Source organism: Argiope bruennichi, chromosome 6 (assembly GCF_947563725.1).
Source record: "Argiope bruennichi chromosome 6, qqArgBrue1.1, whole genome shotgun sequence".
Classification (NCBI taxonomy): domain Eukaryota; kingdom Metazoa; phylum Arthropoda; class Arachnida; order Araneae; family Araneidae; genus Argiope; species Argiope bruennichi.
In genome coordinates this window covers 121,002,837-121,054,814 of record NC_079156.1, presented here as the reverse complement: position 1 = coordinate 121,054,814, position 51,978 = coordinate 121,002,837, and the positions used below count along the sequence as shown (strand labels likewise).

General features: G+C 29.3%; 1 protein-coding gene across 1 annotated transcript; it reads right to left on the bottom strand.

Annotated features, from left to right (window-relative positions):
* Positions 1 to 2,858: 2,858 nt before the first annotated feature.
* Positions 2,859 to 38,697, bottom strand: LOC129971137 (serine protease Hayan-like). The gene is made up of 9 exons (XM_056084631.1): positions 38,528 to 38,697; positions 30,510 to 30,588; positions 26,097 to 26,880; positions 22,851 to 23,083; positions 18,063 to 18,136; positions 16,175 to 16,296; positions 12,354 to 12,610; positions 9,870 to 10,033; positions 2,859 to 3,075 (listed from the first exon to the last, which is right to left on the bottom strand). The coding sequence occupies exons 2-9, from the start codon at positions 30,577 to 30,579 to the stop codon at positions 2,911 to 2,913; spliced, it is 1,869 nt and encodes a 622-aa protein (XP_055940606.1). The 5' UTR covers positions 30,580 to 30,588; positions 38,528 to 38,697; the 3' UTR covers positions 2,859 to 2,910.
* Positions 38,698 to 51,978: the final 13,281 nt, after the last annotated feature.

Below are 51,978 nucleotides of genomic sequence, written 5' to 3'. Positions count from 1 at the left end.
ATAAAGTATCAAAAAGATATATATATATAGTGAAAATGAAATATTGGAACTATTTTGCACATTAGTTTTTAATATATTGCCGTTTTTGAAATCATTCATATTTCTTTTATGTCCTTTAAAATTTATTAAGCTGCATAATTTTAAAATAATTTTTAATTTTAAAGAAAATTTATACTTTGATGCATTTATAGCACAATATTTAACAGATATTAAACAAATTACATCAATGATTTTGTATACATTTTTGTGCTTTTGTTATTATATTCGGCATATTTTTCTTCCATATTCTTAAAATATTTATTTGAATTTAATGTTAATGCTAATGTTAAACGGGAAATTTCAAATAAAGATTAAAGCATAGATCTGTAGAATCAGTTAAACCTTGACCTTAAACGACTGTTTGAAAGTAAGTTGTGCTAATGTTTAAACATCTGTTAATGTAGTTGCTTCTTAAAACTTTTATTTGTCAAAATTTTTGATCTTCGAAAGATATTATCTATTTAATTATTGAATATAGGATAAGCAAAACTGCACATGAGTTAAATTGCGTTAATTCCAAAATATATTAAATTGTAAGTAATAATTAAACAATAATTTAAGATAAAAATATTTCCAGATTAAAATTACATTTAAATACAATTTCAAAAAATATTGTTCTTTATTCATAACAACATTTTAGAGGAATAAACGATTATTAAAAACTAATTAGAAAATTTCTTGACTATAATATCTAAAGACTAAATTAGAACCCTGTCTTAATAAAATTATGAATATATTTTACTAAATTAACAAGTTAAATGACGTCAGAAAGTTCATATAAATTTATTATATGCATAAATAAATTTTTAATGTGCACATCGAATATATAGCTACGAAATATTTCCTTGAATTCCGGTTTAAAAATAAGATTGAAAGATTCAAAATAAGATATAGTTTTTCCTGGAATGAGCTGCTTGTTTGACGTCAGAATTCTTGAAGCTGTTATGAAATGAAATTTTTGTTCTTTTAGAATATGTATCGGAATAGCCATGCTTGATTAATAAATGCAGATTTTTTATTATAAAAATAATCCAGAAATTTATATCGTAATTAAATCAATAAAAGTTTTTTTTAAATCATAAAAATTAATATTGATTTTTATTCCTCAATGTTTCAATATTTCTCTCTTTTTTTTTTTTTTTTTTTGCTTATTTTTTAAAAATTATTGATTTAAATTATTGATTAAAAATTATTGATAAAAACAAAAGATTCTTGAAGTTATTTTGAATTTATTTAGGCGTAGTTTTGATTGAGTTAGACGATTTGATTTTTGTTTTGTTTTAGTAGGAATATCTTCGGAACGTTTTAACATTTTATTTTATCGTTTGCTAACTAAAGTTTTCCAATAACTCATACTATCTAAAGAATGTGTCTAAAAATAAATGTCAGTAAAATGTCTTTAAATTATAGAAATTAAAGTTTGTTTTTATTGCTCAAAGTTCAAGTATTTTTTAACTTATTAATATTAAAATATCCCAAAAAGATATTCGAAATTATTTCGAATCGATTTAGGCGTAGTTTTGATTAAGTTAGAAAATTTGATATTTTTTGTTTTAGTAAGAATATTTTTGGAGCGTTTTCTCATTTTATTTTATCGTTTGCTTACTGAAGTTTTCCAATGAATGATGCTATTTAAAGAATATGTCTAAAAATGAATGTCAGTAAAATGTCTTTAAATTATAGAAATTAACAGTGTTTTGTATTATTTAAAGTTTAAATGTTTTTTTGTTTTTTTTCATTTATCAATATTAAAAAGTTCCAAAAAGATTCTAGAAATTGTTTTGAATTCATTTAGGCATATTTTTCATTCAGTTAGAAGATTTGATTTTTTTTTTTTTTTTTGCTTTATTAGAATATCTCTGAAATATTTTTCTTTTTATTTTATCGTTTGCTTATTAAAGTTATCTATTAAATGTTGTTACTGAAAAATGTTTGATAATTCATTTTATCTTATCTTTTGTCTGTTAAAACCAGAGAGAAAGAGAATCAATCAGAAATTCTGTAGAACAAATGATAGTGTGTAAAAAGATATTTCACTTTTGTTTTTAATTTGGAAATGATATAAATATAATCTTACAAAATAAACTAATTAAGGAGAAAAAGGCGAAGTCTGTTATATCCGATTTTATTTATTTAGAAACTCATATCAAAATGGTGGTTATTGTCATTCTAATTCTTTAAAAATATTTTTTATATACTCGAAATGAACTCTAAAAGGCCACATGTTCACTTCCTCTAAATTTTATTAATTAAATAACCCTAAATGGAAGGCATCTGGAATATTTTTTTAAGTATCTAAATGAAACATTTTAATGTTGGTTTTAAAATTTTATAAGTGTTGCTTTTTAATCAAATTATTTACTGAAGCCTATAATCATTTTCTCTCAGTATTAATAAAAACCACATATATGCCAGATATCCACAACTGATATACTATCTGATTAAATTCGTTGAAAATAAAATAAACAGTTAGTATTCATATTTTACGATAGAACGAATACATGATTCATTTAAAATTTCAAAACATGAAATGAAGTGAAACATATCGTAAGTATTTAATTGGTGTAGAATACTTTTATCAATAGAAAGAATATCTTACATTTAATTTGCATAAATATCTCCTGAATGAATTTTTCATTCAAATTGGGATATTTTTCAATCACTTCTTATATTTCGTAGAGTTCTTTCCTCACCTTAGTTAGGCCTAGTATGATTAAAATTTCATGATACATAAGCTATTTTTGGTAGCCTTATTCCCATACCTTATATGAAACAGTAATGATATAGAAAAAACGAATAGTAATGAGATAGAACAAAAGAAGAGTAAAATGTTTTTAAAACTGAAATATATGTACAAAAATAATCATTTGTTCAATACGGTTTCATGTTCGCATGAATCCAGGACATGTAATGAGTCACTCTGGTATATACTCCAGGATAGCCAGGCTCTGCGCATTTGTATCCTAAAGATACTATTCCTACCACGGTCCAATGATCATCTTGTGTTTTCAGCATAAGTGGACCGCCGGAATCACCCTGTAAGATTACAAACAAATCATTGAAGAAATGAATTGCAGAATTTTCCCAAATTGAAACAAATATATGTGTAATTTTATTTTCAAAATACTTAATTGATCAAATGAAATTTGAATCATTTTAAATCCTTTTCTTGACTTATTTCTTGTTTTGAAGGATGTTATTTTGTAATCTATTTTTCACCCATATATAACTTTAGAGTTTTGAAATTTCATACATTTGATATTCTCAATAATAATATAACTATTCCGACATTTTCAACAATTAATTACAGATCATTGATGAATTTAATCATTTCAATTGGTGCCATCTGGTTGTGACACTCAGAAGAAATTGATCTCAGAATTCCATAATATTTATATCAATAAACAGTAAATTATAAACCAAATGGTTGAAAGATATTAAAATTAAAAAGACCGTCTTTTAGAGCTTTTATAAAAAGTACTTTTTAAATTTATTCCTAATTTAGTTCTCAAGTTTATGTCTAATTTGCTTGGAAAATTATAAATTTGTGAGAAACAGCAAAAAATGTTTTCTGGCAATACGCAGAATAACATACTAGAGATTTTTAAGAACAATATAATTTTTGTTTTCTGTAATAGTTGTATCCTTTCATCTACATTATATTGTATTTGGTTACCAAACATCGTGATTTAAAATACTTTGTGTGCCAACTTTGAATTATACATTTCATATCAGATTTCATTTAATTTTCACTCATACTAAGTATTGATCTATCAAATGTTAATATGGATATAAAGTATTGGTGTATTGACCATTTACTAAAATTCATTAATCTAGGCTGCCATATTTTTGAGTAATAAGGTTCACGTGTATAAGAATAGAATCTTACACCCTTTGCCAAATTTTATCCATAAATCTGGTTGCTTTGGTGAATTATAATGCTCCCATTGAACGGACAAACAAAAAAAAAATTGGTTGATAAATTTCCTCTAGAATTTATAATAGATAGTAATTTTTTTTAATTTATTTAATTTTTATTAAAAATACATTTATTTAATCTTCAATTTTGTTTTAAAGATCCCATGCCAACTTTTTTAATTGTTGCATTTTAGAATTATTAAGTCCATATCCAGCCAGCTAGTTAGGCTTAACTCCAAACTGATTTTATCTTACATTATCGTAGCATTTCTTTAAAATATACTAAATTATAATGTTTTTTTTTGGCAATTTTAAAGTACTGCACGATTGTATCTTTGAAAGTACTGCAAATTTTTACATTTGAGCATTACTGTATCTGAGTTTTTCCCAAAGTTAACTTGCAATGAGTATTGGGAAAAATCCAAAACATTGATATATTTTATAACAGTAAAAAAATTACATAGAAAACATGAATGTTAAAGGTAATTTAGCCCACAGATTGCTATGAAATGGGTAGAATTTAAATTCTTTACATTGAATTTTAAGTTCTTTGAAAAAAGTATCATTGAAGTATCATTTCGAAAAACGCAACCAAAAACGAAATGGCGAACTTCTTCTTTAGGACAAGATACACTAACAGGTTTGCATGTACTTGTGACCAAATCGGTTTTTCCTACGGAATATATCTGAATGAAAAACAAATTGATTGAATTTTCGCGTGTCTTATCTCTTATTGCCTTGCATCGATTAGTTTCGCCAATTACTTGTTGCCATACCACTCCACAGACGAGAGCGATTTTGTGAATATAATGCATGCTTTTAGTTCATTTCCAAAGTAGCATACATAGACACTGAGTAGATACTTCATGTGATACTATTTTATTGATTTGTTGGTACTTACGAATGCTACGATTGATTCTTTCATGTGAAAGGCGAATTTGGGTAGTTCTCTTCGAACGAATACATGCGAATACGATTTATTCTTGAAATTAGTAAGTTCCGTTGCCATGGTTGGCAATGTTTGACTTTTGGAAACATTAATGTCTTTCCAAAAGAACTATTTATTTATTTATTTTCACATTTTTAATTCACATGATCTGTTTCATGTTTGTAGAGATGCAGTTTTGTTATCGATTTGTTGGTTCAGTTATTGCTGTGTTAAAGTTCTTTTATTTGTACAGATATATTTTTCGATGCTGTTAAGAGGTTATTTTCAGAACTTAATATTTAGTTAATCGATAAATTTTAAATAAAATTTATTCAAAATGACTGGCGCCATCTAGTGGTCACTTTGAGAAACGATTAATTGTAAATATTCACAATATTTATATTATTGAAATAGAACATATATTTTAGAGTGAAATGTAGAAAGCAATAAAAAAACCTGCTTTTATCAGTATATCAAAATATATGTAATATTTTTTTAATTCCAAAATATGATGTATAAGATAAGATCTTGAAAGCGTGAAATTTTAAATGCAATACCATAAGGGCACTAAGACTTTTGATGGAATTTTAAAATTAAAATATTTTACAAACATCATGAAGCTTTCAAGAGCATCTCTATCAACATATCACATTTTCCTGGTTTTGTTTTTATATTATTCGTTTCTATAAAATATTATTTTCAATATTATAACGTAAAAACCAGTGGAAATGGTCACTCCCAGAACTTTTATGCCTTCTCTTTTATAAAGGTAATATTTTTAATTCGGTTGTCTTAAACATACAAAAATTGCAACGCCAAGAAAAAATATCTAAATTCAATTAGTTTCAGTAACAACATTTTTTATAATTTATCTGAAGGATAAAAGAATATATCATTTTTTTTCTATTTCTAAAAACTGATTTCAATTAAATAGAAGACGAATCCATTCAATGTTGCCTAAAATTGATTACTTATGAAAGCTTTAAGTAGAAATAAAGTAGAAAGCTTTAAGTAAAAATAAAGTAGAAATCTTTAAGTAGAAATAAAGTAGAAAGCTTTAAGTAGAAATAAAGTAGAAAGCTTTAAGTAGAAATAAAGTAGAAAGCTTTAAGTATAAATAAAGTAGAAAGCTTTAAGTAGAAATAAAGTAGAAAGCTTTAAGTAGAAATAAAGTAGAAATCTTTAAGTAGAAATAAAGTAGAAAGCTTTAAGTAGAAATAAAGTAGAAATCTTTAAGTAGAAATAAAGTAGAAAGCTGTAAGTAGAAATAAAGTAGAAAGCTGTAAGTAGAAATAAAGAAGAAGCTTTAAGTAGAAATAAACTATTAGTCAATTCTTTAAAAGTTCACCGAGGAAATTTGATTTATCTAACATTTTGAGTTGACGGAACAGAGATTCACCGTATTTTTTAAATCTCCAGCGTTTCACATAAATACAGAATTTTTGTTTGGAAATGTGTTTTTGGAACTCAGGGTAGTCTAAAACATGGAGATTCGTCAAAATCTGGAGTTTGAATTTTTTGACGATTACAATATTTTCTCTATACTACGTATACACGAAAGTAAAAATATTTTATTTAAGTTAAGATTATGTTTTTCTTATCTTTTATTCAATTAGGAAATAAAAATACCCTTTCCTTCAACCTAATTGCTTGTACAATACCTGTTGCTTAACTGATTGCTTCGGGACTTAATAATTTTGATAACATAATCAATTCGTAACAATAACAGAAATAAGAAACAATCAACTTACATAAAGGGAAAAGAATAAAAAAACTTTTTTCAAGGCAATCTATAATCTGTTTAAAAAATGCAATTAAAAATTAATTAATTATTTTATGCCCAGTTATTCCTAAACGGTTCACTTATAAACTGTCCGTTATAGTATTATTCTTTTAAAATTTGGCAAACGATAATTTCTGGTTTCAAAATATCAAGTGCATGGCTCATTTCGATTTTCATTTGAGAGTTTCTACAACACATTCGTTCCTGTCGAACCCATCCATGTTTATTGCTTAGTTTTGCTCGTAAAAAGCTGGTGATTTTTCATTTTTATGAAAAAGCCATGAAATTATGATGCAGGTTATATTGATTAATTTTAGGTAAACTTTTATACCGGTTAAGAATTTCAATTTTATCATTAAGTCTTAACCCTTTAAAGGGCCATTTTTTTTAGTCGTATTATGTTAAAATATTTTTAGGTTTGAAATTAGAATAAGAAAAGGGATTCATTTAGCTTATTAGATAAATTTAATTTGATTAATTAATAATTAAGTGACAAACCAAGACACATCATTTTGTGTGAGATAAAGAACTGAAGCATCTAAGTTTCTGTCTTTCTAAAAAAAATTGTCAGCACTTATGCCAACCTACATAATTTCATACAAAGATTGATAAATTTGGTGGGAAGCATACTTCCCACGGCCTTATAAAGGGTTAAATAATTATTTTTATTCAGTTTATTTTCATATTTTAATTGCATGCAATAATTATTTATGTTTGTCCAACAGAGTTCAAACCAGATCTGAGGATTTAGCTATAGGTTTCAATCAATCCAGATCAGTTTAGTTCAGCCAAAAGAATGTGTACCCTATCTCATGGGAAAGAATAACTCCCAGATGTTTTCTTACAAGAGATGTAAGCAATTCTACGAACTCATTTATGCAGGCTGGTTGAAAATATAGAGCTGGTCAGTTCTCTATTTCAAAACTGTTACGAATAAACCACTAATGCATATTTATTATTAACAGAGATTAAAAAAAGATTTGGAATACTTTCTATCTTGTTATAGTAATTTCCCATTTTGATTTTATATTTATAATTACTTGAATGATATTAATTAATTTGATTGATTAAATTGTATTTCATTTGATAAGTCCTGTAAAGTAATATCTTTAAATGTTCTATTTGAAATTCATAATTTCTTCATGATATATCCATCATTTATTTACAGATATGGATATCAAGAACTAAAAATTATAGGTAATTTTTCAGGAATTTTTTTTAAATTAAATCATTTTTTCCATGATATTAACTAGCATACTAAACGAATATTATTATGTATATTTGAATATGTCGGTTCGACATCCAATTTTTTGATAATATAAAGCGAATGATAACACTAATCGCGATTACATAGCGGCGTCCACCGTATAACTTAAGAATTAAAAGCAAGCTACAGACTATTCCATAAACCAGTGATTAATACTTTGGTCGAAATCTCTGGTGGGAAAATTTTTCGTCAGCGAAGAGCAATGGCTATCCAAAACTTGAACAACTCATTTTTGAGTAGCAGATTGCTGTGTTCATATGCATAAGACAACGAAATTGCAAAAATCAATTGGAGTTCGTGCAAACTATATATTTTTTCTTTATTACTTCATACCAGCAATGCTTGATGCCGTGACACGAACTGAACTATAAATAGGTATTTTCTGTCACTCCTGTGAAGAAAACGCCACATGGAGCCAAGGCGCAAACTTCCTAAGTAATTGTAACAAGGCATATCGTGTGACTGTTCATTATTATAAGAAAGACTTTTCAAGAACTTAGTTGCGAATCTTATAAAAAGTCTTTAGATATATCAATCAAGGTCAACCGAGAGGAGTGGTCAGGAAGTCCACCTGTCCGGAGTAAAATATATTTCTTATTTTCAACAATATTTATTAATCGAATAAAGATAGACCTGGCATAGCTAGAAATACATTTCATTTACTTTCTTCAATCTTTCATGAAGTGGACAAGGGACAGGAGGAAAGGAAAGAAACTTATGAGATTATTAATAAGGGTGAGGACACAGGTTCGAAAATTGATTTTATGCAATTAGAAAATATTAATTTAAATATATTAATATAAGCTATTTGTAAACTGATCACTTATTTTTAATAATTTTGAAAAATTAAAAAGAAAAGAAAAAGACATGTCCAGGATTGCTCTCTGATCTCCTGAAGTAGTTACATGGACGATTATATCATTGGGCTGCTGAATACAGAGACAAGTTATTAGCATACAGGGTTCTTTAAAATGTATGTTCTAACTTTCCAGGTCTATTAAAAGAAAGCAAAACAAAGTACAACCTTGTTGACCATCGGAAATTAAAATAACATTTGAAAGTTTAAATTTAATGCAATTGTAAGTGTTCAATGTGATCTCTTACAGGCTGCAAAGAGACAATAACTCGCCCTACAATTTTTTTGCATACATGGTGTGAAGCTTTGAAACTATGCAGGCATACATGTAAGGTGATACTTGATCTTTTCTGGGGTTACTTCAAACAACGAGTATTTACTCCTTTTCTGCCTACAGATGTTGACGAGTTTAAGGTAAACATATCTGCAGGCTTTCAAAGCATCATATCAGAAATGCTAAAAATTATGGGATGAGTAACTGTAACCGCCTTGACATTGTTCATAGTTTTAGTGGGACTTGCAATGAATACTTATAACTGTGTTGAATTTAAACTTTCAGTTGTTATTTTTAATAACCGATAAACAACAAAGTTGAATTTTGTCTTGTTTTCTTTTAATAACCCTCCTAAGTTGGGATGATATCATATCAATGCTGTTCGGCATTTTGTGCTAATAGAGAAAAGTTTGAGAGTCATTTTTTTTAATTGTCTGGTCATTGCGTTTTAATATTTTAATGAATGAACATCCTAAAGGTGTTCTCCCATTATACTAAATTTCATCCAGAATTCAATTTTCCATTCCATGGCCTCGTCTTGTAAGAAATCGTGAAAAGGATTGTATCTTGAAAGCATAGAGGAAGGCTAGATGTGTGAAGGCTTCCACATTAATTAGAGTCCACTCTTGGCAACCCTGTGTCTGTCATGAACCCAGTAAAGCGTTCTCATCTGCGTTAAGTAACGAACTGACGATTTTATTCCATTCAGTTATCTTAATAGTTTTTCTCATTGAATTCAGCTGAAGAATAGTCCAGAAAATGAAAGAGAAACAGTTTATGGGAAAATTTCATTAAGTTTCTCACTTGACAAGCATCTTTGCCTCCCTCCATGAGGCCAGCGCACATGACGTGGTCACTTCCTCTGGCCAAGAACACTGCCCCTCGGACTCTACGGTATGCAGCAGCACACTCCTCATTGGACACAATGGGAACGGACACGTGTTTCAAAACACGCGTGCCATCCGATCCTGGAGAAAAAATAAAGTTTTCACATCACAAACTAAATATTAGAAAAAATCTGAATGATGAAAAATTGTTTTAACATTTTGTCATTTGCAAAGAAGAATTACTTTTTGAAAAAAATATGTAAAACACCAAAATTTTTGAAAATTAAATTTGAAGTTAATATTTTGTCTCAATTACTATATATGAATACATTTTTTGATTGCCCAAACCAAGAGCCGAACATGCACTCAAGAACACTATTTAATGTCTTTAGGATCCAACTACCGATGAAGGAAATTGTTTTCAAATTTAATATTCTCCATTTTCTTTTCAGAAAATCGACCATTATCGGCTATCTGAAATTGTAAAACAACATTTTTTAGCGTAATTTAGCTTCTTTGGATCCATGAATTCGGACAATTAAGCGATTACTTATAGGCGTGTTTTTTCCTATGAAGTTAAATTTTTAAAAGTAATACAGATATCGATTTAAAATTCTTATCAGATGTTTGTGTCTGTGCGATATATACATATTAGAAATTACAAAAACTTATGCTCAAATAAAAAAAAATTAATTAAAAATATTTTTTTTTTAAATGTACGTATTTTTAAATTTACTCCTGATCGAATTAAGCTATCTTGATATTCAAGACATCCTTTTATAAGTTTCTCTAATGCTTATAACTTTCTTCCTTAAATTTTTCTTCTAATACTCGTACTAATAGTATTTTATTTAAACTTGAAAAAACAACGCCCCCCCCCCCGCATTTGATCTGTCAACTGGAAGCAAATGTAGGTCTTTAAATACTAAAGTTGCAATGCATGCATTTTTCTATGTTAAGTTACATTTCGAATAGACTGCAAAAATATTAAAGTAATTCTTGAAAGGGTCCAATACAGTTGCACATGATAGAATACAAAATTTGGCAAGTATAATCCAGAGCTTTGGAATGTTTGTCTTTGGAACTTATTAATTTTTCTTTAAATTTAAATTATTAACAAGTAATATGTTTTAACTGTGTCAGAAGTGCATACTAAACCTTGTCTACTGATACCTTTTTTCGCACAATAAGTTTAGCATTCGATGGCAATATAAAATAATATAAATAAGTATAATTTTAGTTACGTATGTATCTTCTATTAAATAATCAAACCGAATTTAACCATATTTATTACATATTTACACTTATTATTTAAGACAAATTAAAGAATACGATCCATTTTTCAAAACAACAAAAGTTAATTAAATATTCGATTAATCAGAAACCGAGAATTGAGACTTAACCGAGAATTCTAAATTGATTTACGGCGTATAACGTTTTGAATTTCTCAGCGTTCTTTGAAGGAACTAATTTAAGGTGTATGTACACACTTGAAACTTCGAAAATCGTTCAAAATATCGAATATTTTTTTATTGCTTAATAATATTCTCTGATTCTTTAGCTTTCAGATGATACCAAGATGTTGTCAATATTCGAAATATTACTCGAGTTATAATTATTTTTCTTTAGGGGCTTTCATTAAAAACTCTAGTTACGGTGTTCTTAAAACTTATTTTATGAAGAATGATATTTTTCCACTATGTGGCTTCCTTCAAAAAATCATAACTCAACAAGAAATGAACCAAATACAGTTAATTATATATCAAAATAATCTGTATGAAATAGCGGAGGTTTTGTGCCTCAATCAAAGTTATATTTATAGAAATAAATTTTTGATAGCTGTTTAAAAGTTAAAATTACAGAAAAAATCTCGCTTTTTCTATTCATCGTTCATGAAAAAATCACTTAAAAAAAACTATACATTTTTATAACTTGCTTGAGGCAGACAACATGAAGACTCAGATTAGGCATCATTTCCAACTAGAATTGTGTGTCTGTACAAATTAGAATTTAAGATATCTGTTTCAAAAAAATAGGCTAATTAGCTCATTAAATATTATTTAATTAATTAATAATTAGTGTAATGTGGTTTTTTCTCGCAGAAATGAGTTTAAACATATATTAACAACCTACTGCGAAAAAACTGGATTTTTAAAGTTAAAATTAAGAAAAAAAATCTTCAAGTGTGTACGTACACCTTAAACTGTAGAAGTCAATTGAAGAATTTTTTTTCTGGGTTTTATCAAATGTAAGTAATATTTGGTTTGTGTCGTCTTACTTAAAGTCCATTCAATTCATAAACACGTACAAAATGTAACAATATTTACTTTTTTTTTAGACTTTTACTAAATCAGATTTCATACTCTGAAAGTGAAAAACTCGATGCACTTATAGAATTGAATCACAAAAATCGACTCTTTTGGAATATAATCGAAGAATAAAGAATTCTTCGAACACTTACGGAAGGAGGTGTCTCCCCATCCAGCGACGACTGCCATCCTACCAACAAAGTTCTCGTGCAGCATTTCCCTGAAGGGCAGGCAGATGGGTGCTATCTTGTCCGTGATGTAGACCTCGCTGGAGAGTCGCACCAGTGCGATGTCGTTGAAGAACTCCGATCCGCTGTGGTTATTGTGAAGGACTAGATTGGACACTGCATACTCCTCGCCGCTGCTCAGAGAGTGAGATCCCAGACGGACAACATAGGCCGAAGCTGGTCTGTAAAAGAAGACACATTATAAGCATTCATTGACGCTTTTGAGTTTTACAGCACTCCAGTCTAAAATAATGTCTTCATAAGAATATATAAGAAGTATTGATGAAGTGAAAGCTATGCCGTAATCCCTTATTCCAAGATATGTGGTCAAAGTGAAACTTTTAAGCGATTTGTGATAAATTAAAGTAAGAAAAAAAAATTTCGTTTCGAAGCACGGAATCTCTCCTCTCCTATACCCGAGTATATAACTCACAATCCCGATATTTTTTTTATATTGAAGTTTTATACAGTATAAGTAAATTAGAAACTCAAAAGGAGTACGTTCTTGCTGATTATGTAAAACAAGATTTTAGAGTGTTTGATGAAACTGAACAACAGACATCAGACTGCTTTATTAGAGACCATAGATTGCTATAAGTGCAAACCAAACAAGATATATACTTTTAATGATCGTAGTTGAGAAACTATTGTTTTCCACAATTGTTTTAGAGAGAGAAATTTGAATATGTTAAATATAATTATAATAAATCTCTTTAATTTATTGTGATTCTTAATTCAGCATTTTTCTATTGGTGTAATCTTTTTAGTGTACTCTCTGTAATAATTTCATTCACCCTTTAAGGGTACGCGTAACAAAGGTTGAGAACTGCTGCCTTAATTGCTGAAATATTTCAATAGATAATTGACAACTAATGTGAATGCATAACTCTGAAACACTTTCTATTAAGCTTAATATGCTTCATACAGCAGAATTACACAAGAAAATTGAAAAAAGGATCATTAGAAAATAACTCTGCAATTAGTGTTAAGGGCATGGCAAAGATTTTTAACTGTTTCACGCTGGAAGGAGAAATTCCTCACATTATCACTGGGAGAGTTGAAAATGTAAATACTTTATAGTAATTGGAAAGAATTATTTATTAAATAAATATTAGATGTGCTCTAACTGTGGAGTAAAACATGGTGCAAGGATCAGTTGTATATTGTGTATAATTTGCAAGAAAAACATATTTCTCTTTTTTTCATCAAGCAACGAGACTTTCGGCAAAATAATACTAAAGAGTTATTCAAAAAAAATCGAAAATGATCGTTAGATTATTAGTTTACAAGTAATGTTAGGGTCATAATAATTTATTTTTTAATTTTACTCTGCAAAAAGGACGAAATTCATATCCTGTACATAGTTAACTGTCAGCCCACAATTACGGAACGACTTTTTTATTGCATTTCATGTGTAATAAATCGTAAACTCATGTCGCTGCTGTAGAAGATTGTTCGATTGGTAAGATTAATTAGCGCCTGAATACAATATACAAATAGAGTCTTCTGTATGATGTCAGTAAAAAAAGATGAACACGATGTCTGCCGTTTTAGGCAGTCAAATCATCTCATATGGCGACGATAAACAAGCGGGATTCATTTACTGAAAGTGTTAAAGACTCAAATACTTTAAAATTAATTGACGAGAACCATTTATTAGACAAATATTAGGCATTTATTAAATAAACATTAAATGATGCAATTATCAGTTCATGTTGCGAATTATTTGCAAGAAAAACTTGTTTTTCTTTCCTGTTCAGGCAATGTGGGCTTATACGAGATATTTTAAGGAATTATGGAAATCATCGGTTGCTTCAAACAGTTTAAAACGACGAGACCCATCTCAAACAACTCCATTATCTTTATTACTGATATTAATCTGGTATTTGATCAATTAGTTAACCCTTTTCATAACGTGAATTTGTTTTTAACTCGATAGTACTTAGAGTATGAATATTAACTGCAAAATTAAGTGATGTGACATAAACATTCAAAAATCATCTGAAACGCTCTATGGAATTAATCGCTGGACATAGAACTGCCAAATTTATTTGAAGTTAGCTCGTCTTTAAGTAATATTAAGAAAATTCTTTTTAAATTTTAATTTGATTTTTGCTTAGTTAAAAAATTAAGGAAAATGTTAGAAATACCTTCAATAACTTCGAAGTACACAAAAAAATTTTAACACCATTTTAAATTTTACAAAATTAATTTTTCAATTAATGGTATCAATTTTTTTTCAGTACTATTTTCTTCAAATCTAATACATTCAAAAATATTTTTGAAGTATGTTTTAGAAAAATAACTTATTATTTTAGGTACAGACTTTATACATACATGTTCTTGGCGACCAAAATAATTTATTTTGGTCGTCAAGTTCTTATTTATGCTACGCTGCTAATATAATTAAGATATTTTTTAATTAATATAAAGGCAAAAGACTCATGCCTAAAAGTATATCTCGTTACAACGCTTCGGTCCGAAAATGGAAATCTCCTACAATTTTCTTTAGAAAAATTTAGATTTAAATCCTAAATTAAATATTTTTATAAATAAATCCTTGGGAAGCATATTGCTAATAATACATTTTAAATACATCCTTCGAATTAGCTAATGTCTACATAAGATTAAATCATTTCATAACACTATGAAATATATTGCTGAGCAATAATATTTTGCTCGATGGTTTAAACTTTTTTTTCGTATGGAGTATAAAAAAGAAGATCCAGTTACCTCTATGAGACCTTCGATATTCTTTTCACTTCAACGTCAGATAAAGCCACGATGTTTGTCAAACAAATAAGATTTCCAAGAATTCTTTGCCATAGATCAACATGATGATTAATTTTGACAGCAAATTTATTCCTTAAGGTCAGATAGAACCTTTTAACGCTGATTTACATGCAGATCATGCATCTTTCAATTGTCGCTAAGCTCTTCGACCGGTTAGACCCGTTTTTTTTTTCTTGACAATTTAAAAGTTTCTAATGTTCTGGTATTTAACCGTAGTTCTTTTTTGTTAGCAATAAAGAGAGACAACAATAGTAAAAAAGTGAGATACTTTCGAAGTTTGAAAAATATGAATCAGTTTACGCATTACGTAAAACATTCATATTTCTTTATAATTTATATTGCATACAACATTATATACTAAGCTACCTACAATTTACATGTTTAACCTTGAAAATTTGAAATTTTTTTCCTTCGTTTTAGTGTTTAGATGAAATTAATAAAGCATAATTTTCGTGCGATCATAAATATTTATAGATTAAATATTTATGATCGCACGAAAATTATGCTTTATTAATTTCATCTAAACACTAAAACGACGGAAAAAATTTAAATATTTAATTTATTTAATTAATATTTTTAAAAAATTAAATATTAATTTCAAAATATTTCAAAATGGATTATTTGGGCCACGCGCCCATAAACAAAATCACTACATACCAATGCCACTGTTAAAACAATTAAAAATTCATTTTACAATGAACGAAACACGAAAATTATCGCAAGCTGGCATGTTCTATACTTTATTTTTTTAATTATAATTCAATTTTTTTAATTTAATTTGTTGAAAATTTGTCACTCAATATCCAATACAAGATTAAAAAATTTCTTAAAGCTTTAGAATATTTTCTATACCTGTTATTAACACAAAGACCTCAGTGGATTAATGGATCATGAACTTTACTCACGACTTTTTCGTAAAGAAATAAAATGGGTTTAAATTCTTTCATACTCACAGAATGACGTTATTGACGACAAAGCAATGGGCCGCTGTTAACACATATCTTGTGTTTATAAGAGATCCTCCACACTGGAATGTTTTAGGTTTTGAACCAGAATGACGTCGAAATATGGCGGTCTGAAAGATGGTTTAATAATTATTGCGTGAGTAAGCAAATTTACTAACTGAATTAGTGTGCTGCATCTACAATAATAATCTATGACGATTCAGGCCAAACACTTTTTTTATTTGAATGCTGTTTATAACTACATCATCTGCTCTAAAATAATCTTTGTGTAGACTCAAAACTACTATCAAAAAGACTTTACCATAAGATTCGCGGTGTTATGTCTAAATTGGCTAGCATATCATTGGGCTGCGTATGGGTTGTAGAATAATTTTATTTCAAATTGGAACGTTAGAATTTTTTACAGTTAATAATTTCGTAACCATAAGAATAACATCGTCTGGTCTAAAATTGTCTACCTGCAAATTTCAAATGGGATCCAGTAAAACTTTCTTATAGATTCAAAATGGAACGTTAGGCTATCTTACTTTCAATAATCTCATAACTATAAGAATTATACCTTTGTCTCCAAAATAATCTTCCCATAGATTCAAAACGGAACGTTAGTCTTTCTTACTTATAATAATCCAAATTTACCCGCTTACAAATTCAAATGGAACGGAAGGCTTTTGTTTTTACTTTTAACAATCCCGTAATCATAAGAATAATACTGATTACGCCAATTTAATCTTCCTATAGATTCAAAATGGTACGTTAGAAATTCTTACTTTTAATAATCCTAAAATTATTTGATTGCTGATTCAAAATGGGGCATGAAGCTTTCTTACTTTCAATGATTTGGTAATCATAAGAATAATATCGTTTATCCCAGTATGATATTCTTATAGATTCAAAATGGGACATTAGGCTTTCTTAATTTTAATAATTCTTATAACCATAAAATTTAAGCCATCCGATCCAAAATTGCCTGCTTGCAGATTTTAAAAGAGACATTGAATATTCTTGTAACAATAACAATGTTTTAATATTCTTGTAACAATAACAATGTTTTAATATTCTTGTAACAATAACAATGTTTTAATATTCTTGTAACAATAACAATGTTTTAATATTCTTGTAACAATAACAATGTTTTAATATTCTTGTAACAATAACAATGTTTTAATATTCTTGTAACAATAACAATGTTTTAATATTCTTGTAACAATAACAATGTTTTAATATTCTTGTAACAATAAGAATTATACCGTCTCTTCCAATATAGTTTTCCTATAGATTCAAAATGAGACGTTAGGCTTTCTTTCAATAATCATCAAACCAGAAGAATGACGACGGTTGGGGTAAAGTAGTCTTCATGTAGATTAAAAAAGACGAGAGGTAATTTTTCTACTTTCAATAATCTTTGCAAGCATTAATCTTAGAATTGAATTATTTGAACTGTAAGTTATAACTTTTCATCCGGCCAAAGATACGAAATAAATTGTCACAAACAAAACATAGTCGTGTGATTCAATAACGAAAGATAATTCTCCTGGTATGCTGTTAATAAGTTCTTTCCGTTACTAATCAATCATTGCCAAATAAACTGGTTGAAGTAATAAAGCAATAATTATTTTTGCTCAAATTATCTACGTATTATAGTACTAAAAGCGATCCTTCTCCTGAAATCCTTACAAATTAATAACAACATTTCCATTATAAGATAAAAATAAAAAAGATCATTTGAGTGCACTTTATTCAATTTTTTTAATGATATTTATTCGAATGATTGATCTATTTTTATGTTGCATTCTCAGTTTTTATTAATAAATTATTGTCCAAACCCTAATCGATAAACAATGCATGATCGGTAATCAGAATATCAATCAGTACCCACCATCCAAGGCCACTCATGTTCGTCGGAAGTTTCGCCCCCAGCAATGAACAAGTCGTAGGGTTTGACGCCACAGGCTGAAAAGCAAAATAATAAATCAGATACACATGTAATGTGAGCATATTTCATTATCATTTCTTCTTTTCTTCGCTTTTAGCTTACTAAAAAACAGGTTTACGATATTGATTCATAGTGATTCGTTATCTAATGTGATAATGCGATGCAGGAAATGAATTTTAATTTTAATTTAATCGCCTTAGGCGACCAGCTATTCAGAGATCATATTGATTGTATTAATTTAGTCAAACAAACCAACTTTAATAAACTACATCTCACAACAAAAGAAAAACATTAAAAATTAAATTTGGAATGAACTAAACATAGAGCATTCTGATTGGTCAGAATGCTTCAGAATTGGCGAAATCAGTCCAGTTGTTAAGGCTAGGGGTACAGTCAAAGTTTTATTTCACAATATTAGATGGAAATTCAGAAAGAGGGGCGACCATTGAGGACCTATCTAAGGGATCATGAGCTTTCATATGAAATAAAAGCTTAATAATGGGCACCGTTCTTATCTTTGGGGTTTAAGTTTGGTTTTCCTGATTATTTTAAGTACAGAGATGTATTGATAAACTGTAGATACAAAATAAATATCACAGATATAAGAAAGCTTTTATTAGTGCAAAGTAGAAAATAATTTTTCTGTTGTCAGTAAATTCATAATAAGATTTCAGTTTTCATAAATCGTTAGGAATATTTTAGGTTATTTATTTTTGATTATTTCTTTATTATATTCTATTAGGCTTTGACACTCTGATTTTTGATTTAAAAAAATGTTTTCTTTTGAATTTATAAATAAATGCTTGATTTTATTATTTTATTTTTAATGTCTTTTAATTTTTAATGTTAATTATATATTTCATAATTCGTCATTGGGATTATTTGTGAGTGTGTTTTCTTAAATACTAAATTAGATGTAATGCCACTTAGCTTAGTATTTTGTTAAAATTTATAGAATAAATTAACAATTGAATGCTGAAACAATTAACATAATATATTTTCATCCAGGAAATAGCAATTATTTTTATGAATTACGTGTAATTAATAGGCTTACCAGAAAAGTGTTCTCACATGAATAATATCTGAACTAGTAAAAAACTTAACTATGAATGAAAATATCAAAAGCACTATTAATAATCAAAATCACTTAAATTTAAAGTAGAGAAATTTTTAAAATAACTTCTGATGCAAAACAAACAATATTTAGAAAGAAATCAATGTTTGCTTAAGGTGTACGTACACACTAGAAGATTTTTTTTTTTAATTTTAACTTTAAAAATCCAGTTTTTTCACACTAGGTCATTAATATATGTTTAAACTCATTTCAGTGAGGAAAAACCATATTTCACTCATTATTAATTAATTAAATAATATTTAATGAGCTAATTAGCCTATTTTTTGAAACATGGTATCTTAAATTCTAATTTGTACAGAAACACAATTTTAGTTGGAAATTATGCCAATATTAGTCCTCATTCAAGTTATAAAAATATATAGTTTTTTTAACAATTTTTTCATTAACTATAAAAAATAGACTAATAGAAAAGTCGTGATTTTTTCTGTAATTTTAACTTTTAAATAGCTATTAAAAATTTATTTCTATAAGTACAACTTTGATTGAGGCACAAAACATCCGCTATTTCATACAGATTATTTTTATATATAAATAACTGTATTTGATTCATTTCTTGTTGAGTTATGATTGTTTGAATGAAGCAACATAGTGGAAAAATATCATTCTTCATAAAATGAGTTTAAAAAACACCGTAACTAGAGTTTTTAATGAAAAGAAAAATAATTATAACTCGAGAAATATTTCGTATATTGACAACATCTTGGTATCGGTTGAAAACTAAAGGATCAGAGAACATTATTAAGCAATAAAAAAAAATTTGATATTTTGAACGATTTTCGAAGCTCTAAGTGTGTACATACACCTTAAGAAAATTTTATTTGCTAAAGGACATAAAACATACGATATAAATTCTCAAAAGACTATAACAGGGCTAAAAAAAACCCTGATAACCTATGCAAGGTCATACTATAAACCTTAAAAAATCAGGCATTGCTAAGACGAGGTCTCTGCTTCCAGCAACAAAGATTTTTACTATTAACCTTGGAATTTCAATGCTTCTCTGTTCCAACTTTATTCTTACCTTGTTGAATGAATGGAAAAAATCTTTTCCTTAGTTATGATATCTACAAAACTTGAGCTATCTGAAGATCGAGTGACATTCGTGTAAGCTATGTCATTTTCAATTTAAATAATCAAAATTGAAGTGCTAAACCTTATAAGTTTATCTCATGCCATCTTGTTTCAAAGCATATGATTTTGACTCATGAGATCATGTTTCAAAACTTGTTAGTTTGATTCATTTGATCTTCTTTCTAACCATGCGAGTTTGACTCATACGATCTTGTTTCAAACCATATGAGTTAATATCTATTCCACGCATGATTCAAATTGAATAAAAGGAAAATTTTCAGATTTCTACGAATCATCAACAGAACTATTCGATAATTTTTTTTCATCAACAATAAAAAAGTCAAACAAAAATACCTCAGCAGACTACTGTTTCACGAGTTTTCTCTCATTTTTCAAAGACTAATTACTCGTTAATAATATTTTTGAATAATAATCTTTATAAAAATAATCACTAAGAGAAGTCAAACCATATGAGTGTGACTCGAGCGACCTTGTTTCGATACATATGAGTTTCACTCATACAATCTTGCTTCAAATCATATGAAATAAGTCGATAACTCACATGAATCAAATTGAATAAAAGGAAAGTTTCAAATTTCCATGAGCTATCAACATAAATATTAGATTGAAAAAATTTATCAATGACAAAATAACAGTCAAACAGAAATACCTCAGTTGATTACTGATTCACAAGTGTTTCCCACATTTTCCTATGAGAGACTAATCATTAATAATATTCTTAAATAATCCTTACAAAATTAATATGAAATCAAATTTTAGTAAATATTAATTGCTCTTGCCTAATTTTCTATTTCCATAAAATATATCTATGATGGACTAATCTTAAAGCAATATTCAATTTGATTTTGACTTTCCATGATTAAATATAATAAAAAAAGTCTAAAAATTCTACCTTTCATCATATTTATGATCTTTTCTATTCGCTTTTGAGGATGACTTTGTTGTTTTTAAATTAGTTTGGGCAAACTTAGACATAGACTTTGACGTCACCAAACAGAAAATAATCTTTCCAAAACAGCTTTTGTATCCATTCAAAATCACCATCAAAGACAATCAAGTGTTGCTGAGCATGTGCAAATCAACCCAATAAAACAGCTAAGAAAAGTCAAATATTTCTAAGTGTTCTGCTTTATATAAAGTTGACACAAATGAAGTGAAATTAATTAGGCAGATTGAATAATTCTTACTTGTTTTTCTGCTTTCAGAATAATCATCAAATCTTGGACAATGCAACGCTCAATAACTCACAAAACGTTGTTGAAAACCAGCAGGAGAGATCCCCCCAAAACTTCCTTGCATACTCTCTAATAAACTTATGCCAGAGAACGTTTTATATGGCATTTGCATACAACTGATACAAAATATTAATCTTTGGCGTGAATTCAGCATTTCTACTGAATCTATAGTGTAGTCCTTGGCGAGTAATTGGCGGTTAATCCATGGCATCCGTTAATAGTGCCCGGAAATCGGATTTGTGTTTCAGATACTTTTTACTCAACCGATTCAAGCAAAAATTTGTCACAAAACTGTTAAACGTATGAGATTGTCAAACACAATCCCATACGAAATTTGATATATTTAAGTCATTGTATTTTTGAATTATTGCGTTTACCTGATCCTGAAAGTCCAGACAGACAGACAGTCAACCCATAGTTAGATTTGGTTCAAAATTTGATAAAAGTCTACTTTGAAGATGTTAAATCTGTGAACCAAATTTTATCTATCTAGCTTTATTCGTTGTGCAGTTATCGTGTTAATCCATATTTGAACAGCCGAATAGAACAAAGTTTACTCTAAATTTGGCAGAAATCGTCAAATTTGGTGCGTATATTGCATATTTTAAATTCCAACCGTTTATTTCAAAGCATTTTTGAGTTATCTTTGTCACAGACAGACAGATATTTTCCAAAAACCTGTTTTCTAACAGGGAGGTCTAAAATTTGAAGATTCATCAAAATCTGGAATTCGAATTTTCCGACATTCTACATATATGAAAAAGTAAAATATTGATTCTTTCATTGCAAAATTTTTCTGCCATGTGACAGAGAAGCTAATAATTATTGCTAGTAATTTCCATTTCTTTATTATTTCCGTTATTTTATTGTTATAAATTGAACAATTTAAAAACTTTTCGCTTGTAAACAAATTTAATTGGGAAATAAAAAAAGAAAGCTGAATGCAGTGATCCAATTTACCATTTTGAATCAAGAAACTTCACAGTTTTCCACATGCTCATTAAAAGAGACATCGTTAAGAGATAAGCTAGAATTTGTCCAAATTTCAATTTGTTCTTTTTATAATTTGGGGAAATAAAATCACACAACAAACTGAAGTAGGTTAGAGGGAGTATAAATTTTTTAAAAAATCCTCAATCATGAAAAGTTTTTAAAATTCTCATTAATTGCATGATTACAATATTAAGAATAATGTGAAAACAAGTAAGACACCCATGCAAAATTTAGAAGCGATATTTTTACAGTTGACTAGAAGCATTCAAATTTTACCTGGAACTTGAGGTAGTTGTTGTGGAAGATCTCGCGGATTCGGAAACTTGACAGGTGGTTCCACCCGTGGAGGGAGTGACCTGGGAGGTTTCTGTCTCCGAGGGGGACTCACCTGAGGTTCGATTTCATCAATGGGCGGATGATGGCTGGGTCTGGCGGACTGAGGTCGAGGTTTCGATCCCCGTTCGTATTCGACTTCCCGTGGTGGGGATGGCTTTTTCTCGTCGAAATCGCTGCAATATAATAAGAAAATGAATGATGAATTGTTTTCATATTTTCAACAGTTGTGCCTTAAAAAATTTCATTAAAAAGCAAAATGGGATTTTATAAATTGATTTAATTTATGATATCCCATTTTGCTTTTTGGAGTTTTTATTGTGATTTCTTTTTGTGTTAGTGACAGTTATAAATGTAAAATTATGATCGAGTTGAAAAATATCCGATTTTCTCAAAATGGGTGATTGAATCCGCTAAAATTTGAAAGTTCAATAATTTATAGCATAATGTAAGTAGAGAGGTAAAAATTGATGCACATTTGAAATGACATGAGGTTTTATGAAACCAAAAACAAGTGCAAAAAGGGTCAACAGATGGCTTTTCATATAACAAAAGTAATATTTAACATAACAACTGATTTTTAGTAAAAATTATGTTCTGTATAACAAATGCACATCATTTCGAACATTACCTGTAATCGAGGAACAATGTTATGAACAGCACAGTTCAGTATATATGTAGGTGTCATATTGTCCTCGAATGTTGTCTTTTAGCATCCCTAATAAGGTCGGACGATAGCTGTAGACTTGCGACTTCAGGTAACCTTAAACCAACGTCATACAATGGAGTTTCCACAACAGTTCTAAGATTTTCGATAGCTCAAATTCTGCAATTGTGGGAATTGACAGACCCTCAGAATATGAAATGGGCTTCGTCGGTTCACAACACGTTAGACAAAGAATGAATTTTTGAATTTTCAAATGTTAACGGACTTTTGAATCACCCGGTATTATAACTGTTAACAGAGAATTGACTTGTAATTATATCTTTAAGACTTGTAATTATAATTTTAGATAGCAGATTTTCAGACTCATTTAGAATTTTATTTATATATTTTTTAGAAGTCAATAATAGAGCACTATATAAAGGTTCAGAAAAATAAACGAATCGATATATGTTTTCAATAATATTTAAACAGTTTTGATGGCATTGATTTAGTGTCAAGAAAATAGATCATATATTCTATGTATATACAATGTTTGTAACAACATGATATTTATTTGCATGTATCGCATATTACTATTTGGTACCAAAACATTATTAGCCCTGTCTCAAAAGTTTAGTTAAAAATTAAATTTAAAAAAATTTAATCTAATCATTTATTGATAATTTGCATATAAACAAAATTTTCCATCAAAGTAACTAAATCATCTCGTACGATTGGGGGATCGATTTCATACATACTTCTCAACTGGACTTCTCCTCAATTCACCACTGCCCAGCATCTGCGGGTGCTTCCTTTTATAAGTCTCAGGAGGCGAGGCTAGAAGCCTCTCAACCAATCAGGAACGTTCGAGGCGTATCTCCGTTCCTACTGGACGGATCGGGAAAATTTTCGATGTTTCGGGTATAATCTATTTTGGCGCCAACGTCGCCAAATTCATCGCCAAGTCACCAAATGGTGGCCAAGTTTGTCGCCAAGCTCTGAGACCTCCTATGGAACCGACTATGCTGGGAAGCCGCATCGCAGATTCGTAACAATATATAGTTTTAAGCGCATAAAATTCTATTCAATTTATAATTTAATGTCACTTCTCAATTTACAACGAACCTTACTATCGATTTCTAGCATGCGTCAACGTATCACTTCTTCTGGCATTGGCATTCGTATTGATCTATGTTTTTCAGGAACAAATATTTGTTAGGCACTCTCTAGACTCTGAACCCATAATGATTGCATCTCTTTGTCACATAAGGTTCTTCCTTAGTTCTGAGTTTCCTTCCCTACTTTTTTTTCACAAGTAGGAAAGTTCTTACACAATATCCGAAACCTGAAACCTCCCACTCCTATGCATCTAATCAACGTCATCAAATTCGTCCCACTTCTAATTTTAGAGAAGCTCAGTGCAGTTTACCATCCACCAGACATAAACCTAACCGACCAGATGTAACAGCACTTAGTGCCGTAGGGATCTCCAATCTTTGCTGACATCTATTATTCGACAAGATAAAACTATATAAATTCTTAACTTCTGAAATGTCCGAAAAGAATTTTTCTTTAGCTTTGAACTTCCATTTTCTTATAACTGTGGTGGTAACATCATAAGCCAGATAACAACTTCCGGAGAAGAGTGTACACTTTTGTCTAGTGGCTTTGTTACTCGGCTATGAACCCTAACGTTGCGAGTTCGAACCTCAACTTGCACATAACCTTCTCTATTCCAATTTTTTTTTAGATTGGAACATCTTAATTACGAAACATTATTTTGTTTTCAAAATGCTTGAGGTCTTTTAAATCATTGCTTGGTGAATGGAGTCTGTTAAACTATTCTTTTAAAATTTACACATTTATTCGAAACTTTCGATAAAGCGTGATTGTGTCTAAAATTTCACAACAGAAAAATTTTAATTTTTATCCAGAATTCGAATTTTCAAAGCGAATAAAAAAATTTAGTTCTGATTATTCATTTTTAATAGATTCTGATTCTGTTAAAAGTTATTCTTGTTTTAAATTTTTTTTTTATTATTGCTGAATGATGCCATTATTTCAACCTATACTTTTCACTGCATACTGGCAAAGACACTGATACTTATATTTTTTAAATGTAGAGGGCGTTGTTTGTATCCTTTCGATATACGATTCACAGTTTCATAAATTCAAAGGAAAATATCTCGCCAGAAAAGTTTAATGAAATCTTTATCTGTGCTCTTATAATATTCTAAACACCCACATCTGTGACTTTGAAAAAAGTAAGGAATGCACAAATTTATGAAGCGAGCCCGTTGGATTACGTGTATTAAAAATATATCATGAAATATGCGTATTCAGTTCATGATTTTATTTATTAACTATTCAAAAATAAAGACCAGACTCATTTTGATTTACATCATTAGATTTTTCCAACTTTCTGCTGAAGGCAGATAACTTCATAGATGAATTGAAGATAAATTATAAATGCATTATTAGTAGATTGAATAATACTGAAAAAAAAAAAACAATTTTTTCAGCAATGATAGTTAACTTTTTACCTAGGTCGGCTTGCTGATGGAATTTCTTTTCTAGGACCAGGAACATGCTGGGATCTCCTTCCAGTGTCCTCTGACACATCAGTCGATCTGTGACCAGAAGGTCTGTCAGGTACAGGCCGAGTTTCATAAACTTTTGATTCGTGTTCAGAATTAGGCCTACCTGGTGACTGAGGTCGTTCCCTGTTAGTCGCAGGTCTCCCATAAATGTCTACTGATTTTCTAGGATCTTCATATGGTGATTCTGGTAGATCACTTTTGGACTTAGATGGCTCATCTATTGGTCTACCAGAGGTCTGAAAAGGATCCTGATCAGAATTAGGCCTTCTTGGTGACTGAGGTCGTTCCCTATTAGTCGTAGGTCTCTCATAAACGTCTACTGACTTTCTGGGGTCTTCGTAAGGTGGCTCTGGTGGATACTTTTCAGTCTGTGGATTCCTTTTGGGATTAGATACTTCATCTACTGGTCTACCAGAAGTCTGGATAGGCTTCCTTGGTCTTTGATCACCGCTTACTTCTCGTGGTGGATTCCTGTCATAAGGTGATTCTTGTCTGGGCCTGTCTGTGCGGACCGGTGCTTTAGTTGTTTTGACCTCTGTTGTCCCTCCGTGTGTTGGCGAGGATTGCGCAGATCGATGGGTGGGTTGAATAGGACAACAGACATTGCTTTCACCCCCGCATGCTACTAGGAATTGGTTGGCTTCACGGCAGTATCGTTTTGCAGCGCAGATACCATCGCGGCCATCCGGGGTTAAACATTTTTCATAGTGCCGACCATGAATTCCAGCTAAAAACGAAAATAATCAATATGATATCAACAAAAAAATAGTAAATGCTCGTAAAATGTACCCTCTCAGGGATATAAATGATTTACTTTCGCTGAAGTGATATTAATTGGTGTATTAATCTATGAAAACAAAAATTTAGAACTAATGCGGCCATTCGCTGTTTCATTAGAAATTAGAAAATAATTTTTAAATAAAAGAATATTAAATATATTTCAACTGAATATAAAAGAAGTCTATAAAAAAAGGTGATTAAGAAGAGAAACTTCCATTCCTGGAAGCAGAGAACGCTTTAATGGATTTAGCAGAAACTTATTAAAGCAATTAGAAATGAAATCTTGGATAATATTGCAGTACTCATTAAATTTCTTAAATAATTAATGTTAAATTATAAGGAAATAAATTGTACCGAAACTTCATTGATTTTTTCAAAAGAAGTTATTTGTGTATTTGCAATGCTCAGACGATGTATCGCACTTCGAGTCATTCGAAATTTGGTACAAAGTTAGTGTTAGTGATGGTTCAATGCACCTCGGAGTCTGAAATTAAAGATTTTATGGATAAAATCCTTATACAATATTTTCATTAATATTTTTTCTGCAAGCCAGTAAGAAAAATTCGATTTCCCAGCACATAGAACAAATAACTATCGATCGACTGAAAGTTGTTCTAGTCGTCTAATGTAATTTACTGAATTTTGAAAATTTTTCAATAATTACCATTTTTACTGTTTATTCTTTACATTTAAAGTTCCTGTATCTGTCATTCTAATTACTTTATCTTTCACAAACCTTTTCAGATAAGAGGCAGATAATTTTTTCTTGATTGACAATAATAATGAAAGTTCAATAACTAATTTTCATAGTATTTTAATGAGTTCTAAGATTTCCAACACTTTTTCCTCGGTTCCTTATTTATAGTGTTGTTCGATCATATTGTTTCTTCACTGATTTAATAATGAATCAAATTAGAATTAATGCTTGAAGAAAGAAAAAAAAAAAGATTTTCGCAATAGTTAAATATCTTTTACACTTTAATAATATCATTTTTAACATTTTCAATTTCATTGTCTGTTTTTATTGCAATATAAACTTTATAGGTTGGCATATTTTCAGTAAATTATGAAATGCGACAAGCATGCTTAAAAATCTTGCAAACAGGTCACATCAATGATCTTACAGTTACAAAATTTAACGGCAGTAATTTTCTAGAAGAAAAATGCTCAATAAGAAAGAAGTTTTCAAAAATGCATTTAAATTTTAATAAAGTGAAATTTTAATGCATTTCTTCAATAATTTTAGAGTGAAATATAGCATAAAAATAATTTTCATGTGAATTTAAAATTCTAAATGCTAATTTTTTTTACTATATCAGTCTTATTTCTGACAAAAAAATCCGAATTTTAATAATTTTTTAAAAATATTTATTCACCGTTATACATATTGCAATGATTATGAATTGCAACGATTTTAAATAGTTCTTTTAATTCACATGTTGTCGTTGCCATAATTAAGAACAAAATTTTGTAAATAATATAACCCCAGTCGAATCTCTAAAACATTATTGGCTACAAAGTTTTGACTAGAAATTCGAAGTTCTTTAAAATTTTTAGCATACCTTCATTTTCAGTTATTTGTTACGATTTATGTCGTTTGCAATTCTCTAGACTATATGAGAACTAGGAGGAAAAAATAATAGATTGCGAGATCGATTATATTTTTAATAACGTTTTCATAATGCTTCATTTATGTTTTAAAATTTTTCTATAGTTACTCATCATGTCAATAATGATGCCATATGGATGCTGTTAGTTAATTACATAGCTCAAGCTGAAATATTTCAGTTAAGCTCAGTTAACTATATAAAAATAATGATATATTTTATAAAATAAAACTTTTTTTAAAAATTCAAAAATTTGCGAAAAGAGTTTTGATTTTATTACACCATTCCATTTTTAGTTATCATCTGTAAGACTTGCTATATTTCATGCTGATGTCGTTCAACAATCTCTTTAACACGTTCAAAATATTTTTTGAATAGTATAATGGCAAAATAAACCAAGAAAACTTAATTACAGCAGAAGTATTTCGTTTTTACTTCCTCGTATACAAAGTTTAAAAATATAGTAATAAAAAAATTTTGAGATCAATATTTTGATGAATATCCATGTTTTAAACGATTTTGAGTTCAAAAATCACATTTTTGAATTATGTCTGTTTATCTATTAATTTGATTACATAGAAACGCTTTTGGTTGGGCAGAAGAAATTTGGTAAGCTGTCTATACGGCAAATTGGTAGATTTTTGTCAAAGAATCCCTCTTTTGAACGAAATACCTGCGCATAAAATTAGTTAGTTTCTCCGTCTGTCCGGGCAAAAGTGAACAAAAGGTATAATTAAATGGGTGAAATCTGAACAGAGTCTTCGCATCTAAAGTAAAAATTCTAGTCAAATTTTGAGCCAATCTGAACAAGAGATAGATCTCCAGTCGTTCCTTATATCCTCCAGTCATCCTTTATATAATTCAAAATTTATTAGAAAATATCTGTCGCATTTTAAGTAATGGCATTAAGGCATTTTCGGTTAGGTGTAAATCCAAATAATTTTCAACTAAAAAAAAAAGAAAGAACCTGGTTGCTTCATCTAATCCATAAATTTTTTCAGTGATTGTGAGATAATTATTTGTTACTATGAGACTTCAATGCGTCAATATTCAACAAAATCACTACATGTTAGCCCATTAACGCCCAACCTGTTAAAGCATAAATTTCTCTAAATTTCTTTTAAACTGCTTTAAAAATACTTGAATTAAGATAAATGTGAAGCAAAATTAAATTTTATTTTTTAAAAAAGATTATCGAAAAAAAACCACAAAAAAATTATTTCAAAAAACTTTTTAAAGATAAATATTAAAAACATTTTATAAATATAGTAAAATGACATAAAAAGTATTACTATCGAATTTTTTCAAACATCTCGAAAAAAAAGCCAAGTAAAAAGAAAAAAAAATGACGATTTTTGTTTCCACAACTTGCTTAATGGGTGCTATACCTGATTGAAAATTGTTTTGATGTTTGGGAAAATCTTATTGACTTCTCAGACAAAAAACAACAACAATAGAAATAAAACAATGTAGAGCATATGGTTTAGCCAAGGGAGTATTATATATAACTGTTTTATAAATAACGTACTGGGCGTTAACGGGTTTAAGTCCATCTGTTATTTTCAATTTTTGTTCAAACTGTGTTCATTATTTTGACTCTGACATGCCAAAATTAATTTGAATTTCTTGAAAAAAGATACGAGAAAATGATTTTTTTAGAATATCTTTTTTGTAAGACGATATATTTATTTATTTCAAATAGATTTGAAATAGCAAATAGATTTTTCAGGATTCAGATTTCTAACAGAATTGCTGTCAGACATAGATCCAGATTAAAAACATATTCATATATCAATTCAAGCAAAATTTTCGTCTTTTGATTAGCTTGGAATTTATTCTTAAAATATTGCAAAATTATATTATGTTTATATTTTATAGACTTCGCGCCATTTCAATAAAGTTAAAATTAAATATTCGAGAACTTTCTAAATTGCGTTCTATATTAGGCAATACAAATTAAAAAACCTACCGAAATGAAAATGATAGATGATACAAAACCAGATGAATATCCTCTTCCAAAGCCAATCAGAATGGGTCATGTCAGGTAGCTGGAGAAAGTAAGAGATGATTAAAATTAAATTTCTTTCACATTCAATGTATTCTTTCAACAAATGAGTTTTAAGAACATTCTTAATGCGTTTAATTAATTTTTGAAGATCAAAAACAAAAGATTGTTAAAAATATAAAAATTTATATTAGGAATATGATTCAAATATTTCTAATATAAACATTACAGACATTAATAAGCACAGACAATTCCAAAACAGTGGATTTATGAAAGAATGTTTATCAATAAATTTTAAAATATAAGATGTTTCATATTCAGTACTTCAACAAATTCTTATTGTATATTAAAGAATTTGTTTACTAATGAAAGCATTCGAGTAGAGCATCGCTTTCGTTATGCATAAAAAGATACTCACAAATTAAATTTCGAAATCTATACAGTATTTTAATGGAAAAAAGATGGTTTATCACTGCGCATGCGCAGTTGCTTTTATTACGTGAAACTGACATCATGTTTTAGTCTTTTTAGATTTTAAATATACCATGTTTTGCAGATGAAGTTCAATTGCAGACATATTCTATTGTTGATTGTCATTTCTCTAAATTGGCATTCGTCATAGTCATAATTGTCATTAGTCAAAAATTTCAAATTAGCAAAAAAATTAAAATTTAAAAATTTTCCATAAAGATGCATTTAACAGATTGCAAATTCAGAAAATAAAGTAATTTTATAAATCAGACAAGACGTTACATTATTTCGACTGTTACCAAGACAGATGCCAAAAAAAGATTACTAAATAGTTAAATCTATGTTCCCAGTTATTATACAATTAATTCTTTCTTTGTGTCTTTTATTTAGTACAATAGCCATTTTTTAGTAATTACAAAAAAAAAAAAAAAAAAAAAAAAAAACAAGTTTAAAATATAACGGAATTTAGGAAAAGAACTTTAAATTTAGTATGGATAATTATTGATGAAAGAATAAATTATAAAGAAAAGTAAGTCGAAAAGTCAATTACAGCGATTTATACAAATATAGTTGAAACCCAGTGAATCTTAGAAAAATTAAAGAAAAAAAGGAAGATGGGATTTGAAGTGCTACATTATTGCTATTGTATCTAATGGCGATTATGATTTCAAGTATGTTAAACAACTCATTTTGAAATGTTTTTTATAAATCTTTTGGCCATTCCTTAATGGAATCTTCAGGAAATATCTATCAGTCAATATAATGGCCGATATTATGGGTTATTTTAGCAAATTCTTAATGCTGTCTTTTAGACAAATTAAAACTCAATTCTGCTATTGTATCTAATGGCAATTATGATTTCAAGTATGTTAATCAGTTCGTTTTGAAACTTTTTTGTAAATATTTTGACCATTCCTTAATAGGAACTTCAGGAAATATCTATCAGTCCATATAATGGCCGATATTATGGGTTATTTTAGCAAATTCTTAATGCTGTCTTTTAGACAAATTAAAACTCAATTCTGCTCTTGCATCTAATGGCAATTATGATTTCAAGTATGTTAATCAATTCGTTTTGAAACTTTTTTATAAATATTTTGGCCATTCCGTAATAGGAACTTCAGGAAATAACTATCAGTCCATATAATGGCCGATATTATGGGTTATTTTAGCAAATTCTTAATGCTGTCTTTTAAACAAATTAAAACTCAATTCTGTTATTGCATCAAATAGCAATTATGATTTCAAGTATGTTAATCAGTTCGTTTTGAAACTTTTTTATTAATCTTTTGGCCATTCCTTAATAGAAACTTCAGGAAATATCTATCAGTCCATATAATGGCCGATATTATGGGTTATTTTAGCAAATTCTTTAATGCTGTCTTTTAGACAAATTAAAACTCAATTCTGCTATTGCATCTAATGGCAATTATGATTTCAAGTATGTTAATCAGTTCGTTTTGAAACTTTTTTGTAAATATTTTGACCATTCCTTAATAGGAACTTCAGGAAATATCTATCAGTCCATATAATGGCCGATATTATGGGTTATTTTAGCAAATTCTTTAATGCTGTCTTTTAGACAAATTAAAACTCAATTCTGCTATTGTATCTAATGGCAATTATGATTTCAAGTATGTTAATCAGTTCGTTTTGAAACTTTTTTGTAAATATTTTGACCATTCCTTAATAGGAACTTCAGGAAATATCTATCAGTCCATATAATGGCCGATATTATGGGTTATTTTAGCAAATTCTTAATGCTGTCTTTTAGACAAATTAAAACTCAATTCTGCTCTTGCATCTAATGGCAATTATGATTTCAAGTATGTTAATCAATTCGTTTTGAAACTTTTTTATAAATATTTTGGCCATTCCGTAATAGGAACTTCAGGAAATAACTATCAGTCCATATAATGGCCGATATTATGGGTTATTTTAGCAAATTCTTAATGCTGTCTTTTAAACAAATTAAAACTCAATTCTGTTATTGCATCAAATAGCAATTATGATTTCAAGTATGTTAATCAGTTCGTTTTGAAACTTTTTTATTAATCTTTTGGCCATTCCTTAATAGAAACTTCAGGAAATATCTATCAGTCCATATAATGGCCGATATTATGGGTTATTTTAGCAAATTCTTTAATGCTGTCTTTTAGACAAATTAAAACTCAATTCTGCTATTGCATCTAATAGCAATTATGATTTCAAGCATGTTAAACAGTTCGTTTTGAAACATTTTTATAAATCTTTTGGCCATTTCTTAATGGGAACTTCAAGAAACATCCATCAGTCAATATAATGGTAGATACTATAGGCAATTTTAACCAATTCATTAATGCCGTATTGTTAGACGCAATAAAATTCAATTCTGAAAAAAAATGCATTTAATAAAAACCTAATAAAAGCAAAAAATTAAACTCCAATGTTCATTTCTGGTCGTAGATTTAATGATATTACTAATGATAGTTCGAATACAGCTTTAAAAAACAAAAACAAAATGCCATTTTAGTGTTTTTTTATCTCCGAATAGCAGATGCATCTAAAAATCAAAACTTCCTTCGTGCCGCCTCCAGATAAAAACATGTCAATTACAGCAAATATATCAAAGAGTGTCCAGTTTTTACTATCTCCGGGCTTATCGCTAAACGTCAAGTGAAAAAGGGAAATTCCGCTTTATCTTCACATTTTTATAATTCCATTCGTCAAAAATTATCAATAAATATAATTTTATTTTCCTAATAGTAAATACTAAGGTTATTTTAATCCAATTAAGAAAGACAATGAAATTTGTTTAGTTCGAAATTCACGGGATCGTAACAAAAGTCTGAATGAATAAAACAAAAGAGAACGAAAATTCTAAAACTAATAGAGGAACGTTTCTCCTCTCGACTTTTAACTTTCTCGTATACGTAGTATAGAGAAAGTATAAAAATCGTCAAAACATTCAAATTCAAGATTTTGTCGAGTATCTACGTTTTAGATTTCCTTGAGTTCGAAAAACACATTTTTGGAAAATGTCCATTTGTCTGTCTGTCTGTGATAATTCAAAAACGCTTTGAACCATACAGATGGAATTTGATATACTCTCTTTACATCAAATTTGCAGATTTCTATCAAATTTTGAGTAAAATCTATTCAGAGGAAGTCCGTCTGTCCGGCTGTTCGAATATAATTTAACACAATAATTACAAAAAGAAGGGAGCTAGATAGATACAATTCGGTACACAGATTTAACATATATATTGTAGACACCTGTCAAATTTTGAGCCAAATCCTGTTCAAATTTTTGTTTGAATGGGTTAAGAAAAACGTGTCCAAAACACAAATTCGTTTTTTGGATATCATTAACGCATGCCTGAGGTTATTCGCCGAATAACTTGAAAAGGATGACACGAAAGATTCAGTAAAAAGGCTAAATTTACACCAATGGTTAATATTTCGAAACTATTGTAATCCAATATCATGTAAGGAGTTCTCTGGCATGAAAAGTATACTAGGAAGTACGCGAGTAAGTTTTAGGGGTATTACCCCCGCTAGTTAGTATATTAAGACAATAGTATAAGAATCTACAAAGAATCTATTCTATTAATCTACAAGAATCTATTCTTTTAATTCATCGCGAGATATGATGCGGAGGGGGGCGATTATATCTTAAAGGGCCCAACAATGCCCCCCCCTCTTCGCTTTGCAATTATCGCACGTGGAAAGCGATATACTATACTTCGTTTTCTGTTCTGAAATGCAATGCAGAATACCAATTTTAAATTTTGATTGCGTAGTTTTCGACCTATTCTCTGCACTTTTTGCACACTTTATTTAAAAGTTATTTATTACTTTCATTTATGCAATTATTTACAATTTAATTTAATTATTTACAAATACAATTTTAATCACACAATCGCACTAAATTTTATTCACTTTCATTCAAAGCGCTTTTGAGTTACTATGTTTGTATACAAGCGATTATACAATTCAATTGTCGCTCAGTTCATTGACAGATGTTATCCAAAAATTTGTCAAGCAATTGCACTTATGATGATAAAACGATATGTTAAATTTCATCTGCCTAATAATCTGCATTTAATGTGAGCGCAGACAGACAGATTGCCCTTATACTTATTGAATCGAGAAGTTAACAGAAAAACTGCAAATTTGATGTTAAGAATTGTGTATCAAATTTCAAAAAGAAGATAAAATTTTTAATTTTGATTTCAAGTGAACCAAATTCAATTCGAAATATAAGGAATATTTTAGCATTATGCTCATGAAAAATTTAAGGGGTCTGAAAAATTTAGATATTATAAACGAATTCTAACTAGAAATGTCTAAAATAGCTAAGTTCTGCCATACGAATAGTTGAATATGAATTTCATGTTCATATTAAAAAAAATAATTAAATAAATTTATCAAATCATCCAACAATGCAATATATTTCGAGTTTCAATTTCTTTTTATCCATTTATTTTAAAATTCATTAGGATGAAGAAATCCGAGAGCTTTGGTTAAATAAAAAAAGAGTCTTGAATAATTTGTTTTAATTTAATATGAAGTAGAACGTTGGATTTTTAAAAATAAAGTATGAACATCAAAAGCGAATACATCAACTTTAATTATTGTTTAATCTTTTGAATAAAAATAATATTTGAAAGTAATCATTATCATGGTTTTCAAATGGTATCGAATCTAATTAATAAATTCTTGAAATTATAACTCAGCACAAAATAACATTCCCATATTTTTTTTTTCATGTGTATTGGTAAATTCATGTGTATTCAATAAATTGATGTAAATAAAAAAAAATTAATTACATAATTTTTGAGACTTTTTGAGATTGTTTATCTCAAACACGAGAATTATATTTGATGGATATTTATGAATGATTCAACATGTGATAAAATTTTCATTCGAATATCAAAAGTTAAATGTTTTATGAGCACACATTAATTTACTTAAACAATTTTTCCTGTTTCTATATATTATCCTTTTTTTTTTTCTGTCTTTTTAAAAGGTCCTCTGTTGCGTGAGGTTTTCCCTCGGGACCAATTTTTCATAATCTTGTGAAAAGAGGAAAAAGTTTATTTCTCGTTTATTTATATTTATTGTTTGCAAAAAAGTTCCTATTATACAGCTTCTCCTATTTTTATGAAACTTTAAGGGTGTGTAAGTAATTAATTTAAGTAAGTAAGTAATTAAGTTAATTAATTATAAGTAATTAAGTAAAAGTAACTTATAAAAGTAATTAATTAATTAACTTTAAGTAATTAAGTAAAATTAATTAATTAATTTTAGGTACTTACTTAAAGTAATTAAGTGCCTTTAAGTACTTAATTAATCAAAGTACTTAATTAATTAAAGTACTTAATTAACTTTAAGTACTTAATTCATTAAAGTACTTAATTACCTTTAAGTACTTAATTACTTAAAGTAATTAATTAACTTTAAGTACTTAATTAATTAAAGTAATTAATTAAATTTAAGTAATTAATTAAAATACATTTAACTTAATATTAGAAAATCATTCATAAATTAATAGAGTTTTACTTTTGAAGATAAAGCACTTTGTTTAATTATATAATATATGCTTACATTTGAATGCAATTTAATGTTTAGAATTTAATGAAAAAACGGAGCGTTTTGTCTTTTCTTTTTAAAGCAAAACAAACAGAAATAATATTCAATTACTAGAGATAAATCACACTGTATTTAATAAAAGATAAAAATTTTGTTCTGTTCTTATAAAAATAAATCAGATTTTTTATTAAATGATAGTTCAATTTTATGCGCTAGATAAAACTTTTTTATTGAAAACCGAGAGGTTTATTTAGTTTTTTAAAAGTAAATTGTTGTTTTGATTAAATAAGTTTTTGTTTCATATGCAAAATAATACATAAATAATCTCTTTTATCCTCAACCTAAAATTAATAATTTTTAATCGCTAGAATTCTAATTTTACTTTAATTTCTAAGAAGTGTGGGTTATTAGATTCCCACGCTTTCCACCCATATATCATTGGCGAACCAAAATTCCCGTTGCAGCAAAATTCCATTTTAAGGCTATATAAGTTCCAAACACTTTCCCATGGTTTATTTCTCCTGCTTTTTTATCATTCTATTCGGATTACGCCAGGGCCTAGTCATGATTTTAACAAAGAAGTTTTCTAACACATATGAAAAAAATTGAAAAAATATATTCTAAATTCGGAGGAAAAAGAAGAAAGATATTGATTTCCAGTAAACAAAACATCCATTTGCTTTTCTCCCATATATCATTGGATAGTAATATTTTCTTATAAAACAAAAATTGTATGATAAAAGTAAACTTAAATTATAGTTTAGCTTAATATAATCGTAAAAAAAATGTAATGATTGATTTCACATAATAATATTGAAATACAAATTAAATTAATGTCGATTAAGATTCTCACATCGTATAAAATAAGTCATATAACAGCTGAATAACTGTTGAAAATGTTATTTCATCTGATAAAATTGAATAAAAAAAATGTTATGGTTAATTTCTTCTCATAATTTCAAAATACAAATAAAATTAATGTCGTTTAAGATTCCCACATCGTATAAAATAACAGCTGAAAATGTTATTTCATCTAATAATATTAAATAAAAAATGTAACGATTAATTTCATCTAATAATATTGAATAAAAAAAATTTATGATTAATTTCATCTAATAATATTGAAATATAAATTAAATTAATGTCGATTAAGACTTTCACATTGTATAAAGTAACAGTCGAAAATGCCATTTCATCTAATAATATTGAAATACAAATTAAATTAATGTCGATTAAGACTCGCACATTGTATAAAGTAACAGTCGAAAATGTCATTTCATCTAATAATATTGAAATACAAATTAAATTAATGTCGATTAAGATTCTCACATCGTATAAAGTAACGGTCGAAAATGTTATTTCATCTAATGATATTGAAACACAAATATTGAAATACAAATTAAATTAATGTCGATAAAGATTCTTACATTGTATAAAGTAACAGTCGAAAATGTCATTTCATCTAATAATATTGAAATACAAATTAAATTAATGTCGATTAAGATTCTCACATCGTATAACAGTCGAAAATGTTATTTTATCTAATGATATTGAATCACAAATATTGAAATACAAATTAAATTAATGTCGATTAAGATTCTCACATCGTATAACAGTCGAAAATGTTATTTTATCTAATGATATTGAATCACAAATATTGAAATACAAATTAAATTAATGTCGATTAAGATTCTCACATCGTATAACAGTCGAAAATGTTATTTTATCTAATGATATTGAATCACAAATATTGAAATACAAATTAAATTAATGTCGATTAAGATTCTCACATCGTATAACAGTCGAAAATGTTATTTTATCTAATGATATTGAATCACAAATATTGAAATACAAATTAAATTAATGTCGATAAAGATTCTCACATCGTATAATGTAACAGTCGAAAATATTATTTTCTACACCATATAAACAATTACCTTCAGCCGGTTTCTTCGCGCATTCCGCAACACACTTGTTTACGTCGCAGAGCAAAGTTCGAGTTCTCCCGAATCTTCTTTCCTCCAGGACCGTTCTGAAGACAGGACTTGGTGTTTTTTTCCTCCTCGTTTTCGAATTATCAAACACACGCACTTTTTTAACTGCCGACTTCCTCCCAAGGGACATTCGAATCATAATTTCGACAGCAAAACTAGTTTACTACAAATGGCGACTTATCCTGGCTTGGCCTTCAACCGGCCACATACTACAAGAGAGCGCCGTGACACCTGCGTCGAACATTAGAAGTTGCGACATTTTTTTAAAAAAGTTCGCTGTCTTTTTACGCATCGCTTTTGAGCATTTTCTTGCAACTGGTTCCTGCGTGGTTCGGAATGAACCGTTATCTTACCATCTGGTTTTTCGTCTTTTTTCATTTTTCTTTTGTTTGTGTGGCGATTTTTGAAATGTTTTGCTTCTGGTTCTTGTTAGGTCAATTACCCGATAGCACATATGTAATTAACTGTTCAAAGCAATAAGTTGTATTTAATAATTACAAATTATTCAATACTTCTTGCTTACAGCCGACCACCCCGCCACCACTGAACGTAGCAGTATCGACAGGATTTGTTGTGGCCGACTGAAATTATTCAATACTAGTCGTTTTTGACTGACAACGGTTCGCCGGTATATTAGTTACCTTTAATTTTAGATAAATCATTTAGATATAACTTCATGTCAAAGAAACCACCAAATTGCTTCACATTAGAACTGTGTTGTTTTATTGACTTATTTATTCTCCATCCATTATGTATATGAACCATTCTGATGATAACATTTGAATGACATGAAAGGACTCGTAAAAACATAAATTTGGTTTATCTATTTTCTGAATTTCACGGTATTGGAATTTCATTTTTTTTTTATTTGTCCCGTACTACACAAATATTAAACAAAATCCTTCTTCTTTTACTTTCAACAAAGGAAGAAATTACGAAAATGATATGAAACTCAGACAAACAATACTTATTGTTGGAAATAGGCAAAAAGATACATTTTAAAAGTCATCAAAATTCATCGAAACTTTGCACGACTATTAAATTAAGATTAAAAAGAACACATTTTTAAATTTCGAAACGGTATAAAATTTATTTTTGTGCGAAAATATTTTAGAAAGTTATTGTGAAAAACCCGAAATTCAACTTTATTTTTTAAAAATTAAAATTTAAAAAAAAATAATAGCTTAGAGACCCTTTCTGCTGATTATCAATATGATTGAATCCATCTATCACGCTATTGGACGTATTATAAATTTTGTCAACCTCCCAAAGCTGATTAAGAATGAGTAGGAAAATGAAGCGGCGAAACTGCTTGAGACAGGATGCAACCAGATATTAACGCAGACAGTTTCTGATTTTCATACAGTGTTGACATTTGACTTGATTCCCATTAAGTTCCTGCACACAAAGAGCAGAACCAGTTTAAGGCAACTAAAATAACGTCCCTTAAATTTCCATCCCAAACTGAAGAGCAAAAATTATTTTCTGAATGAACCATAAATGTTAAATAATACCGAATGAATCAAATGAAATCAAATCCATCGATTATTCCATGAGAATCAGATAATCGTTAAAGGCGGCGGGTTAAAAAAAATTGCAGTTTTGTAAATTTTCGAAATAGATAAAAGCATTGATTTTGTAAAAAGAAAAGAAAAAAAAAACACTTCCATTTCGGAGCAAGAATTCGGTAATAAATTACATTAGACTTTTTGTTGTTCTTGTAGCACCTTCGAATTATCAAGTGTAGTCGCATATTAATATCAAAAACGAAAAGATTAGCCAAAATTACTAAGTCGAATTTTTTTGGATAATTACCAAATCTTCACTTAAGAAAGAAAAAGGGACTACAACGCAAGATTTTTAGGAAAGGAAATTGGAAGACATTTTTTACACACAATTATTTTTAGAAATTAGACTAAAGTGATTTTGTATTTTAAAGCCTATTGCAGTTTGCAAATTAAAAAGCAGATTTTTTTTCTATTTTAATTATTTTCTATTTTTATTTACTATTATACCAAGTATACAAAGAGAAAATATTATAATCATCAGAAAATTCGAATTCAAAATGCTGCCGAATCTGCACATTTTAATTCAATTTTTTTAAAAAAAAAATACATTCTTGGAATTCTGACTATTTGTTTGTATATAAGAAAACTCAGAAAGGCCTTTGAGTTACATTGATGAAGTTTGGTATATGGACTTTTGAGGATTTCAATCAAATTTTGAACGCTATCCCTTCAGAGGAAGTCTGTACGGTTGACCGAGTAAAAAACGGCAGGAGCTAGATAGACAAAAATGCACATCTAAAATGTATATCAGTATCGAATTTGGAACTAAATTCATTAAGGGCTTGTCCGTCTGTCTTCCTGCAGTTTTGTATCCATATAAATGCGCTAATTCAAAACTGAATAACTAAATGAAATATAGTATTTGATGTTGTGATTACATTTGTATTTATATGTCAAAATTTAATTTTAACCACTTTGAAGAAAAACATCAAAAATTCATGGTCTATTTTCTGGTACTTGTGTATTAATCGCATGCCAGCAATATCGCTAGAGTTTGCATGTTAGATCCAGTAAAAACTTAAAATTAACGCAAAAGATCTACATTTCGAAAACTACTGTTTGTTAGTGCCATGCAATTAATGCACAAATATAGGTTTACTTTAACATATTGCGAAGCACACAGATCTTAAATGCAGGACTCTAAAAATAAAAATCAGCACTAGTGGCATTCGCGATCTCATCAAAGGTTCATAAATTTTTGGCAGGGCGACACATTCATTAGAGAACTTGCGAGAAAATTTTAGAAAGACCATTCCACCAGATTAATCTTAAGATCTATCACATCTTAAACTCACTACTAGGTGTGGAATCAGGATCTAGTTTAAATAAAATTGGCAATTTAAGAAGTGAAAATCAGTGATTAAATTTCATTTCGACAAATAATAAAAATGAATATAAGTTTATGGCGGTATAGTAGTGTCTTAACGTTGACTTAATGGCAATTTGAATTTAATATAATATACAAATTTTTATTCTGCTTTCGTTAACTTTATGTAACTATCATTTAAATTTTATTTAACAAAGGATAGTTTTGAGTTATAATCTAAGAAATTTTCCCATAAAGCTCCTAAATCCCGTTTTCCTTGAATTGAAAGTAGAAATTCTTTAAAAAAATTTAATTAGCTCTATGCATTTTCGCAACCAACCGGCGTTTTTGCATCTAATATTACGTGACTAAAATGAAGACGCATTAGTCACGTTTTTCACGTTTCTGAACGGCTTGAATGTATCTATAATATATAATAGAAAATAATATGTCTGTCTCAATAATCCCCCAAAATGGGGAATAACATCGACATAAAATTTCTCCTCGCGCTTCTAGGTAGGTCCTATTCTAATTCAACTACGCAGTTTTCAACTTTCAAGGCTAATTATTTTTAATTAAAAATAATTATCACTAAGGTTTTATGTACTCTCTTAAAGAGAAAACTATAATCAATATTAATCTCGCATTGTTACATTTTTCTAAATATAATCATCTTGCTGTCTAATGTCGTTGTTAAGACACTTTCCTCCCATACATTTATAAAGTCAGGAGGTTAAGAACTTTAAGTTCAGGCACTTCACCCATCCTCCCGCAAATCGGAGAAAACTAAAGCCTTTTTAACGATACCAATCTAATTGATTAAGCAACTAAAGATGCCAAATCCCTATAATCTTTCCCTTAAATTTATTTAGTTTCCATTTAGTTTGAAAATAATTTTTAGTCTAAACAATACCTGACATTTTAGCTAAATAAGCATATCCTAATTTCAAATAAGACGTTTAAATTTCTCAAAAGTTTTCACCAAAGGGTTTTTCTTTAAAAAAAATGAGTAATGCAGTTTCCAATATATTCATTATTCCAATTCTTCATTAATTGTGGCATTTTGTTTGATAAGATTGTATACTAGAACTGTTATAACTGTATGAATATGTATTGGTATCACATATTTCATTTTTAATATTTACATAATTATTTTTTGCATATAGCAAATATTTAAAAACATACGATAATACATTAATTTTCTTGTATTAAAACCTATTAATTATAATAAAACACACTATGAAATGAAAAACTACCGTTGGATTGAAATAGCATTGCAAAAAAATAATCGCAAAATTTGTTACTTTGTGACCAATATGTTTTTAGTTTCTGAATTATGGAATTTCGAACTAGAAAATATATACATTTTTAAAAAAATTAACTTCAAGAAAAGATTTGATGATTGTACCAGTGAAATCTGATTCCATCCGAATAAAATCTCTCTTATTAATTCAAAAGTGCAACGAGCTAGACAGAAAAACTTTGATATGTATTCTTTATGACAAACTTATAGATTTATTCCCAATTTTGATCCAAATTTGTCGAATAGGCGCATTTGTCGAATAGGCGAGACAGAAAGAGGCGCATTTGTGCGTATGAGTCCGATAATTCATAAACAGAGAGAGCTGAGGAAAAAAGAATTTGCTGTGTAGTTTTGACACTAAAATTGCATATATGCTTCAAAAAGGATTTGAAATAAATGTAATAATATTAATAATGTAAAAAAGATTTAAATTCTTGTATTTTTTTTCTTGTATTTCTATAAAGTTTTTCTCAGTTTTAAAAATTATATCCGCTTTCTAGAACTTCATGAAGATCGTCAATCCAGTTTTCGCTGAAGAACTTAACAAAAATTTCAAAAAATAATTATATTTCTTATTGTGTTTTGCCAATGATTCGGTGTTCTTGTGAGGGATGTATGTGATACATTTAGGCATACTTTGTTACGTTTTCAGCACTTTTTGAAAGCTTGACTTTAAATAAACATATTCCGTTTTAAAATAAAGTAGCTCGAAGTACTAAATTTCGCAGCAATCTTTGCCAAAAAGCATTTTTTTAAAAGTTTGTAATTTTTTAATTTATAATTTGTACACCAAGATATATACAATAAAAATACAATAGTATTGGCACAATAAAAATGCTAATAGTTTGTTCATAATATATCAAACTTTTAAAAAAAAGCTATTTTTGCAAAATAATAATAATAATAATAACTTTCACATAAAAACATATTTATTACACTAAATCTTCCATTTATATATATATATATATTCCCCATTCATGCACTCTACTTGCTGGATTTGAAGAATTGTGTTCAATTTTATGCTTTATTTGCTTTTAACCATTTTGTGATAAGGTAATCACCTTGAGTTTCTTAATCATTTTTAGTTAAATATTTTAAATCATATTCCTCAAATAAATTGTAATGGTCGAAATGAAATCAATCGACACCCCTGCGAATCGAATCTTTTAAGTTCCTGAAAGAGTTGAATAAGGGTGGAGTAAAAGAAACAAGTGCGAGGGATGAACTGATACAGAAATAGAAAATTCATGAGAGTTGAGGTCAGTATACAAAATCAAAAATATTACTTTTAGTCCTTTCAAAAAAATTACAAATATGAAAACAAATTTAAAGAAAAAGTAAAATACAAACATAAAGTAAAAATAAATACAAATATAAATTAAAGTATTTAAATGTAAAAGAAAACAAATGATATAAAAGAATATTGAATAAGAGTAATGCTATTTAGAATTTTTACCAACAGGATAATAGTATTTTCTCCACCACTAGAATTTTCGTCTGCCGCCAAAAAAATTTTAAATGCTATACACACTAAGGTATTTAAATGTAAAAAAATAATCAATGAAAAGTAAGGTGGAAAAAATAATGTTACTTAAAATTATATAATGTAATAGATATACAACTAAAATATATATATAGTTTAAATATGAAAATGTATTTTTTAATTTAAAAATATAAAAATATATATAATGTGGAAGATTATTAGAAAACATTAATTCCATAAAGATGTAAATGCTAATGTATATAATCATAAAAAATAAATAATTTAGAAACACATTGGAAAACAGTAATGTAATTTAAAAACATAAAAAATATATATAATGTGGAAGATTATTAGAAAACATTAATGCCATAAAGATATAAGCGCTAAAGTCTATGAACAAAAAATAAGTAATGTAAAAAAATATTGGAAAAGAGTAATGTAATTTAAAAATAAAAAAATGAACTAAATAATGCCGAAAAATATTGAGAAACGCTAATGCCATAAAGATGTAAATGCTAAAATATATAAACATAAAAAAATAAGTAATGTAAAAAAAAAACATTGGAAAACAATAATTTCCTTAAAAAAATTGTGTATCGGGAGATTTTTTTCACGACTTTAATTATGTCCTAACACAACACGAACACGAAGCGTTTTGTGCTTAGAACAGCATAAAAAAAGTGAGTATAGACTTAGGGTGCTTTTCTTCCATTAAACTAACATTTCATAGAGAACTACAATATTGGTAACATGACAAGTTTCATTTGTCTAAGTTATTGAGTTTACGAATTTTCACATAACCGCAAACATACAGATCAAATAACACTCAGTCTTTTAACGGATTGAGTCCAAATTTTGATAAAATCCAAAATGCTAATGACAATATTGTGATGAAAGCTTATAAGCCAGATAACAGCTACAAGACATGCGTCTTACTTTTCACTTGTGGTCTTGTTACTCGGCTGCGAGCCACAAGGTCCCAGGTTCTATCCTCGCTCATACCAATTCGCTACATTGGTGACCTCGGGCGAGGAACCTTCAACCTTCTTACAGCTGTTATGGCGCCATCTACCCACAGCAACCCAAAGTCGTCAGATTCACTTGACGCAGCAACACAAATTCGTCAGACTCACAAGGCGCAACAGTATCAGCAACAGCACCCACACACACTCACCATACGCTTGGTGCTACTCAAATGGGTACAGGCACATTAGACTCAACAGCTAAATACATCACCACTCAATATTCATCAGGTTCTATCCTCGCTCATACGAATCCGCTGCAATATTATATACCAGATTTTCTTTGTGCTAGTCGTTGAGTTTTCGCGTCGCTGTGTTTTTATGCTTTCAAATATACAAAGACAAACAATCGGCCCTTTGAATGAAAGGATCCAAATTTTTTTCAAATGTAAAAGGATAAATATTTTGATTTCACATATTTGGTTTGGATTATTGTATTCATAGGAATATTGTCAGATGAGCAGGCGTAGTTCCCATTTTCGGATTAGGTCTAAAATTAGGAAGTTACTAGCGAATTTGATAAAAAGGTCATGTATCAAATCATTGCGTTTTTGGACAATCGTGTTCACAGACAGATAGAATTCCCCCTCCCCCCCCCCAATTTTTTTTTCAAACTTAAGAAGGTCTGTAGTAATATAGAGAATCATCAATCCGTGGATAAATATTTTGTCGATTGTAAAAATCGTATATAAGATAAAAAGTTATACATTTTCTACCTTATCAGTCTTGGAAAATCTAGTTATCGTCAAATAATATGATGTTTTGTAGACTTTAAATTGGGTTATCTTCCAGCAAGTTACTTGTAATCGCTGGTGAGAGATTGATTTCCAAGAGATGTAAAAACACATACTATTGTATGTTAAATGTTAATGAAAATTCTAAAAATCTGTATAAGAAAATGAATAATACATACATATTTGAAGAGTCTAATGGCTGAAGTATAAGGCATCCTGTTTTGGCGTAGTATGCACATATAAGCATTTTCTCAACTTCTAAATATACGATCAGCTAAAACTGATATATTAGAATTTCACATCGAAATCAATTGCTAGTAGATGTATGCAATACAAGCCTGGAGCAATTTAATCAAATTTTCCGATGAAAAAATATCAGGAGATGGGACGGACAATTCCGGATAAGTCATTAAACAGCCAGGCCATTAAGTGTGGTGTAAATGTACTTGCAAGTCCCTTCACAAGTATCAACGAAAGAACTTTGAAGGAGAAACAGGGAATTCATAAATGCAGCAGATAAAAAGAAAAAAGCAAATTTACTGCATAAAGGCATTCTACACATGTTTTTTTTTTTTTTTTTTTATGAAGGAATTAATTGGAATGATCTTAAGACTAACCTTGTAAATATAACCTTCAACTATCGATAAAATGATAAATAGAACCAAATCGCCTCTACAATTGTTTTCCCTTTGTAGTAGCTGTATATAAAAAATAAATGATTCCTATTATAACTAAAAATAATATGATCGAAGCACCAAATCAATAAAAATTAGATATCTGCATGAGAATGAAAATATATAACATCTCATGAAGGACATTTTGGAAAAAAATATAAATAACTAACTGCCTTTGGTGACCAGATCGTTCGCCCAGTTTATCGAATTTTTTAAAGATTATTAAATGATTAATTTGTTATATGATAGGACTGAAAAACATGAATTCAATCACTATACTGCAAATATATATATATATATATATATACATATACACGAAATAAAAGAGGAAGTAAATATCCTACTACTGAGTTCATGACTGGTAAAAACACGCGACTGAATGATTTGACGTATATAATAGTTTTAGTTTTAATAGTAGTTTGAATTCCTTCGTAGCATTTAAAAACATTGTTTCAGATTATGTATCAAATAGAAATAAAAACATTATTTTTTTAAAGAGGAAATTCTGCGGAAATGAAATTGATATCATCAAAAAGATAATTTTTTGAGTCTTAATATTATACAAAGATAATTTTTCTAAGATAATTATTGTGATTATAAATCTATTTCCAAAGGGAAGTCATAGTGATTCGGCTAGATTGAGAATTAACGTAAGGTCACCAAAATTGAAATAATTTGAGGAGATTTGTCGCCAAATTTTTGCAATTTCTAAAAGCCATTTGTTATTGTTTTTGGTATCCATTCAAAAGAACAGTTTTTAGGCGAGTGTTTTGGACGATTGGCACGTTGTATACACGGAAATCTGATTATTTATAAACCCAAGCACCTTAAATCAACGAAATTAGGTATGTTAGCATGTCACTTCAATTATAGTTTTGTATCAGATTTTGGTATCAATCAACCTGGTGTCCAAAATACTTATTCTAGCGATTGATTCTGTACAAATGCACTCCAGAGATCTATATTTCCTAATTGTCGTTCATCAATGCTATGCAAAGTATTCGCGGCCTTATCCAAGATTCCCCAATTTTATGCAACCCCCGGGGGGCACCTCGAAATGAGGATGAAATGCTTCCAGCATGGTAGTTGGATCTCACCACTCTGGAGGGTACACAAATAGGTGGGGGATCTGACTCCTCCCATCGATGACGGAACGCACTTCCTTCGGGGAGAGTTGTACCGTGACCGGTGATGGCCCTTAGGACTCAACCACAGTTCCCGCCAGTGTTGCTGTTGCGGCTGTCCGGTCATTCAACTTTAGGGTTTAAATCCGTATGCCTTCGTGGCAGGTCGGAGAGTCAGATGGTTAATTTCGCAATTTTATGTTATTCCGAGACTTCACAATGGTGCAGGAATATAATTAGACTCATTAGCTGACCAGAGCGAGATGAGAGATAGTTAAGGTAACCATTATTCCACCTCGCCTAATTAAAAACATTTTGTAGCAGTTGCATTACTCTTATCTTCTCTTTTAGATACTAGGTGGCGCTGCCTGATTAGAGCATTCCATATGCCATCCCATATTGAATTGCGTTTGTAATTAGAATGAGATGATACGCTATTCTGTCAAGCTACGCTCGTGAATGTCTTGTCTTTGTGTTTGCTTAGTGTGAATGTGATTATTAAAGAAATGTTCCCGGAAGCATTCGTCCTGTTGCTTCCTGCACGGATCCTAATAATCTACATTCAACCACAATTTAGATTAAATTTGAATTACCGGACTGCTGCTACAGCATTGGTGGGAACTAAGGTTGAGTCTTAAGGGCCATCACCGACCACGGTACAGCCCTTTCTGACTGAAGCACGTCCCGTCATCAGAAGGAAGTAGCCTACTACCACCATTTCTGGGCTTATTAAGGTGGAGAGAACCAATCACCATGCCGGAAGCTCTTATCCTCATATGAAGTGGTCTCTGGTGGGAAAGGAAGTTTATCTAAAGACAATATGAAAAAATGACACATTAAATTTAAGTACTTATATATTTAAAATAATTTGCAAAATTATCCAGTTCCAATCCCTGGTCCCATTTCACTCATTGGGATGGAAGAGTGAAGGTGAAAGCTTATAATCCTTTAATGTTCCATTAATGTCACTAGTCTCCCGTCATTGACCATTTTAGAGAGACATTTCAAAACTGTCATTTCATTGTACATTTTTTGGGGGGAAGAAACCCTGCCATCCCCCTCAGCCTTAATAGTTGTATCCATTTTTATTATAACAGAACAATTTTATTTCATTTGAAAGCTCATTGCATCTAGATACATCATCAAAGACGATCTATGTCTTCTATATCTGAATGATACCTCAAAATAAAACCTCGACACAATACCCCTCTCGACATCAAGACCGATTTCGCCACTTCATTTCGTCGCTCTGCGGATTTAGATAGTCAGTCAGAATTCTCTATGTTTTGGTTAAAATATAACTTTAAATGGCATTTTTATTTGAGCAAAAAGACGTAGTTCATCATATTTAGTTGACATTATTAAAGGAATGCTATCATCAATATGCAGTATCAGCCGATTACCATTCATTTAACGCTAATACTTATTTATTTAACAACTTCGTTTATTGTAATTATTTGATGCCATTGTGTTTCTACTCTTTTCCGAAATCTCGGCGTCCACTTTAGATAAATTTTTCTTTATATCGTCCACTTAAGACGATTCAATGAGAGGCTGCATTATAATCAGGACCATCTGAATTTCAGCATCCCCCAAAATTACTGAAACATCAGGAAGGACCAAGCGATTACTTGTTATACAGCGTATCGATCTCTACAATCTGATTAATTTCTGAATGTATTCCGGCTTTCTTCCAAGCGTAACACGAATGGTCACTAAAGTTTCATGAAAATTATCCAGGATAACAACTCGTCTTCATATATTGAAGCTAAAATAGGTAACACACATATGATCCAGTTTCTCTTTTACCAACTGAAAAGGCCATATTTTTGCTTTAGGATGAATTCTTGTTTCCAGAATTTGGAGTTCAATTAGTCCGAGTAGAATAAAAACCACTACAACGATTTTATCTATTTGTTCCTCCCAGACAGTAAGTTTCCTGGTGACTTAAGCAAAGCAGAAACATGATTACCTAGAAGCATTAATCGAAAAAAACGTAGAACTCTTTCAGCATAAGAGTCACCAGAAATGAAGCATGGTTTTTATAGTGAGTTCAGTTTCTAAACATCGGCATTGAAGAATTCCACTGCTTGAGAGCGGAGCCAGTTTCTGGCAGCCATTAATACGTCATCATCACTGAATAAATAATATCTGGTTAGAAGCTTTTTCAAATATTAGAACTGATATTAGGCTGCTATGAACAAGAATGGGTCTATAATATGAAAGAGAACATAAAGGCAGCTCTTCCTGAGGATAGGTGTTAGCAGTGAAAATATACAACCTATAGCCTCGCTCTCTCTTCTAGTGATTACTATGTCTTCCAGCACATGAAAAAGCTCCGAAGTTTTTCCATTGATGCACGGGTTCAGTTTTTCACTCATCGTATTTCTTTAATGCTTGTATACAGAATTTAATCTCATGGTATGAAATATACTTCATTTCCAGAGGTTCTTAAATTTAAAGGTTATAGAAAGAAGGCTATATCTGTTCCAATTACCATTAACTGACTACTCTGACCCGTCCTTAGCACAGGAATACAACTGAATAACTGGACTACCGGGACAGCAACACTGGCGGGAACTGTGGTTGAGTTCTAAGGGCCATCACCGGCCACAGCACAATCCTTCCCTAGGGAAATACGTCCCGTCATCGATGGGAGGTAGCTAACCCCACCTCTTTCTGTACTTACTAGGGCGGCGAAGATTAACCCCCATACCGGCAGCTTCTCATCCTCATTTCTGAGGTTCCCCAGGTGGGAAGTATCTGTTTCAATAAATGCTTCCATGTAATTATTTCTGTGCTTTTTTACGGTCTCAGGGAAATTTATTTTCTGAGCAAATAAAATACCATGCCATGAGCACACATTTATAATATTTCTAATCTATTTATTGCCATAATCGTCTTGAGTAGTATTTCATGCAGATATTATGTGAATGGTTTTCGATTAAATAGTGACACGCATGTCGCAGCTGATATGAATATATAATTCGGTATTAGTTGAAGAACGAAGATGTTTAAAAAAAGAATATTAAAGAAGAACATACACCAATGCATTTATACACTCATTTGCTACTGATTTGCTGGAAGTATTCTAGCAGCAACCTTGTTCCTAATGCATCTAATGTGACAGACATTTTGACAACCTATCATTTCAGAATAATGAATCTTTAATCACCAATTAAGTTAGTGGAGGGAATAGTTAAAAACATACGAAAGGAAATTGATTCATCAAATCAGGTCTTGGTCATTAATCAAAATGGATGATAATGTAACTGAAATGAGAGTAATTTCCTGCTACAATTAACTTAACCAGTCAAATCAGTTGATCAGTTTATTTTACTCTCATCTCGTCATGTTTTTGATCATATAAAAATCTCGCCAAGTCATAAGGTTGACACAGAATAGAATAATAAAATATTTTACTTCGAGGTTTTTTAATTCATGGGTAATGATAATAGAAAATGCCTTATATGCAATTGAAACAATGCATTTTTCTTCAGATATGTTTATAAACTGAAATAAATAAGCAACCCATTTTGATTCAAAATAGTTCATTCAAATTTGTTGACCACGGATTTTCATTTACCACAATTGCCGTGCCATTGTGTTTACATATTACGTCCATGCTAATGAGATCATTAAAAATGACCAATGAATTTTGAAGTGACATATGTTAAAAATATAAACTGTACGCATCAATTTTCATAAAGAGAAAGAAAAAAGAAAAGTTTAATCTTTTTATTTCCATACATTTATTTTTCACATGCCACCAGATGAAACTCAAAGTTGTAAAAATAAAGAAAAATTATTTCCGGTTATTTAAAAATGGTCATTGAAATCAAAATACCTTTCATATTATAGAATATACGTAACCGTTAGAACTCAAAAGCCATTAATTATCTAGCTAATCTGCAAATGAACTGATTTGCTCCGGTACAGTACGGAATCAATAGTTTTCAACATTTTATTTTGGTAATATACACATTAGCGGCTTCCATATCGTTAAAGTTCCAAAATTTGTTGCTCTCATTTCCTTTCCCTATTTCCCACACCACACCTCCTCTTGCTGGTGTGGTGTGGAGAGGGGGGTGCCAGCTCAGGTGTCGTCCTCGTCATCTGACCCTACCTCAAATTTGCGAGGTCCGTCCCAAAATAGTCCTAGTGTTGGTTCAAACGGAAC

Excerpts from the sequence above, each read along its gene's own strand:
- LOC129971137 (XM_056084631.1), bottom strand. The coding sequence starts at position 30,579 with ATGACCCATTCTGATTGGCTTTGGAAGAGGATATTCATCTGGTTTTGT. Across the intron at positions 12,611-16,174 it reads GTCGTCAATAACGTCATTCT|ACCAGCTTCGGCCTATGTTG; the intron begins GTGAGTATGAAA and ends CTTCTTTTACAG. Across the intron at positions 10,034-12,353 it reads ATGGGGAGACACCTCCTTCC|GATCGGATGGCACGCGTGTT; the intron begins GTAAGTGTTCGA and ends TTTTTTCTCCAG.